Below are 72,089 nucleotides of genomic sequence, written 5' to 3'. Positions count from 1 at the left end.
ATTCTCCAAGATAGCAGGACCAATGAAGAAGCTGTTAAGAAAGAACACACCATTCGTATGGTCAGAGGAGTGTGAGAAGAGTTTTCAAACTCTGAAAGAAAAACTCACCACAGCACCGGTGTTAGCAGTTCCTGAAGTTGGCAAGGATTACACCGTGTACTGTGACGCATCCAAACATGGATTGGGTTGTGTACTCATGCAAGATCGGAAAGTAATATCTTATGGATCGAGGCAACTCAGACCTCATGAAGTGAATTATCCAACACATGATCTAGAGCTTGCAGCAGTTGTATTTGCACTCAAAACATGGAGACATTTTCTCTATGGAGCCAAGTGTGAGCTCTATACAGATTACAAGAGTCTCAAATACTTCTTTACTCAGAAGGAACTCAACATGAGACAGAAAAGATGGCTAGACTTGATCAAGGATTATGATTTGACCATCAATTATACTCCAGGGAAGGTCAATGTTGTAGCAGATGCCTTGAGTAGAAAGAGCATCGGAGGAGTGGAACAAGAAATATCACCGGAGTTGAGGAAGGAAATAAGTCAAGCCCAAATACAACTTTGGGAGAAGGAAGCTCATGAAGGACTATCAGCTTTGCAAGTAGCCGATGAGTTGAATGTTAACCTCAAGAATGAGATAATGATGGGTCAATTAGATGATCCATTCATCGTAGAGGAGATGAGAAGGATAGATGAGGGTAGACAATCAGAATTCCACCGAGGAGAATCAGGATCACTTTGGTTCCAGAAGAGGATTTGTGTTCCGTATATTGCTGAAATAAAGGAAGTAATACTCCGGGAAGCCCATCAAACACCATACTCCATACATCCGGGAAGTACAAAGATGTACATGGATTTGAAGGAACTATTCTGGTGGAACAACATGAAGAGAGAGATAGCACAATATGTGGCGGAATGCCATACCTGCCAAAGAGTGAAGGCTGAACATCAGAGTCCGGCAGGAAAGTTACAACCTTTACCAATCCCAGAATGGAAATGGGAGGAAATAGGGATGGATTTCATCACCGGACTACCCATGACCAATAAAAAGAAGGACATGATATGGGTAATCGTGGACCGGTTGACGAAGAGTGCACACTTCTTAGCGGTAAATCAGCAGGATAAGGGAGAGAAACTCATCGATCTTTACATCAAAGAGATCGTGAGTAAGCATGGAGTGCCCAAGAAGATCGTGTCAGATCGAGGATCCGTATTCACATCAGCATTTTGGAAGCAACTACACGAAGCTTTAGGATCCAAGTTAGACTATAGTACCGCCTATCATCCTCAGACAGGTGGACAAACAGAAAGAACTAACCAGATCCTAGAAGATATGCTTAGGGCTTGTGCCCTAGATTTCGGAGGATCATGGGAGGAGCACTTGCCACTAGCAGAGTTCTCATACAATAACAGCTATCAAAGCAGCATCAAGATGGCACCGTTCGAAGCTCTGTACGGAAGGAAGTGTAGATCACCGATATGTTGGTATGAAGCCGGAGTAAGCAAAGAGTTCAACCCTGATTATGTCAAGGAAAAGCAACAAATAATTGACATTATCAGAGATAGGCTCAAGATAGCCCAAAGCCGACAAAAAAGTTACGCAGATCAGAAGAGAAGAACATGGGAGCCACGAGTTGGAGACATGGTATATCTTAAGGTGAGCCCGATGAAAGGACTTCAGAGGTTTGGAGTAAAAGGAAAGCTAAGCCCTAGGTACATCGGACCTTTCAAAATTCTGAGTCAAAACCGAGGGTTAGCCTTCGAATTGGAACTACCGGGGAAGTTATCTCAGGTTCACAACGTATTTCATGTGACGCAACTCAGAAAGTGCTTAAAGACCCCAGATGAGCCAGTATCACATGAAGAGATTGAGTTACAACCAGATTTGACATACATCGAGAAGCCCGCGAAGATTCTCGAGGAAAACTGGAAACAACTCAGGAATCGAGCTATAAAGTATTGCAAGATACAATGGAAGCATCATCCCGAGAGGGAAGCCACCTGGGAAAAAGAGGAAGACCTGAGGAAAACATACCCCGAACTCTTCAGGTATTACAACCACAACTTCGGGACGAAGTTTTCTTTAAGGGGGAAAGGCTGTAATGTCCCAGGTTTAGCGACGATCGAGGGGTAGATTTTAGAAAGGGATGTGCATTGCATTGTAATTTACGGGGAAATTTCGCGCTTTTAAACAAAAACTGCATCGAAGGGGGACAAGTTTCTCTCTCGACACCTTACAGGGTTAGGGTTTCGAGAATGCGACAAACCTGTTCCTTATTCAACTAAACTAGGGTTTTGAGAAGAGAGGGGAGAGTTTGCATTCCAATCTTAAAGTGGCATGATTGAATTTAAAATTAAGTTATATGATTAAATTCAAACCACATTGAATTTTAAATTCAAACATCAAATGGATATCACATAATTCAAATTTGAGACAATTATCATCAATCAAGATTATAAATAATACAATAAATATTTAAAGCTCATTAAGGAAACTTGAGCTTTATTAATAATCACACATGATACATTGTCAATTACAATATTCAAAATTGAAATAAATGAAATTATACAACACATTACAAAAAAATTGGACAAAGATAGAAAAAGAAAAGAAAAAAAGAAAATTACAAGGTATTTAAATGACCTAAACTACATTGGAATCTTCATGATCTTGAGTTCATCTTGAGTATCTTCTTGATCCCTGCACACATACACAAAAAACCAAACAAGAATTAAGCCAAGTGGCAAAGCCACTTGGCAGGTTAAAAGAAAACTAAAATTGAGCAGATATGGATCAGCTCTGCCGAGCTGATCATCTCACCACCAGAACCAAGCCAAGTCCAAGTGCACAGCATTTGCACACACACACAGCCAGGCAGCACACAAGGCTGGTGTGCATGTGTACCAACACACAAGGCCATAGTGAGTCACCACAAGCTGCAGGTAGTGCTGTCGACCAACAAGAGCAAGCCAGAAGCATATAAAACTTGCCACAGTAAACCCTAGATCATTCCATCGACAGCAGCTTCACAGAGTAAGTCACAAGAACAGCAAGAACAGAAGAACAGTCACTGCTGTTCAACCATTCCACAAATACCAGAAACAAATCAGGAATCAAGGTTTGCAAGGAGGAGCAGGGCAAGCACATCAATCCATCCAGAAGCAAACCCTCTACACCAACCCTATTTCTAGGAGCTGGAGTGAGGTATTGTTATCACCAGAATTTGACCGAGTCAGAGGTGGGCCGCGATCAAGATGGGCTTGAAGATTATACATTGAAGAAATACGTGAATCGGCCTTGAATAGCAAGTTTGGGCTAAGTTTGCCCTTGTATCTGTAACATAGTAGGATACGTGTCGGTTAGTTAGAGTTGGGCCCGTGCCCGGTTGGGACTATTCCCACGTTAGAAAGTCTACGGACTATAAATATGTATCTAGGGTTTACGAAATAAACAACAACCAACGTTCAACCAACAAAATCAATCTCGGCGCATCGCCAACTCCTTCGTCTCGAGGGTTTCTACCGGTAAGCGACATGCTGCCTAGATCGCATCTTGCGATCTAGGCAGCACAAGCCCCACGTTGTTCATGCGTTGCTCGTACTGAAGCCTTGTTGATGGCGAGCAACGTAGTTATCATAGATGTGTTAGGGTTAGCATAGTTCTTCGTATCATATGCTTGCATAGTGCAACCCCTGCATGTCTAGCCGCCCTTACACCTATCTTAGGTGTAGGGGCGGCACCCCGCTTGATCATAGTATAGTAGATTCGATCCGTTACGGTTGCTCCTTGATTCTTCAAGGATTAGTTTAATATCTGCAATAGTTAGGCCTTATAAGGGGCTGGAGGATCCAGCGGCACGTAGGGTGTCGTTCGCAAGTCCTAGACAGGATGTTCCGGGAATCAACCTCGCGTTGGTTTTTAGGCCTTGTCTAGGATCGGCTTACGATCACCGTGCGTGGCCGCGAGGCCCAATCCTGAGTAGGATGTTCCGATTATGCGGTGAAAACCCCAAATCGTCATAGATCTTATCAGCTTTACCTTGATCAAGCAGGACCACCATATATTCGTGCACCTCGTACGAATCATGGTTGGATCGGCTCCCATGAGCCGATTCACGGGATAACCTGAGAGCCGATCGAGGCTCGTATTTAATGTTTACGTGTATGCCATGCAGGAAACTAAGCGAGGCATCTCCATCACCTTCCTGACCAGGTATAGGTCAGGTGGCACGCCCTAGCATCAGCATCGGACGTGTGACCAGAAAGCTTTGCGGGCCGTCGCTCGGAGGGACCAGGGCCAGCCGAAGCCCTAAGTTGTTCCCGGCTCTACTGTGTTGCCTGTCGCTACCCGCCGGTGGGTTTCTGACGACAACACATTCTGGCACGCCCGGTGGGACCACAGAGCCGATATCCGCAGTTACCTGACAGATTCGGCTCGGGGGGCACCTAATCAGATGAACATGTGCAGTGAAATATTGGGGGCCGATAGAAAAATCGGCCAGTAAAAAAAAATTCTCATGGTATACAGCCGATGCACAGCCATCGACTCTAGTACAATTACACAAGATCTACCAGCTGCGTGTTCAATATTCGGATTTCGACCAAGTCGGTTTTCAGTTCAGCCTCAAGGCCAACCTCCAACCTTTTACTCATTAGGCCGGTGGTGTTTCGTCTGCAATATCGGCTTTCAAAGGAAGAAAAGGTGATCGGCTCCGGTGTATCTACCGTCGGCCTGGCTAAGTTGGCCACCTTCTCAGCTACGCTCGTAGGAATGGCTAGGACCTCTGCATGGTGGCTGTCTCAATTGCCTGAGTTCAAGGCCCTTGGACTGAACTGTGTGTCCTCGCCACTGTTCTCACCTAACTGAGGCTCGGGGGGCAGCTGATTTGGTAGACACTCTGTTGTTGGAAGCCGATTGGAGTGTCATCGGCTGACCCTGCATCATAACCTTCTTCGAAAGCGGCGAGTTGTTACAGAAGAAGACTACTAGAGCTGCGGAAAGGAGCCTGAAAGGGAAGCCGTCATCATCTATAGGGTCTGGACCGTCCTGTTGCTGCAAGAAGATGAAGGAGACTGGATTCTCAAAACAGCCGATGAACAGCCATCGGCTATAGGATTGCAAAGTATTATGGTCAGATGTCAACATGGCAGGGTCTGTTTACCGCCATGGCAAAGACAAAGAAGAGAGCAGTCACTCTGGTGTCAAGGACAAAGAGGAGGCCGGTTCAAGCGATCGGTTTCGATATAATGATAAAAGGTACAACAATGAAGACGGTATAGAGTCTTATAATGCTTTCAATATGTCTTTTATGTGAGTTTTGCTGTACCGGTTCATACTTGTGTTTGCTTTAAACAACCTTGCTAGCCTAAACCTTGTATCGAGAGGGAATACTTCTCATGCATCCAAAATCCTTGAGCCAAACACTATGCCACTTGTGTCCACCATACCTACCTACTACATAGTATTTCTCCGCCATTCCAAAGTAAATTGCTTGAGTGCTACCTTTGAAATTTCTATTCTTTATCTTTGCAATATATAGCTCATGGGACAAATAGCTTAAAACCTATTGTGGTATTGAATATGTACTTATGCATATTTTTTCTTATTAAGTTGCTTGTTGGGCGATAACCATGTTCCTGGGGACGCCATCAACTATTTCTTTGTTGAATATCATGTGAGTTGCTATGCATGTTCGTCTTGTCTGAAGTAAGGGTGGTTTATCATGATCAAATGGTTTGAGTATGCATATTGTTAGAGAAAAACATTGGGCCGCTAACTAAAGCCATGATCCATGGTGGAAGTCTCAGTTTGGACAACAAACCTCAATCTCTTATGAGAATTTTATCTGTTGTTGAATGCTTATGCATTAAAGAGGAGTCCACTATCTGTTGTCTATGTTGTCCCGGTATGGATGTCTAAGTTGAGAATAATCAAAAGCGAGAAATCCAATGCGAGCTTTCTCCTTAGACTTTTGTACAGGCGGCATAGAGGTACCCCATTGTGACACTTGGTTAAAACATATGCTATGCAATGATAATCCATGTAAATCCAAGCTAATTAGGACAAGGTGCGAGCACTATTAGTAATCTATGCATGAGACTTGCAACTTGTAGGATATAATTTATATAACTCATATGCTTTATTACTACCGTTGACAAAATTGTTTCTTATTTTCAAAATAAAGCTCTAGCACAAATATAGCAATCCATGCTTCCCTCTGCGAAGGGCCTTTCTTCTACTTTTATTGTTGAGTTAGTTTACCCATTTCCTTCTATCTAAAAAAGCAAACACTTGTGTTAACTGTGCATTGATTCCTACATACTTGCATATTGCACTTGTTATATTACTTTATGTTGACAGTATCCAGAAGATATACGCAAGACTGTGCCGATGGCCAGAACAAATGAAGGATACTGCGACGGTTCTGCCACGACATGACCCGACGAAGAAAAAACAGAGTGATTTTGGAATTATCAATTCCAAAACCAGGGGGGCATGTGTTATCACCAGAATTTGACCGAGTCAGAGGTGGGCCGCGATCAAGATGGGCTTGAAGATTATACATTGAAGAAATACGTGAATCGGCCTTGAATAGCAAGTTTGGGCTAAGTTTGCCCTTGTATCTGTAACATAGTAGGATACGTGTCGGTTAGTTAGAGTTGGGCCCGTGCCCGGTTGGGACTATTCCCACGTTAGAAAGTCTACGGACTATAAATATGTATCTAGGGTTTATGGAATAAACAACAACCAACGTTCAACCAACAAAATCAATCTCGGCGCATCGCCAACTCCTTCGTCTCGAGGGTTTCTACCGGTAAGCGACATGCTGCCTAGATCGCATCTTGCGATCTAGGCAGCACAAGCCCCACGTTGTTCATGCGTTGCTCGTACTGAAGCCTTGTTGATGGCGAGCAACGTAGTTATCATAGATGTGTTAGGGTTAGCATAGTTCTTCGTATCATATGCTTGCGTAGTGCAACCCCTGCATGTCTAGCCGCCCTTACACCTATCTTAGGTGTAGGGGCGGCACCCCGCTTGATCATAGTATAGTAGATTCGATCCGTTACGGTTGCTCCTTGATTCTTCAAGGATTAGTTTAATATCTGCAATAGTTAGGCCTTATAAGGGGCTGGAGGATCCAGCGGCACGTAGGGTGTCGTTCGCAAGTCCTAGACAGGACGTTCCGGGAATCAACCTCGCGTTGGTTTTTAGGCCTTGTCTAGGATCGGCTTACGATCACCGTGCGTGGCCGCGAGGCCCAATCCTGAGTAGGATGTTCCGATTATGCGGTGAAAACCCCAAATCGTCGTAGATCTTATCAGCTTTACCTTGATCAAGCAGGACCACCATATATTCGTGCACCTCGTACGAATCATGGGTGGATCGGCTCCCATGAGCCGATTCACGGGATAACCTGAGAGCCGATCGAGGCTCGTATTTAATGTTTACGTGTATGCCATGCAGGAAACTAAGCGAGGCATCTCCATCACCTTCCTGACCAGGTATAGGTCAGGTGGCACGCCCTAGCATCAGCATCGGACGTGTGACCAGAAAGCTTTGCGGGCCGTCGCTCGGAGGGACCAGGGCTAGCCGAAGCCCTAAGTTGTTCCCGGCTCTACTGTGTTGCCTGTCGCTACCCGCCGGTGGGTTTCTGACGACAACAGGTATACATATCATCATGAACAAACCAGATGGTTTTGTTCATAAACTGCACAGGCATAATCACAAGCACACAAAGGGTGGGTAACCCTGTTTTGATCATCATTTGGTCAGAGACCAAGTGAAACCTGGAAGAAGTGGAAGGGACCAGGAATCAATCAAACCTATACCATGGTTATGCCAACCAGAATAGTGGTAGCATCATCCAAATGGAAACAAGAAAGTAAACAATCCCAGAGACTATCCAAGTTCAACCAGACCACACTAGCCCTTCTAAGACCATCAGAATATAGACATTTCTATGTCTATTTTCATTTCAACATCAATTAAACTGGAAGCCATAGGTCTACCAGTAATATTGCACAGTAGCATACAGAAGAGGTTGGAGCAACCTTTACTAGCACATCAAGCAGTGCTAGGGTCACAACAACTACTTAGCCACACAGAAAAGCCAACAGAGAAGCATATCATCACTCCAAGGAGTTCATGCATCACAGGAGATGCCAACACATGTTGGTTTCCATCGAGATAGGGCATAGGATGCACCAGTCTACTACTGTATCAAGTAGATCATGTATATTGTCAGAAATAGGAAGCCAAGCTTCACTGACAAGCATAGATAAATAAGAAACAACCACACACTAAGCCAAGCAATTGCATCATTACTCAGATTGAGTTCAAAGAGGAGCTAGGGTCCCCAACCACTGTTGGCATCCCTCTAGCTCAATCCAACTCATTATAAGAATCATCACTGCAAGCAGTTCATCTCATTTATCCACTTAGTCAAGCAAGACAACACAGATAAATGAATATCCAAGAAATCCACACACCAGAGCCTTGCTGTGAATCCAAGTGATCACAGCAAGCAACAGCAATTACCTGAGCCAATCACAGCACACACCAGCACAAGGCATGGTGATGCACAATCACCATATTAAGTCCAAACAGGCATAAGCAATAAATAAGGCAAGCAATATTCAAGCAGCTGATGATCACTAGATCACCAGAGCTTGCTGAAGCATGCTAGCACCCAATTCTAGCATCACACTGACCATAGTTAATTAAATAGCCATGCATACTCAACAGTTGCTTCACAGATAATCAATTAAATGATATATGATTGTATCCAGAAGCACATCAAGAGCTTGATGAACCCCTGGATCTTGCTAAACAACTAAAGAACATACCAGTAACCAATAAAGCATGTAGTTAAGCCAATAGCAATGCTCAGATGAGCCTGCTCATAAATTTGAGCACAAGAACTAGCCACAGGAGCTCTGGCACTTGCAAACTTGCAAGAATTGCACACTGCAATTAAGCCATTAAAGCATCAATGAATACACATGAGTGCCAGACAAGCATAGAAACAAGAACAGAGGCACAGGGAAGAAATTCTTGCAAGTAAAGCAAGCTTGCACAAGCACATCAGCATCAGTAGCACACGCAGCCCAGCAGCAACGCAGCAGCAGCAAGCCAGCCATAGAGCAGCAAAGGCACCAGGAACAGCAAGCCATGGCTAGAGCTACCGGAGAGAGGAAGAAGAACAAGCACACAAGAGAGAAGATGGGGTGGCGAACGTACCAGGGTCGAGCAGGCAGACCACCATGGCGGCCACGGCGGCACACGCTAGGGCACGGCGGCGCCAGGCCAAGCCAGGCCATGGCGGCGCCACAGCACCACCCCACCAGGGCAGCACAGCCACGGCGGCGCCACCACGCCAGGAGCTCAGGGAGCCGCGGGATCAAGCGGATCCCGAACCCTAGCCTTGGCGGAGAGGATCGATGGCGAGCGGAGGACGGCGTCAGCTCCAGATCGACGCGGATGGAACGAATCGCCGTCGCCTGGCGGTTCGATTGCGCCCCATGGCGAGGGCCATGGCGGCCGGAGGCCGCCGGATTCGGGCGGCGACGGTGAGGGCGACACGGATCGCCAGAGAGCGAAAGGGGAATTAGGGTTAGGTCGAGCGGCGTGAGGTGGAGAGTGAGCGAGCGACCGCTCGGGTCGGTTGGACCCGAGCTGGTCTAGCCCAACCCACTGGGCTCCACTGACAGGTGGGCCCAGGGGCAATTGTGACTTTTCATAATTTATTTAAAAACCAGTAACTTTAAAATTCAATAGAAAATTGAATAGGGCACTAAAAAAATAATTCAAAATATGAAAATCAATCAGCATAAAATTCTCTATCCAAATAAAATATCAAAGAGAATTTTTTGAGATAATTAAGAATAAGTCTTAATTTAATGAATTAAATAATAATATAAATCTCACATATTATATTCATTAATGAAAATTAAGTCCATTAAATGCAATTGGACTTTAAAAAACACCTTGACAATATTTCAAGGTTGTATTTTACCCTAAACAGAGTATCCCTAAATTATTCTTAGTATTAACCTCTCACATGAAATAATCACGACATCGGAAGGGGGGAATCAAACCCTAAAACTGGAATCATGCATAATTGCTTCTTTAACCATTGCCCTTATCAGACAATGATGCTATTTTTCAGAGACAGAGGACAAGGGTCAGTCCACACCTTCCAACTGCAAAACTTTGCAGTGTTCAGGCAAGTTCATCGCTTGCTCATGTCATTTGAGTATCTTTATCAAATTACTTGCAAAGTACTATGATTATCACTATTGCATAAAAACCAAAACCACTACTTTCATAACTATGAATATGACTATGTGGTGGGCAATGGAACCATGGATTGTGTTGATATGGTGGAGGTTCCATTGCAAGGGTTTATATCCATCTAGGATTAAACAACAAATGTCGCCAGTGATTCTTGTGCCGTAATACCCGTGTTAACCATAAGATCCGGAGTGGGACGGAGTAGTCAAAAGTGTTTCCACCTCTCGTTCATCAACGGATGCGCTCTACCGTAGTACACTTGTAATCCAAGGGGGCAAGCTGGTGAGGCTGGGGAGTCCTAAGTCCCCACGGCATTGTCCGTAGTACACTTGTCGCCCGAAGGAGCAAGATGGTGAGGCTGGGGAGTCCTAAGTCCCCATGGTATTGCGGTCTATGATGGGTTGCAGCTACCGGAGAAGGAGTTTGGTTCGATCCCAGACTGTCGTCGTGGTCGGGGTCCACCCTGAAATCTATGGGAATAATGGGACCGGCGAGGACCCAGGGTCGGGGCATGCAACAAAGGGTGGGTGTTCGAGGTAGCGGAGGAACATGATTGGCTAGACCTTATACCGGGCCTCACACCAAAGGAAGTGTGGACGGGAAAGCTGCCCAGTTGGCACCAAGGTTAAGATCTCTTATGGGTAAAGCAACACACCTCTGCAGAGTGTAATGAATCGTGACCTGTCACTCCCTGTTCCGGGATATGGAACTGCGAACGCGGCCGGAAAGGAGCTCCATGAAGTTCTAGTAAACCGGTGAAGGCTGACGGACATAGCTCTTTGAAATAAAAGCAATCTCTTGAAGAAATGTTTATCAAAACCTGCATTGGTATTAGACTTTCTGGTCTAATATCGTAGATAGTGCATTAAACACCTCTTATCTATAATGAACTTGTTGAGTACGCTCGTACTCATCCCAATCTTAAATCCCTTGCTTAGATTGTCTGAATCGTCTGGAGGAGGACTACGACAACCCTGAAGGAGCCGAGATCATCGGCTATGAAGAACCAGACCTCTCAGGAGGTATTGAAGGCATAGACTATCTGATAGTCTACGTAACCGGGGAGGCTTCCGGAGGAGATCAAGCCTAGAAGCATTAAGTAGTCGTAGTAGCCGAGCAGCCCAAACTCTTAATACTTAGCTGCTCGCGAGAATAAATGTACAACTTAATGAGACAGCTATATTGTAAGCTAAGTTGGGTTCGCCTCGAACCCAGGAGTATACCTCTTAGGACCCAAGAGGAGCTCCGAGACGATATATGTATTATGCTTGTAATAATAAACAAATGAGTTATGGACCTGCTATGTTCTGTTGTACTACTCTGAGGGATGTAATATTTGCGGAATGGTACTCCGTGAATGTTATATCAACGACTGGCATACTACAACATGCAGTGGTATGCAGGGTCACCACATCCATGTTCTATCTAATCGTGTCTATATTTCTAGGGACGTCATTTTTGATGAGAACGTGTTCCCCTTTGTCAACATGCCAAACTCACATAATCTTCCACCTGTGTCGGAGTCTTCCTTACTGTCAACTGACCACTTTATGGATGTTGCACATTCCTTGCCTTTGCTTGCTGACCATGGTGCAGGTATCGGACGCGGGAGTCGCCTCGAGGTTTTATCTCCATCTTTAGCGCCGTTTTACGTCGATCATGGCCTTCCCTCGCATGGCTCAGTCTCGGGCTGCGGTGAGCCACGCAGCACCACTGAGCTGGCTTCCCCCGCCTCGGGCTTTGTGCCTGGCGAGCCATGCAGCAGCCGCAGCAGGGCTGAGCCTGCTGAGCCGGCTTGCTCCTCCTCGGGCTTGCTGCACACCGGCTCCTCCACTTCAATGCATGCGCCCGTGCATGGGACGCATGCGTGTGCGCCCTCGCATGCGCGTGATTCGGCCGCGTCTGCGCGGGATGCTGCGTCCTCGCCTCTACGTGACTCAGCTGCAGTGTCTTTGCCTGTACGTTTGCATGTACGTCCGTCCTCGCCTGTACGTGAACCGGCTGCTGTGCGTGACATCACGGATGCGACGCTGTCTCCTGCTGCACGGCCAGGTTCTCCTGTCTACCTGACAGCGACCGCTCCTGCTTCCCCGGAAGCGACACCGACCCCTTCACCGGTACAACCGCCACCACCGCCACCACCGCCACCGCCGCCACCGCCAACTGGTCCCGTTACTCGTTCTCGTCTTGGGATTCATCAGCCTAAAAAGCGTACTGACGGTACGGTTGCTTGGACTTGTGCTCTTGCTGCTCATGCCAAACTCAAGCATACCCATGAACCTCGGGATTATCAAGAAGCCCTTCGTACTCCTTACTGGCGTGATGCTATGGAGACTGAGTTTTCTGCTCTTCAGGCTAATGGCACTTGGCGATTGGTCCCTCCTGTACCTAGGGTCAATTTAATTGATTCTTGTTGGGTCTTTAAGGTGAAGCTTCATACGGATGGATCTATTGAGAGGTACAAGGCACGTCTTGTTGCTAAGGGATATAAGCAGCGTTTTGGCTTGGACTATGATGAAACTTTCAGTCCCGTTGTTAAGCCTGCTACTATTCGCCTATTGCTCTCTATGGCGCTCTCTCACAGGTGGCATCCTCGTCAGCTTGATATTCAGAATGCTTTTCTCAATGGTTTTTTGGATGAGGTGGTATATATGCGACAACCTCCTGGTTTTGTTGATTCTGATAAGCCGGGTTATTATTGCAAACTTGTTAGATCGTTATATGAACTGAAGCAGGCTCCTCGTGCCTGGCATGCCCGCCTCAGTCAAGTCCTTGGTTCTTTGGGATTCTTTCCATCTGTGACTGATACGTCATTGTTTATTCTTCGGCGCCTAGAGATTATTGTCTATCTTCTGGTCTATGTTGATGACATCATTGTTCTCAGTTCTACAGCCACTGCTATTCCCAGACTGATTACTCAGCTCAGGTCTGAGTTCTCTGTGAAGGATCTTGGTGTTCTGCATTATTTTCTGGGCATTGAGGTCTCCTCTCCTTCATCAGGCAGTCTCCTTCTTCGACAGCGCAAGTATGCTTTGGATCTTCTTGCCCGTGCTGGTATGTTGCAGTGCACGCCTGTTACCACGCCCATGGCATCTTCTGAGCGTCTCTGTAGTGTTGATGGTGATCCTCTATCTTCTGAAGATGCTACCCAGTATCGGAGTATTGTTGGTGGTCTTCAGTACCTCACTGTTACTCGTCCTGACTTATCCTTTGTGGTGAACAAGGTCTGTCAGTATCTTCATGAGCCCCGTACACCTCATTGGTCTGCTGTGAAGCGCATCTTACGCTATGTTCGCCAAATAGTGGATACTGGATTACAGCTTCGGTCTTTCTCTTCTACACTACTCTCTGCCTTTTCTGATGCAGACTGGGCTGGAAGTATGGATGACAGGCGATCCACGGGGGGCTATGCTATCTGTTATGGAGGAAATTTGATTGCCTAGAGTGCTCGTAAGCAGTCTACAGTCTCTCGGTCGAGTACTGAGTCAGAGTATAAGGCTCTTGCTAATGCTACAGCTGAGCTTATTTGGGTACAATCAACTGAAGGAGCTTGGTGTTCTCAAGTTCGACCTCCGGTACTCTGGTGTGACAATATTGGTGCTACATATTTGTCATCTAATCCAGTTTTTCACGCAAGGACAAAGCACATTGAAGTTGATATTCACTTTGTTCGTGAGCGTGTGTCCAGGAAGCAACTGCAGATTCGGTTCATCTCCTCAAAGGATCAAGTTGTTGATATTTTCACTAAACCTCTCCCTTACCGTTGTACGAGCATTGTAAGCGCAATCTCAACCTTTCCCTAGTTGAGATTGAGGGAGGGTGTTAGAATAAGTATTGTATACGTATTTGTATGCACTTGTAATACGTACAATATACGTTATATATATATTTGAGATCCCTACCCGGTGAGGCACACCGGGATAGGCCACGCATATCGTCTTTTACTCGTTCGCTATCAACTTTTCCCAACCACGCCTGCTGGTGGTTGCGGGAGGAGGAGGGAGGGGTGGAGGAATGTTGGCGGCGGTGGAATTTTACGGTCCCTCCATCGCCACGTAGGGGTGAGAGGGGGTTCAATGCTGCTGCTTTTTGTCGCAACAGTGATTCTTGGTGTTAGTGACTATGAAGTACCCATGAACTTTGGCCAGCTCAGGTCTGTTGTAATTGTATACTTACAAAAATAATGTAGTTAACTTCGTTTTGCACCATTTTTTTCGAGAATTGCCAAATGTGTTCTAGATGAGAATTAGCAAAATATGTTCCGCTTCTGCCGTATTCCAGGTTAAAATGGAAAGGTCAGAATTTTTATGTCTTCTGTTACACACTGATGCTATATTTTTATTTTGCAATGTTTTCTACTGTTTGATTGGCTAAGTTGATGTAGAGCCGCCTGATATAGGGCCCCATCTTAGCTCGGCGTGGTCTCCAATAGTGTGGTGCCACATGGTCCCCATACGGTCTTTCTATTAGTAGGTTCCCTTCAATCTTGGGTTCCGAATTATCGTAGGTAAGGAAAGTAGAATTTCTTTCTTTCTTTTCTTTCTTTCTTTCTTTCTTTCTTTCTTTCTTTCTTGTGTGAATGTTACAGCAATCCAAGTTGTATGCCAGCTGTGCGTCTTAAAGAAAGCAGTGGTTCAGGCAACTCGAGTTGGAAGTGAATATTGTCGCGGTTGTGGTGATAGATACGGAGATGAGCTTGGGATGACAAGGAACTATATAAATATTTTTTGTTGTGGTTTTGACATGTATGCAATTCTTCTTGGGGACACGAGGACACTCCATTCCATAGCAAGTAGAAGGTTAGATATCTTCAGAATATTTAGTGTTACTTAATTGTTCGTGTTAGAAAATTTTCATTCATTGAATATTTTATCTATCAAATATCACACACATCAAATTATTAAAATTTTATATTTCACTGGTAAGCTCACAAACATTGCATAGTTAATAGCTCCTAAAGCTGAATATTATTTAGTTTATTTTTGCGGGTGAAAGGGGTTATATTTAAGAAGAAACGGTTACATCAATGTGATAGCTTGCCAGATATAACACAAAATCAGGTCCTGAGACCCTAGCCCGACAATAGCTCTACCATCAGTTCTTGCAAACTTTGCAAGATCATAGCTAGCTAACTCTATTGCGCGACTACCAAGATAGTTTGATCTCGGATACTTTGTGTGCAACTAGCTGCCTAGAAGGAGCAATCTTTATTCAATGATAACCGGAAAGAAGGTTTCACTAGTAAAACTGGCGAGAAGTTTGTTTTCAAAATAGGGAAAGAATCCCAGGCTTCTGCATCAAAGTATTACACATAACCCTTTATTGCATAGTTTCAGGTCCAGTTTAACATACCAGCTGAATCGTTGGAACATACCTATGCTTGCTGAGCCATTTTTTTTCTCTTTCAATGACCATTAACATTTAATTTAACCCGTCTATAGGAAGGTTCATTTCATTTCTCTAATAAGTGGAGTTCCACATGCTAATGGCTGGCTGAAAGTTAGAAGCCCTTATAAAAAACTTGCTTGCCTTTGAAAATGTGAGCTACTAGGAAATGTTTGATGCTTAGAGAAGGATTTCCATGTAACTACGGAGGAACCTCCTCGAGCCCTTTAAGTATTGAGGTGGTGGGGAGTGGGGGAGAAGTTTATAATGCACTACTTCATTTCGAGCAAACCAGATGTGCCACGTGATCATGAGAAGATTATCTATGCAGCCATGTGGAGGGAATAAATCAGCGAAGCAAACAGCCTTGCTGAGGAAAAAAGAATGTGTCCATTCTCCTTGCACAAGCAGTAAACTTAGCGCATAGCATTCCATACTAGATATGCGACCTCTCTCCTTTGTAGTTCAAAACGTGGTGAACCAAATTTATCAAAATTATGCTGTCATTAAAAGTTAGTCTAGTTTTTTAACCAAAGAGTGTATAATATATCTTAATGGTGATCCACTTGCATATTTATCCCAGAGTTGGCGAGCATGGAGACATCTAGTCGTCTACATAGGGCATGGGTAGCATCCTCAGATGAAACGCCACATTTTTTTAGGATTGTAATATCTCTGAAAAGCAGAGAAATTTCACTGTGAACAAAATTAAATTTTATATGATTTTTATTAAGCTTCTACACATTTTACCTGTCTAAATTTTTTATAAAAGCTTAATTTGTAACGTACTTCATAATATTATTTTTCTCCTCAATATTAATAAATTGGAAGTGCAAGTTAAGTTTCCTCATCCCTCTAAAATGTTTTCTGTTGTCCCTATAGTATGTGAAAGTATTAAATGATTATGCGTTTTCTTACTGTCAATCTATGGTTATTTATACTGCTAATTTTCTTGATGGGACTTTCACATGCCAAGAGACCAAAAAAGGCGCGAGCAAGAACACATCAGATTATTTTTTCTCTTCATGTTTGTAAAAAATATTTTTTGTTGCTTTTTCCATTCACTTTTGTTGATATGAATGTAGTTACAGTGTTTTATGGGTGATACTTTTTTATTGTTGTCATGTCGTGTGCAATCATTCTGAACGTAAACTTGTGTTATTTTTTCAGTTCTTTACATTGAGCTAGTTCAATTTTATTATCTTTCTATATGACGAAAATCTCCCAGATAAATTATGATTGGAACTGTGGAAAATATTTTAAAAAGATCATGTTTTGATAGTAACAACTCATTTTGACTTGAAAGTGCTTTTCCCTACTCATTCTGTATCCCTGAAATACCACCATTCCGAAAAAAATAATAGATCAGTTTGACATATGCTAATGAATGAAACCATGACTATCCTACAAAATGGTTCCGCTGCCTTTCCCTTGCAGAGTTATGTAATATCGATATCTCAAAGGGCTTCATCGAGTCGAAACTGAGATGAACCCTAGCTAAAGAATAACAATTTAGTAACCCATCTATCCCATTATGTAAGGCATAACATTTTTTTTGGAAATCAGTATCATGTATTGTCATAATATTTAAGGTAAGTGCTTGTTGTGTGCACCAAATTTTTGACAGATATCACAGAGAGAAAAGGACATTGACATATAGCACTTATTCATTGAATTATTATTAGGTTGATGAGACGTTCATTCCAGCTAGCAGAGGCCTTACCGTAACCACAGCGGAGCCTAGATGTGTTCATAGTTGCGAAAATGAAGCTGATGCTGTCAAACCATTAGACTCAATGCTCATGTAATGGAATGGAACGACACCTTGAGAAATAAGCATGTATATCAAACAGAGGACTTTGGTGTTTTGGAACATGCATACACTCGAATTTTGATGAATGTTTACATGTGTGTGAGGAGCAAAATAAAACTTGAGTAGCATGTGATGATCACCATGCAGATAGAGCAAGCTTATGATGATGTGTGTCACAACGCAGTCCTGAGTTGCGTGTGATGCTCACATCATCAACTTTATTTTGAGGGGAACATTAGACCAATATTTTGTTGATGTCTATGTGTCTAACTTAATTGTTTGGAAGCAACACACGGAAACTTAACTAGAAGGTATTATTATATTACAATATGTTATGGCATGCATCAGTAGCTACATATGACATGAAGATACATCACTAGTTTTATATAATTAAGTTTTAAGTTTTTTAGATCCTTTTTTCTTTTGTTGTGTATCTTACCGATGATACATGTAACATGAGTATGCATATGATGTTTCATAAAGGTTTGAGATTTTGCGTTCTTTTTCCCATGTCATCTACTAGAAGATACATTTAACATGAGGTTGCAACACAAGTGCCATGTTAGTGCAATCTAGGGAGTAGCAATAATTGCACAAGTGGAACCCGACATACATGGAAGGAAAGTAGACGGATTAGGCCCTGAAATCACGGTAGGTAATCAAGTTTGCACCAATATCGTACTTCCCGGGTAATGCTGGACTTACTGAATTGAGGCTACTGATTGATTGACTCTTATAGACAGACATGGAGAAACCTAGGTGGTGTAATTTGCTAGCCCTCCATGGGGCCGTGACCTAATAGGCTGATCTACATGTGTGTTCGTAAGCTGAACCCTATAAAAAACATGTACTTGTAGCATTACTCTTGTACTTACACGTCAATTCGTAAGATCATTCCGTGAATAAAACTCCATTAGTCTAGAATTGTAGGGTGGGTAGTGCTCGCATACAAAAAACAAATGGGTCCACGATCCCTTCCCGTGTCCCTCTTCCATGTAGTTGGCGCCAAGCACGTGGCATGGTAGTACCACAATATTCCTTTTTCTTCATGAAAACCCTAGGTCTTGAAACCCTATTTTTTCCCCAAAATATTTCTCTCATGACCCCCTTTTACAGTCGTGTGCTAGGAAACTGCATGGGGACGATCTCACTGGTTGTTCTTACTTCTACGAGAAAAGGAATTGGGCTCACGGTCCCTTCCCGCACCCTCCTCCTAGTAGTTGGCGCGAAGCCCGCACGGGAGGGCAACGCTATACTATTTTGTCTTCACATGAAAACCCTAGGACAAAATCATCAAACCATATTTTCTACTAAAGATACATCTCCATCGAACCCCTTATATAATTATCGGCCAACAAACTCTATAGCGACGAACTCCTAACTGAATGTTTTTACATCTAGCAACAAGCAACAAAAACAAAGCACTAATTCGCCCTGATGCCCCAGATTATATGCAACTTATTTTAAATGTGTGGCGGACCACGGCCTCTTGCTGGCGGGAGGGTGCATGTTCTTTTTAGCTTTTTTTGGGGTGTCTTCTTCGGGATAGTGAGGCGATGGCTACATCCATAAGTTGGAATAAAGTTCTCCATGTCCAATCCTCGCTCCAGTGATGCGTCTAGCGTCGACAAAGGGCACGTGAAGTCGTGTGCCAGGCGGATCTACTGGGATTCGGTGGTCTTACCATGATGACTTCCTGTATGTCTACTACAAGCTCTACGAGGAGAAGGTTTGTCCGACTCTGGTATAGAGGGGCGAGGACGGCAGTGCGCCTTCGGCTGGTCTAGGGTCTGTAGTCGTCGCTAAGTGGTCTAATTACCCATTTGTACGTAATTTTTACTATTGTTTAAACTATTTGTAGTGATGTTGATGATTATTAATAGATTGACGGATTTTTTGCAAAAACAATACAGTAAAAGAAGACCAAAAATATGGGACATATATGAAACTTCTGATAGGTCCCTAACCCGGGTCCTTAACTGTTTTATTCTAAACCAAACTGGTTAAACGGTTAATTTACAAGAAAAATTATATTATAACATCTATAATAGGGAATTAGTACACAACCTATGCCAGACAGAAGTTATTTAAGGAGACCGCGGCGGTCAAGTCAGCCTTCAGACACCACTCGCCCAAGCCGCAGACCGTCTCACTCTCACCTACCCTACCCTACGCAGTCAGAATATACGAATCGCAGATCCGCGCCATGGACAGCAGCAACTGGCGGCCCGCGCAGGGGTGCAACCCCCTCGTCGGCGTTGATCTGAACGTCCCCTACCCCGCCGCCGGAGTCAACTGGCGCGCCCAGTTGCCTCACGACGATCGTAGCAGGATGGTCAATATAGTGTAAGGAACTCTTAGCTGATTCGATTTACTTTGCTTTGCTTTTCCCTCCTGGCCTCTGATCATGTATCAGTTCTATCCTTCCTCCGTTTTTTGGGTCAATTTCTCACGGATCTAGCCATATCCGTTGCGCCGGGATGAAATTTCGTTCTGGTTATCATATACTTCCCCGATGGATATTCGTCACATGAGATCAAGAGAGTCCGCGCAGCACACGTCCTTGGCCTTTAGCGCAACGGGAAATTGCCCCGTCATTGGTCATCAATTTGAGATCTACCTCAATTCGCTCCTGCGCCTATTCGTTTCACCTGACATCTCAGATGCCTACATACATGCTTTTATTTGGCACAACTGTTGAAAGCAATGTATCCCCCCAATTCATTCAAATTTTACGTTATTTCAGACTGGAAACTCTGAAGGAGCATATGCAAGTAGCACAGCCAGAAGGATTGAACGAACTTCAGAGAATTGCTGTGCGATACGAAAACTTTATCTATACCACAGCGGACACCAAGGTAATTTAACCTTTCTTCGCGACCTTCTCAACAGAGCACAAACCTTCTAGTTATTATGGGACTAAACAAGGTTTATGGGCCGATAAAAATAGAGCAGAACTGTCTCTCCAAAATTCTGTACCAGTTTTTACATCTTCTCTAAGTACCTAGTTTCCCTTTTCATTGTGGGTGGGTGATGTTTTTGCTCTCGAGCTACCAACATTTTATTTATATATATGTCTTGGGAACATATCTTCTCAATCTTGCAAATAAATACAACATTGTCTGTGGTGCCGTGACTTGAATGGGGCATGTTGTGTGCCAACGCGCCCACAATCAAACTACTTGGAGCACACCCAATTATTTTAGTATTATCACACTTAGTATACTTACAAGTAGAAAGTTAATAAGCTAGTATGTTTTAATCTTTTCTGATATTTTACTACATGGCAGACCAAAACGCTGATGGTGATCATGGTTATTATTGATCATGTGTCGAATCTTGCACCTTGAGTTACTTCAATCAGTAACCCTTCCAATTCATGTGTGTATGCAATGTGTCCATGCATCTGAAATTGCTGTTTATGAAGTAGAATTATCTCCAGTTGATAAGCTGGTCATTTGTATACAATATAATTTATCTTGTTGCCGTGTACCGTAACACTATTTATATTTGAAATTTCTGGTCATCTGGCTTATTTGTGGCCAACCAAATTCCTTTTTGTGTTGCCACTATGTTGATTTGGATTTTCTCTTCGTATCCCTTATTTGAGGAATTTTTTTTGCTGCACGAGCATTTCTGTATGATTACAACTCAAATGTTTGAACCCAAAATCACCTTGTCACTTATCAGCCATGCTAAGATGCTAATTACACCCAGAAAGTTGCTTACAAGACACTATTACTAAATATGTAATTTGTATAAAACTTAACAGTGTTTTCTTTGTATTACTCAGCTTGATTATTTGCACAAGATCACTTGGAAAATGCGTCGATTGGAGATGGGTATACAACATCCTCTGGAAGTTATTCCAAACCAAAACAATCCTGGTCAAGGTACAATATAAAGTAAGCCGATTATTGCAGGTTTTCTTATCTTTGCTTTGATGACAATTTTTTTTGTTGCATCTAGAGCCGAGAAAATGTGCTCCATAGGACTAAATCAGCCTCCACCCTATATGGTATCATGTAACCGAATTTTAAATATAGCGTATGTGTGATGTGTACATACTTATTGAACCCATAGCGGTTATTGTCACGAAAAATGTGTCATGGCCCCTCTAATGGCATATGGCCGTTGTGCATGGACTCGTTGACCACGACCATATTTTTTCCGTGTGTCCCATTGCTCGCTTCATGTGGTCTGCGATTGGAACCTAGTAGGGGCTCGAGATTTCCTTGCCATAGCCTAGAACATATTGGGCTACTTCTGTAGTTTTGTATGGTTTACCTTTGTGGCCCAATACTGAACCCTTTGTCGATTAGGGCTCCCTAACTCCTGCTTGTTGACGGGGGGGGGGGGGGGGGGGGGGGGGGGGTTTGTTTTGTTGATGTTTTCCTCGGTATGTTTAGGGTTTGTGTCCTACTCAGGAATGTGTGGCGGTGGTGACTCCTTAAAGATGGAATAAATTCCTCCCTGTCAAGCCCCCGTCCGCGTCTAGCATCGTCGAAGGACTTGTGGAAGTGTGTTTCTAGCGAATCTCGCCACATTTGGTCGATGTTTCGTCAAATCTACGCTTCTCTTCATCGGTGAAGATTTCTTCTCTCGTGCATTGGTCCTTTGTGGTCTTAGCACGACGACTTCCTATTTGTCTACTTCAACAAGATCGAGTACGAGAAGCTTTGCTCGGCTCCAGAGATGGAGAGGCGAGGATGGTGTGGTGCGACTTTGGCTCGTTCGAGTGCTTGTAATCGTCGCTAGGTGGTTCACTGACCTGTTTGTAATTTTAATTGCTTTTAGCCTGCTGTTGATCAGTATGAATAGATTGGTGGGTTTTTTTTCAGAAAAAGAAGGAAATATCTTGGGCAATCTGGCTGATGTTATTTTTGAAATGTCATTACATATGCAGTCATAGATGGTTATGGCCAGACAGGAGCACAAAACGCTAGTGGACGAGACGATGTGCGAGGTTAGGACCTTCATGAGAGGACCATGGCATAATGCAGCAAAGATTGAGCTCCTTACTATTTATTTATGTTGGTTTTGTTGTTGTATATGTTTGGTATGTGAGACTTGACTTGTATGTGGGATGGCACTAGAACTTCGTGTTGTTGTGTGTATTTGTATCGAACTATCGTTGCCTTGTGTGGCTTTATCTATAAAGTCGGACATGCGACCTTCTGTGCAAAAAAGTGATCCAGTTCAGTGGTCAGAGCTTTGGTTCAGTGGTCCTGTTGGTTCAATATAATCGATTACTGCATATGCATAGTTGAAATTTTGGCAAATCAGACCAAGTGAATTAACAAAATAGACCACCTCTTAGTCTAATTGCTAAAACTACCATGGCGGCATGTTAGCCAAGTGCCACATGTCTCTGCCGCCACCAGCTGTGGCGGCACGTCACGCAAAACGGAAATCCAGACAAGACTAGAACGTGGAACGGAGGGTGTGGGCCCTGCCGCCCCGGCTCATGGCGGCACGCTGGCTGGCTGCCGCCACCGACTGCGGTGGCATGTCTGTGCCCCTCCGGATGCTCAATATTTGTGCTCCGTCCCGCAACGCTGAGTTTTAAAATGTGTCGTGTGCGCGTGCTTCTTCTGTTAGGTGCCTCGTATCATTACCCACACAACTAGCACTATTAGACTGCTAGCAGCATCAACGAGACCTGTCATCAGTGTTACTGTGCATGTAGATAGTACTCCAAAGTTTCTGCGTGGACATGTTTACAGCAGCCATTCGAAGAGAGGAAAGAGGCACACATGCCAGGACCGTGAGGAGAGAGCACCCGATAAGCGATGCCACGAGGTGTCACAGACGTGCCGCCACAGGTGGTGGCAACAGCTAGCCATGCATGTGGTGGCAGAGCCACGTGGCACTTGGCCAACATGCCGCCATTACACTGGGAGATGGTCTATTTTGTCAATTCACTCATGCAGGTGATCTGATTTGCCAAAAATTCGTTCTATTACACTGTTAATGTGTTAATTAGGCTACGCTGGTTATCAAAGCGGGATATAGGTAAATTGGATGATAAACATAGTGCCATGTATAGAACAGTAAGTAGTTATGACCATCGACAATTGTCCCAGCCATCCATATTATAAACTATATCAAAGCTGACCCCTTATGCTAAAATCTCATCAGTTTGGTAACTGTTCATAGATTCTTTTTCTCCAACCTAAACTATATCAAAGCTGACCCCTTATGCTAAAATCTCATCAGTTTGGTAACTGTTCATAGATTCTTTTTCTCCAACCAGTAGTTGACACGTTCAGATATTTCACTGTAGATAGGAAATTTTGTTACTGTAGATCTATATCTGTTGGATTTTGGTTCCTTTTTTTTACATGTTAATCTTATGGTAGCCGGCTTCTTCCGGTCAACAGCTGTGTCACTGTCCCTGATTTTACTCTTTTTTTCGCGGCTTGGGGCTTGGTTAGAGATTGGTCGCGGTTGCTCTCCACAGCTCCACCTTTTCCTCTGCCGCTTCTGCGCGTGGCGCGATATCTTTCGAAGCCTCGGGCGCCCCTCTCACTCCCAATCTCCTCCGGTTCTTCACCGCTCTATTCTCATTTGCGCCGCCTTCCACCGCCCCGGCTCCTGTGGCGACACAGTGGCGACTTTCGTTCCCCTGTGGCGACACAGTGGCGACTTTGGTTCCCCTGTGGCGACACAGTGGCGACTTGGTTCCTTGGTGTAGATCTTGCTGGCCGGCGCCGGCGAGAGTCCAAGCCCATCGGTCATAGGCAACCCCTCCCTCCCCTAGCGACCTCTGCTCTCTCTCTGTCCCACGCCTTCTCTCGCTGCTCAGCCTAGGCTGCATCCATCCACCACCACCGAATCCCTTTCCACTAGAAGCCTCTCGGGTGTACTAGGGCACCTGACCGTAAAACACTAATCCTAGAGCTGGCCAGGATGGAGAAGGTTCCGGATCTGCTGAAGGGGCTCAAGCTGTCAGATGCGGAAAGAGGGGGTCTGAAGATTGGCTTGGTGGATAACCGGGAGGAGGGGATTCAGAAGCTGCAGCCCCTGGGGAAATTGGTTTCAGAGAAACCAGCGTCACTAGATGCGCTCAAAAGGTCTGTAGGGAAAGCATGGTGCCCGATGAAAGGAGTGGAGTGCAAAGACCTGGGTGGTAATGTGTTCATGTTTACATTCTTGCAAGCGGGGGGGGGGGGGGGGGGCAAAGCTCTGATGGAGGGACCATGGATGTTTGATAAGGAGTTGTTGGTGATGGAGGATTATGACCCGGGTAAAACTGTGGAGGAATACTCCTTTTCTCAGTTCCCAATCTGGGTAAGGGTGTCAAATATACCAATGGGGGCAATGAATAGAGCCAATGGGGAATTGATAGGGAAACAAATTGGTATTTTTGAGGAGGTTGACGTGGGGGAGGATGGTTATGCTATAGGAGCCTATCTACGGATCAAAGTGCGTCTCAATGTAACAGCGGTGCTGATGCGAGGAATTATGCTGAGTGTTGTGGAGGGAGAACCAGATAGATGGTGCCCCTTTGCCTATGAATTTCTCCCAAAATTTTGTTTCACATGTGGTGTTATTGGACACTGTGACAAGGCATGCTCAGTCAAGCTGAAGCCGGGAGAGAAACAACAATTTGGGAAGTGGTTGAAAGCTGTGATGGACAAAAAGATGCCAGGGGAGGAGGAGAGGAAACGGTGGGGGGCAGGGTCTGGTGGCTCAGGTCGCCACCTCAATAGCTGGGGAAGTGGGGGAAGCAAATCAGGCAGTGAGGAAGGCACGTGGAGAAAAGATGATTACCGTTCATTTCAGGAAAATGGGAAGTCTGTGGGTGAAGAAAAGGAGGTGACAAGTCCACTGAAACTAAATGGGGGGAAGAAACAGCTGGGAAGCCAAAAACAACTTTTCCTAGACAGTGGGGGCAAAGGAGGGAAGATAGGGGTGCAAAGTTCAGATTTTCAAAGTGAGGAGATTGAGCTGCAGGGTGGCGGGAGTTGCGGTGGTGATGGAATGGCTGGTGAACCGAAGGGAGATGGAGGGATAGTGGAAGCCCATCTACTAGAAGTGACCCATGATGTGGATGTAGAGCCTGATCCGTCTAGTCTGAACCAGAACGCCATGCAGATCGATGGGGAAGAGTCCGCTCTGAATAGTTCCATGCAGAGCAATGTGGAAGGGGCACATGAGGATGAACTAAAGAAGAGAAACAAGGGAGTTTTCAAGCGGCGTGAGAGGCGCACGCTGGGGGATCAGACTGGGGTAGAAGCGGAGGTGGTAAGGAAACGAAGTGGGGAACCTTTGTCAAAAGAAGATGGAAATGAAGTCAAACGGAGCAAAATAGTGGCGGGCGACCTGGAGGGAAACAAAAATGAAGAAGCGGGACTGTCGGAACAGTCCTGCAGGGCCCAATGAAGATAGGGGTGTGGAACTGCCGGGGGTTGGGGAACGGCCCGGCAGTGAGAGGTCTTCTTGACTTCCAGAAGAGGGAGGACCCCGATATTCTATTCCTTTCCGAGACCAAGATGGATAGGAAGAGAATAGAGTGGATGAGGTGGAAACTTGGCTTGACACAAATGATGGTGAAGGACTGTAAAGGGTTGAGTGGTGGCCTGGTGGTGTTCTGGAAGAAGGAGGTCAAGGTTAAAGTGAGCTGCTTCATGTCCAAATACCATATTGATATGGAAATTGAGGAGGAGGATGGGTTTACATGGAGATTCACTGGCATTTATGGCGAACCAAAAGCAGATGAGAAAGATAAGACTTGGCAGCTCCTTCGCACTCTAAAGCATCAAAGTAATAAACCGTGGCTTGTGGCGGGCGATTTCAATGAAATCTTGCATTCATGGGAGAAAGTGGGGGGTTTGCCAAGGCCACAAAGACATATGGATAAGTTCAAGGAGGTGTTGGAGGAATGCGACTTGCGGGATCTGGGCTTCGCAGGAGATGCCTTTACTTGGAGGAATCATAGCCATATAGCTGAAAATTATATAAAGGAGAGGTTGGATCGGGCAGTTGCAACTCAGTCATGGTGTGATCGATTCCCAGGTTTCAAAGTTACAAATGGAGATCCGAGGCACTCTGACCATAGGCCGGTCATTATCGAGACCCATGGGGCGTGTCAAAGAAGGCGTGGTCGGGAGGGAGGTGTTTTTCCATGCTTTGAAGCAAACTGGATGTTGGAGGAAGGATGTGAGGAGATTGTGGAAAATGCTTGGGGAAGAAGAGTGAGGATGGAAGGGCAGAATGCGGCTGCGGCAACTAGAAGTGTGATGGGAGACTTAATGGTCTGGAGTAAAAATACATTGGGCGATCTAGAGAAGAAAATTTGCAGAACGAAGAAAGACCTTGAAAAGTGTAGGAGAGAAGTTATCAGTAATGATCAAGTAAAGAGAGAGCAGCTCCTGAGGTATAAACTTGCCAAGATGGAAGAACAAAAGGAGTTGTATTGGAAACAGCGTGCTCATGTGAACTGGATGACGAAGGGGGACAGAAACACAAAGTATTTCCACTTATGTGCCTCAGAGAGGAGGAAAAAAAATAAGATAACAAAATTGCAGAGGGAGGAGGGGTGTGTGGTGACGAAGGAGGAGGAGATAAAGGAGGTGGTGACCACTTATTTTACTAACTTATTTATGTCTAGTGCAGCGTCCCGCTTGCAAGAAATGGAGGCCATCATCCCTGCACGTGTAAATCATGAAATGAATGAAGCCCTGCTGAAGGATTTTACTAGTGAGGAGGTGCGGGCGGCGCTGGATTCAATCGGAGATCTGAAGGCGCCGGGGCCAGATGGGATGCCGGCAGCTTTCTACAAAAAATATTGGCATATTGTTGGGGATAAGATCACAGAGGAGGTGCTGCATGGTCTGCGAGGGGGTGAGCTTCCATCAAACTGGAATGAGACCTATGTGGTTCTAATTCCGAAAGTGAAGGATCCGGACAAGATGAAAGACCTACGACCAATAAGCTTATGCAACGTCGTCTATAAACTGGTGTCCAAGGTTCTGGCGAACAGACTAAAACTGATCTTACCAGAGTTAATTTCTCCGAACCAGTCGGCCTTTGTCCCAGGAAGACTAATTACCGATAACATCCTCCTAGCCTATGAGTGCACTCACTACATGCATACAAGAAGAAGAGGGACAAATGGTTATGCTGCAGTTGTTATCACCACAATTTGACCGAGTCAGAGGTGGGCCGCGATCAAGATGGGCTTGAAGATTATACATTGAAGAATATACGTGAATCGGCCTTATATACGAGTTTGGGCTAAGTTTGCCCTTGTATCTGTAACATAGTAGGATACGTGTCTGTTAGTTAGAGTTTGGCCCGTGCCCGGTTGGGACTTTTCCCACGTTAGAAAGTCTACGGACTATAAATATGTATCTAGGGTTTACGAAATAAACAACAATCACGTTCACCACAAACCAATCTAGGCGCATCGCCAACTCCCTTGTCTCGAGGGTTTCTTCCGGGTAAGCATCATGCTGCCTAGATCGCTTCTTGCGATCTAGGCAGTACAAGTTTGTTCGTTATCCATGCGTTGCTCATGCTGAAGCCTTTTTGATGGCGAGCAACGTAGTTATCTTAGACGTTTTAGGGTTAGCATTGTTCTTCATATCACATGCTATCGTCGTGCAACCCTGAGACGTCTAGCCGCCCTTACACCTATCCTAGGTGTAGGGGCGGCACCCCGCTTGATTGTTATTTAGTAGATCCGATCCGTTATGATTGCTCCTTGTTCTTCAAGGATTAGTTTAATATCTGCATAGTTAGGCCTTACAAACGGATTGAAGGATCCAGTGGCGCGTAGGGTGTAGTTTGCTAGCCCTAGACAGGATGTTCCGGGGATCAACCTTGTGTTGGTTTTTAGGCCTTGTCTAGGGTCGGTTTACGATCACCGTGCGTGGCCGCGAGGCTCAATCACGAGTAGGATGTTCCGATTATGTGGTGAAAACCCTAAATCGTAGTAGGTCGTTTTAGCTTTGTTTTTATCAAGCAGGACCACCATATATCCGTACACCTCGTACGGATCATGGGTGGATCGGCTCTCTGAGCCGATTCACGGGATGACCTGAGAGCCGATCGAGGCTCGTATTTAATGTTTATGTGTATGCCCTGCAGGAAACTAAGCGAGGCACATCCATCACCTTCCTGGCCAGGTATAGGTCAGGTGGCACGCCCTTGCACCAGCATCGGGGTGTGCGTACCAGAAGCCTTGCGGGCCGTCGCTCGGAGGGACCAGGGCCAGCCGCAGCCCTAGGTTGTTCCCGGCTCTACTGTGTTGCCCGTCGCTGCTCGCCGGTGGGTTTCTGACCGCAACACATTCTGGCACGCCCGGTGGGACAATCTTCGACAACAACCCCATCGCCATCTACATCTGAGATGGCGGAAGGCAAGCCAGTCACGTACGACGACCTGACCGAGGAGCTCAAGAAGAAGTACGACGAGGTCAGAGCACTCCTCGAAGCCGACCTCATCGGCTCTTTTCACAGAACCCGCTCACATGGCATTAGGTGGAAAGGGTTCACCCCTGAAGGCGCGCTCGATGGAGTGGACCTGTCCGCCCCGTCAGAAGAACGCACCAGGTCCCTGCGTCAGGAGATTAACTTCATGGTAGCTCACTCGCTGCACCGCCATTCTGAGAGCCTGGTGAACACCTTGGAGCGTGTCGCTTTTCGAGTGATCCAGGAAATCATGAGGCATCAGTACTCTCCGTCAGGACCAGCTCTCGGGACTCACCAAGGAGAAATACCACTCCAGTCCCGCCCACCGCTGCCATTCGCGCTGGCGACACCAGAAGTGCCGAATTCACAGGCATACGTCGTCTACAAGATCGGTGGTGACCCTAGCGACTACCAGTTCTTGCATGAGGCGCCTAAGGAGATCCCTCACGGATACACATGCACATATGTGCCAGACTGCAGTAACTGGGCACTCACAAACCAGACTGCAACAGCAGGGACTTCCGGAACAACAGGAGGAGCTTCGGGGTCAGATCTTGAGAAGCAGACGTGGCTAGCTAAGTATGCCACTCCGACAAACCTCCAGAGCGCAACTCCTGCGGTTGGCTCAGAACTGGAAAAGCAAGCATGGCTGGCTAAGTATGCCACTCCGGCGAATCTTCAGAGTTCGACTCCGGCAGCCAGCACCGCGGATCAAATCAGTACCATCCTGAGAGACCAGTTCGGCATGGTACCGAAGAGGAGGACAATCGGCTATTCCAATCCGTACCCCAACGCGTATGAGTTGATCCCAATACCACCCAAATATCGGCTCCCTGATTTCTCCAAGTTTAATGGATCAGATGGTTCCAGCTCCATCGAGCATGTGAGCCGATATTTGGCACAGCTGGGCACAATCTCAGCATCAGATGAGCTGCGCGTGAGGTTCTTCGCACAGTCCCTCACAGGATCGGCTTTCGGGTGGTACACATCACTGCCACCAGACTCAATCCGGACTTGGAAGCAGTTGGAAGAGCAGTTCCACACGCAGTATCACTCAGACGCTTCCGAGGCTGGCCTTGCCGATCTGGCACAAGTACGTCAGAAGCGCGGAGAAACGGTGTCAGAGTACGTCCAGCGCTTCAGGACCGTTAGGAACCGATGCTATTCGGCTCGTGTGACTGAAAAAGAAGCAGTCGAGTTGGCGGTGGTGGGTCTTGCATCACCGATCAAGGACGTGGCCTCTCAAGCAGACTATCCTTCACTGGCGCACATGGTGCAGAAGCTGTCAGCATATGAACAGCGCCACCCGGATGTATACCAGGATAAATTCAAGCGTGCGGTGGTCCTGGTGGAGGCAGATGAAGACGAAGGCTCTGCGGGAGATCAAGAATTAGCAGTGGCTGAATGGACTCGGGGGGCAAGCCCCGTGTCCTGCAAGTGGGTTAAGCCACAAGGTCCTCCCAGAGGGTTTGACTTCGATGTTACCAAAGCTGAGCAGATTTTCGACCTCTTAATTAAGGAGAAGCAGCTGAAGGTACCCGAAGGCCACAAGATCCCCACGGTGCAGGAGCTAAACGGGAAGCCATACTGCAAATGGCATAACACGTTCTCCCATCCCACCAACGACTGCAGGGTGTGGCGTCAGCAGATCCAAATGGCGATAGAGCAAGGGCGTCTAATTTTCAGCCAGTACGCCATGAAAGTCGACACACACCCTTTCCCCGCCGTTAACATGGTGGAGTGCACTTACCCAGAAGGATGCCAGCCAGGATTCACGTTCAGTATCAACATGGTAGGACCTGGACACCACTCTGGTAAGGATGGAGACGAGGGCAACTGCTCTCGTAGCAAGAACACAGAGGAGGCCGCTCCGCGCGATCGGCTCCGGCATGATGGCAAGCGCTACGTCACAGAGGGAGAAGTGAAGAATATACGATACCAACGACCTCTCTCTGGTCACCTCCTCAACAAATACGTGAGTCAATACGACCAACGCCGACGATACAGCGACGATGATGAAAGGGATCGCCCGGCTAGGGACGCCAGTAGGCATCGTCGGCGGGAGCGCGATGAGGAGAGATACGAGCGCCACGCCAAGGAAAAGGCGAGAAAGCAAGACGACATGGATAGACACTGGGACTGTCCTTTCTTCAGGCACTGCTGGGATTCAGGAATGAGCCGATTACCTACAATCGGCAACTGCCCAGAATGTAGACAGAAGAAGAAGGATGCAGCTAACGTGTCCGTGTTCGAGCGTCTAGGGCCTCTCCCGCCTCGGAACAAGAACGCTGAGTCCTCTCGAGAAGAAGATCTCGAGGAGCTAGAAGACGATGAAGAAGAAGAAGATAAGTACCACCGGCCCAGGTGGTGCCCTGATGGACTCAGCCGTTCCCAAAAGCGTAGGGTTCAGCGATTACGTGGTCTGGAGGAAGCCGAAAGGTTATACCTGCACACGTTGAGAAAGGCGCGGCCTGATCTGGCCGCTAAAATTCAGCGAACCCTGGACGAAGAAGGGCGGCCACAAAAGAAAGAGTGGCGCCCCAGACAAAAGAAAGCCGATGATGAAACATCGGCTGGCACAAATATGGTGTTCATCCTTCCGACGGAGTTTAGTGCTCCAGGATTAGACGAAGCACCTGTGGCACAACTTGACTGCGGCCCGCGGCCGGTTATCTTTGAGAAGCCACGAGAAAGAAGCTACAGGCATCTGAAGGCCCTATACTTGCGAGGTTATATTGATGGGCAGCCTGTCAACAAGATGCTGGTGGACACCGGAGCGGCAGTCAACATAATGCCATACTCCATGCTACGTCGGTTGGGACGCTCTAGCTCGGATCTGATCAAGACCAACGTGACATTGAGCGATTTCAACGGCCAAGCGTCTGATGCACAAGGTGTTCTGAACGTGGATCTGACCGTAGGAAGGAAAACCATCCCTACGACATTCTTTATTGTCGATAGCAAGAGCACCTATGCGGTCCTGCTAGGGAGAGATTGGATCCACGCCAACTGTTGCATTCCATCCACGATGCACCAATGCGTAATACAGTGGGATGGAGATGAAGTAGAGGTCGTCCATGCAGACGATTCAGCCGAGATTTCAACGGCTGACATGAACGTTTGGGAGGCAGCAGGCCAAGAGCCGCTCTCAGGCATCAATTTGGACGGCTGCGAGCGCATCGACGTCACGAAGGACGGGGTTAGGCTGGTCTTAGCCACCGGCCTGACACTATAGCGGGAGCAAACCTACAAACAAACGAGGCGAGGCCGATCTTTAGGATCGGCCCCCAGAGATCTATGGAGGAACATTGCAAAACCTTCATTAAGCGATTCAATCAACGTGGAGGCCGATTCCAGCAATCGGCCAAAATTATCCTCAACATACGTTCTGCCTGTGTTCAACGCTGATCTAATGGGCAGCGGTTTTACGTCGGCTGGTGAGCTGGAAGAGGTCAACATTGGTCCTAACGGAGCCGACGTTCAAAGACAGTGCCTTGGCTAACTACAGAGCCGATATCCGCAGTAACCTGGCAGATTCGGCTCGGGGGCACCTAATCGGATGAACATGTGCGATACATGCGCAGTGAGATATTGGGGGCCGATAGAAAATTGGCCAGTAAAAAAAAATTTCATGATGAACAGCCGATGCACGGACATCGACTCTAGAACTAAGGAACAAAGCCGATGCACAGCCATCGACTCTAACACAGATTACACAGGGTCTACCCGCTGCGTGTTCACCAAGTTGGCCTTCAGTTCCTTGAGGAAGTGAGCAATGAGAGCTTCCTCAGCGGCAATGAGCCGATCTGCTCTTCTTCGAGGATTTTCGACCCCTTGCGCAAGGTCGCCAGTTCAGCAGTACTGTCAGAAGCGTCAGTTTTGGCAGGCAAGGCAACCTTTTGCTCATTAAGCCGTTGGTGATTCGTTTTTCAACGGAAGAAGAGGCGATCAATGGGGGCAAGTTTGGCTGGCTCGGCACGGTGGCTGACCTGAATGTCCTCACCGTTATCCTCGCCTTGACTGAGGCTCGGGGGGCAGCTGATCTGTAAATGCTCTGTTAGAAGCCGATTGAGGTTTCATCGGCTAGCCCACCATCGTAAACTTCTCCCATGGTGGTGAGTTGTTGCAAGAGAAGATCGCCAGAGCTGCTGGAGGGAATCTGAAAGGGAATCCATCATCATTGACCCTTTGTACATTAGATCTCAAAGTCGTCAGTTGGAAAGATGAAGGATGGATGGTGAGGGACCGGTGCGTTATCATCGGCTCATTGAGCAGGTTAACAGATCATTCCCAAGCTAGGACCCATGGCATTTGAGATGATTCTCTCGTTGGGTTTCTCGAATCTGTACGTTTGAAATTCGAAGGTGGCATGGACACGGATGAGACCAGTTTGACCATGTGAATAGGCAATTATCGCAAGCCAATGCCCTGCCATCGGCTCTCTGAAACAACGACTTCGTGTGACAATCGGCAGAATTAACAAGAAAGCAAAGTTAATGGGGAAATATTTCTTCATTAATCAGAGGGTTTCTTACAAGAACAGAGCCGATTGCTCAAGGGAGGAAGAACAAAAGGAAAGGCCTATTGGCCGATTTACTACTACTGCTAGGCCTATGCTACTAGGCCCTATTCTACGGGCCATCGCTGCCCTCATTGTCGGAGCTTTCGTCGGCGTTGCTGCCGGCGAGCTCCTCGTCGCTGCTGCCGCGGCCGCCAGCAGGGCCCTCGTCATCCTCGTCCTCCTCGCCAGCGTTGTCGTCGCTGTCGAAGTCGCTGAGGTTTCCGGGCCAGGGGCAGAAGCGCTTGGCCGGCGGTTCGTCGGAGGAGGCATCATCCTCTTCCTCTTCCTCCCCCTCATCCTCTTCCTCTGAAGAGGTGTAATCGTCCCAGGAAAATGAGTCGTCCTCACTCTCCGGCTCCAGCTCCCCATCAGCAAGGAACTGGAGTTCTTCATCTCCGCTGGTCAAGGACTTGTCGTCCTCAGACCAAACGGAGGAGGCGTGGTCCTCCTGATCCCATTTCTCCGGGGCGCGTATGTCCTCCGGTGTTTCACGGGAGGAGGAAGATTGGTAGGAAAGTCCGGAGGAAGAAGATGAGGAAGACATTGCTCTGGATTGGGGATTTTTTGAGTGCCGATGGCCAGAACAGAGCAGGGGATGAAGAGGCGAACTTTTCGGTGCGGTTAAATAAAGGGGATTTAGCGGAGATTCAATGCCACAGCAATTTCCGAGGAGGTGATGCCCAAAAAGAAAAAAAAACTGCCAAGTCACGCGGAGAAGTTGAGAAGGCAAGGCATCATGATGAAGGATACTGCGATGGTTCTGCTCTGCTACGACATGACCCGACGAAGGACAGACAGAGTGATTTTGGAATTATCAATTCCAAAACCAGGGGGGCATATGTTATCACCAGAATTTGACCGAGTCTGAGGTGGGCCGCGATCAAGATGGGCTTAAAGATTATACATTGAAGAATATACGTGAATCGGCCTTATATACGAGTTTGGGCTAAGTTTGCCCTTGTATCTGTAACATAGTAGGATACGTGTCTGTTAGTTAGAGTTTGGCCCGTGCCCGGTTGGGACTTTTCCCACGTTAGAAAGTCTACGGACTATAAATATGTATCTAGGGTTTACGAAATAAACAACAATCACGTTCACCACAAACCAATCTAGGCGCATCGCCAACTCCCTTGTCTCGAGGGTTTCTTCCGGGTAAGCATCATGCTGCCTAGATCGCTTCTTGCGATCTAGGCAGTATACGTTTATTCGTTGTTCATGCGTTGCTCGTGCTGAAGCCTTTTTGATGGCGAGCAACGTAGTTATCATAGACGTGTTAGGGTTAGCATTGTTCTTCGTATCATACGCTATCGTAGTGCAACCCTGAGACGTCTAGCCGCCCTTACATCTATCCTAGATGTAAGGGCGGCACCCCGCTTGATCTTTACTTAGTAGATCCGATCCGTTATGATTGCTCCTTGTTCTTCAAGGATTAGTTTAATATCTGCATAGTTAGGCCTTACAAACGGATTGAAGGATCCAGTGGCGCGTAGGGTGTAGTTTGCTAGCCCTAGACAGGATGTTCCGGGGATCAACCTCGTGTTGGTTTTTAGGCCTTGTCTAGGGTCGGTTTACGATCACCGTGCGTGGCCGCGAGGCTCAATCACAAGTAGGATGTTCCGATTATGTGGTGAAAACCCTAAATCGTAGTAGGTCGTTTTAGCTTTGTTTTGATCAAGCAGGACCACCATATATCTGTACACCTCGTACGGATCATGGGTGGATCGGCTCTCTGAGCCGATTCACGGGATGACCTGAGAGCCGATCGAGGCTCGTATTTAATGTTTACGTGTATGCCCTGCAGGAAACTAAGCGAGGCACATCCATCACCTTCCTGGCCAGGTATAGGCCAGGTGGCACGCCCTTGCACCAGCATCGGCGCGTGCGTACCAGAAGCCTTGCGGGCCGTCGCTCGGAGGGACCAGGGCCAGCCGCAGCCCTAGGTTGTTCCCGGCTCTACTGTGTTGCTCGTCGCTGCTCGCCGGTGGGTTTCTGACCGCAACAGCAGTTAAGCTTGATATGAGTAAGGCCTATGACCAGGTGGAGTGGCATTTCTTGGAAATGATGATGCACAGGATGGGCTTCCACGAGCGGTGGATCCGGTTGATCATGACCTGTGTGAGATCAGTGCAGTACATGATTAAGGTGAATGGTGAACTAACAGATGTGATCATGCCGGAGAGGGGTCTTAGGCAAGGAGACCCCTTGTCCCAGTACTTGTTCCTCTTATGCGCGGAGGGTTTTTCGGCCTTACTGAATCAAGCGGAGGAAAATGGTAATTTGCAAGGAATCAAGGTGTGCCCTGGGGCCCCGAGCTTTAATCATCTTTTGTTTGCAGATGACTCGATGGTGCTGCTGAATGCTACTGAACAGTGTGCCCAACATCTGCAAAGGATTCTCAACTTATACGAGAATTGCTCGGGGCAAACAATAAATCTCGATAAGTAGGCGGTGATGTTCAGCCATAATACACCGAGGCATGTAAGGAACCGGGTGATGAATACTCTCAGAATCTCCTCAGTGGCTTGGAGCGAGCGATATTTGGGGCTGCATGTATATGTTGGAAGAGCTATATCAAAGACCTTCGAATATCTCAAAGAAAGAGTCTGGAACCGGATCCAAGGGTGGAAGGAAAAAACTTTATCCAAGGCAGGAAAGGATGTGCTGATCAAAGCCTGTGCCCAGGCAATCCCCACCTTCGCTATGTCCTGTTTTGATATCACTAAAACCTTGTGTGATGAGATGAGTGCGATGATATGCCGTTATTGGTGGGCTCAACAGGAGAAAGAAAATAAAACCCACTGGCTCAGTTGGGAAAAACTATCTCTGTCGAAGAAGGAGGGAGGTTTGGGTTTCAGGGATTTGCATAGCTTTAACATTGCCATGCTAGCTCGTCAGGCGTGGAGGCTGCTCACTACCCCAGATTCTCTTTGTGCACAAGTTCTGAAGGCAAAGTACTTCCCAGAGGGCAATGTTCTGTCCGCAACCCACATGCCAGGCATGTCTTACACATGGAGGAGTATATTAAAGGGGATTGAGCTTCTGAAAGAAGGACTGATTTGGAGAGTGGGCGATGGTTCGGAGATCCGTATATGGTGTGATCCGTGGATCAATCGCAACGGCTTAAGATTGCCGGTTACCCCCAAAGGACAAAATATCATATCTAAGGTTGCTGACCTCATTAATCCAATCTCTGGGAATTGGGACGAGGAGCTTGTCAGGGCGACTTTCTGGGTCCAGGACGCTGATATCATTGTTGGCACGCCAATCCGGGATGACATTGAAGACTTCTATGCATGGCAGCCCGACCCTATGGGAGTCTTTTCCGTGAAGTCTGCGTATAAGATCCATGTCCAGATGATGAGGAAAGCAAGTGCAACAAGGCCAGGAGCTCCAAGTGAAGCTGATCCAATCTGGGCAAAAATCTGGGCCTTGCCGTGTCCTATGAAGGTGAAACAGTTTGCCTGGCGATTTACGCATAATAGCCTACCTCTTCGGCTGAATATTAAACGTAGAGGTATGGAAATTAACACTCTCTGCCCCATGTGTCACAGGCAGGATGAGGATGGTGCACATATCTTTCTAAGGTGTAAACAGGTTAGAGCTTGTTGGAGACTAATGCAGATGGAGGAGCTCCGCACCAAGCTTTGCGAGTGTGCATAGGGAGATGATGTGGGCTGTTCTGCAATTGAGTACGGAAATCCAACTGAAGGTGCTCATTCTGTGCTGGCAATGGTGGAGTGCAAGAAATAGTGCAAATGCAGGGGATAAACGGAGGAAGCTAGAGGCTGTGTGTTCTCTGAATGGGTCGCTGACTCTAAAGAATTCTTTCTGAAGGGGGTGTCCGCTAGTTCAAAACAGGGGACTAAATGGAGCAGGCCAACAGGCGATACGCTGAAGATCAATACAGATGGATCATACTTTCCTGGGACTAACCATGGGGGCTGGGGCTTCATCATCCGAGATGCTGATGGCGATGTTCGAGGATCGGGGTATGGGCATCTACAGCACATTAGAGACCCTCTTCGTGCAGAAGCGGAGGCCTGCGTCCAAGCGATTCAGGCTGCAGCTAGCTGGGGCATGACCCGGATACACATCGAGACAGATTCTACCACTCTTGCTGAAGCACTCCAGAGCTCAAAGTACGATCGCATGACCAATGGTGTAATTTTTAAGGAGGCTAGGGCCTTTATTCGCTTAAATTTCAGTTCCTGTGTGAGTAGCTACTGTCCCAGGACCTGTAACAAAGCAGCACATGTGTTAGATGCAATGGGTGCTAGGTGTGAGCGTGATGAGATGTTGTTTATGGCTGATGCCGCACCTGACACTGTTAATTCGTTGGTGGCCAGCGATTGTGCTGTGTCATTTGAGTAATGGAATCGTGGTGTTCCACTTCAAAAAAAAAAAATGTAAGGTTTGAGGCTGGCTGAGATGCAACCGGACCTAGCCCCTCCGCTCCTCCCTCTCCTCGCAGCCGTCCGTCGGCGCTGACGGGCGTTGCGCTGGCCTAGGGCGCCGCGGCGCTGGCGGCTTTGGTGGCAAGCGATGGTGTCGGAGTGGTGGGCGCTGGTCATCGCCGTGCAGGATTTCGCGTAGGTGCACCCATGGCTGCGGGCTGCGGCGGCGGTCGATTTGGCTCTCGGACCTCAACCCGCTGCTCTGTATGTCCGCCTCCATCTTTCCCTCCCTCCTGAGGCAGCCGTCGGCGAGACACGTCCCAGGCCCCATCTCCATCTCGAGGTGTCTGCCGGCGCGGAGGAGGAGCTCGGGCCCGAGGCGGCTGGCATCGTGGAGGACGAGCTCGGCTGCCCGAGGCGGCTAGCGGCGTGGAACCAGCCGTCCTCTGCTTGGTCGCCTGCGCCTGGCGAGGATTAGCTCGCTTGTTTGCTTCCAGTTTCTGCACCTTTCGCGTGCGAGTTGTCTCCTCTTAGTCTTTGTTACTTTTCCCCTTCCCTTAATCTGCTGTTCCTTGGGGTGCAGATTCATGCGTCGGCTTGCATCGCCGTCCTGCTGCATATTGTTTTGTTCGTTTCTTCCCTCTTTGTGAAAAGAGAAATGTGTAGTGGAGCAGGTGCGCAGCGCGCACGCACATCGCCGGCGTCCGATACATTTTGGGATACGAGAAGTGGAGCTCACGTGCGCAGAAGATTAGCAGGTCTCTCTCCTCCTCATCTCATGCAAAGGTCAACGCTCCCTGCCCACTTGACGCATCTCTCTGAAGCACCAAAATATCAGCCTACCCTGCACACCGAACCTCTCTCTCTTCAATTTTTCTCTTCCAAAGTCCATGCCAGAACCCTCTCTCTTTTTAGCTACTAGCAAACTATATAGAAACAAAATCACCATCTAATGAAACGCGAGGCTCGCTCCCCTCGGTCGCCTCCTCTAGGCGACAGGGGAGCCCAACCCTAGCCCCCCGCCGCCGCCACCTTAGCCCCCCGCCCGCCCCCTCGTCGTCTCCCGAGGCCGCTGGCGGCTAAGCCGTCCGCCGCCGATGAAGGGGGCGGCGAGGCCTTATGCCTCTCGGGATCTCGCGCGCTCGTCTCGGAGGGAAGACGCCGTGCCAGGCCCCGGAGGCCGTCGCCGTCGCCCGCCCCTCCTGCGCCCCTCGCCGGCCTCGCTGCAGCCTCCGCTCGCCGGCCGACAGCCGGCCATGGCGCGGTCGCGAGGGGAGGGACACGAGGCCCGGGTCCGCCGCGGTCGGGCCCGATCCGGGCTTCGGCGGTCCCTGTGTCCAAGGCGATGTCGGTTGGTGGCACAGGCTCCGGCGGCTCGGCGGTCCGTGGGCCGGATCTGCTTGCCTCTGCGGCGCGGCAGTGCTGCGCTTCTCAGGCGCGTGGTGGGTGTTTGGTGGACGGCGACAAGGTCCCATGCTCGGCTGGCTACGCCTACTGCTAGGGCCTGCGTTGCGCATGCCGACAGCATCGACACTCCAGGCGAAAGCCTCGCACCAATTGGTGCCGATGTCGGTGGTGCCCCTGGGTACCATATTTCCCTGTTGAGGGCTTCATCGGGGAGCTCCGTCTCCTGCTATCGCGAGTTGTTGCGTTCTCCGGGTGAAAACCTCTGCTCCTCGGAGCGGGCGGCGGCGACACACTGTGCCGTTACCTTCTTGAAGGCGCCGCTTTTGGAGTATGTGCTCCTCGTGGTGTGGTAGATGCGTGGCAGTTGTGCATGGTTGCCTTGTCGTCGAGGATGGTGGATGCCGGGGCGGCGGCCCCGGACGGTTGACGTGCGCCGAGGCGGCGGCCTCGGATGGTCTTGCAGCGATGACTCCATGGGGTGTCGTCATGGTCTTGCAAGGCTTGGGTGGCGTGTTGGTGCTACGTGGTTAGCGAGCTCGTCGGCCCGGCCTACACGACGGGGCGGTCGGTGTGGCTGGCATGTCGGGGCGGCGGCCCCGGATCTTTTAGCGCGGCGTTCGTGGTCTGTGTGTGGTCTCCTTGGTAGTTTGGGCTACAAGACGTCCATGTCGTGCGGCGTTGCGGCTCGGCTCGCCTCTGAGCAGGGGACGCCAGAGCAGCGGCTCCGGGTTTGGTGGTGTGTGTTTGGTCGTCGGCGGTCTGGTATCGTGTGGGCGATGAGGCTCCGGTGTTTGTGCGGTTTTTGGGCCGGTTTTCCTTATAAACTCGGCCGCTCTGTATGGTTTTTGGGCCCGGTTTTCCTTATTAACTGAGCCAAATTTTCCTCTATCAATATATCGTGCAGCTCACCTGCCGAATTCTCAAAAAGAACCCTCTCTTTTCTCTTTAGTGTCCCCACCATTTTTTGTCTTTTTGTTGCCATTATTTTTTTTGTCCTAGAAGAGAGAGGACATGCAATGTGTGTCCCACAACGTTTTGTTTTCATCTTTCATGCTGTGGCAGAGAAAATGCATGCATGCAACCATGTGAGAGAGAGAGCATGCCTTAATCTGCTGCTCTGCAAAACAATGTTAGAGAAGCTCACATCGCTACAAAATTTGCAGCGAAAATGAGCGGCACAGATACGGCTTTGCACACCTGCTCCGAAAAGTCTTCCTCTTGTGAAAACTCCGACTTATGTGCTCTAGGTGAGTTTTCAGATTTAGTGTCATAGGTCTGCACTCAAACAATTATGTCTAAAAATATTGCTTTTTCACATAACGTTTTTCGTACCAAAAATCTACTGTGTTAAGACGCGACCAGTTACTTGCTTCTTTGTTTGATTACACATTCAAATGATTTTATTTGTTTTGGTTGTAGTTGTATCATTAGATAACTTGATTAGGGGTCTGAGGGTTTTCTTAATGGCATGTGGCCGGTCAATCCAAATGAAACGCTTATTTTAGGTAGTGAACTTGAAAATTCAGAGGGAAAAGTCCAGCTTTAATATATTCTTCATGACCTGTTGTGTTATGCGATCCTTTATTTTGACCGCCTTTTATGACAATTTCATTTGGTACAGGCTGTAATGTGCAATACCTTCGCGCAACTGGTTTCCCGCCCGCTGGTGTATGTACTGATGTGCCTTTGTGCAACTGCCATCATATTAAGCTTCATGAGTTATGTGTACGAAATCCCATATTCCCGCAACACATCATATTACTTACATGTGTGGTCTTCCGTGGATTCTCCTTCCAACCAAGAATGAATTTTACTCACATATGGTATTTAAGAATGATATCAGCTGAAGGTGACGTCTCCATCTCATAATTTGACATTATAATGGGAATGTACAATCCAATTTGCGAGCATAGTAAATTGATGATACCATCGCTGAGTAATCTAAAGGTATGATTGCTGCACCCCCATGGAGCTCTCACAAGCGTTTGGATTTTCGGCCGTTCGATCGAGGTGACGTGGCGCGATCTCGGCCGTCCGTTCGGTCCAGGGCGCGAGGCCCTCGCGCGGACCCGCGTTTTATCAATGGGTCGCTAAAAGCCCGCTCGGCCCGACGTCCCCTCGCGCGCCTCCTCCTCCTCCAATCCCCTCCCGCACCTCCTCCTGCTCTAACCCTATCGATTCCCCTTCGCCTCTGTCCTCCTCGCGTGCCTCAGCGCCGCCGCCTCGCCTCGCGCGGTCGCGCCCCTGCCTAGCCGCCACCTTCCGCGCCGCCGCCGGGCTTCCTCGTGTGCCACAACGCCGCCGCCTCGCCTCGCGCCCCTGCCTAGCTGCCACCTTGCGCGCCGCCGCCGGCCTTCCTTTTCTCCTCCTCTCTCTCTCTCTCTTCGCTGCCGTCTCAGCTGCCACATACCGCACCATCTCCCTCCCCCACGAAGAGCAGAGGTGGCCGTCCACGCCCCTTGCAGGCCGTAGCATCCCCGCGGGAAGGAGGCACGGCCATGGCGGCAAGGGATGAACCGATGCAGAAATCGGCAGTTGGAGCTCTGCCACGTCCCTCCCTCTCCCAGTTTTCACGCCCACCATGGAGGTCCACACAAGGAAGCGGAGGAAAGATGCGGGGGATCGGTTCATCTGGGCTGCAGCTCGATCCACCAATAGCCAGGTCCCCCACCTTCTCTCTGGATTCCCTTCTTTGTGCAGCAGATCTCCAGTGCTTCCCTCAAGGTTTAGTTTTTTGCTTATTTTGCAGCAGGATGTGATGGTTCTCATAAACCGATTTTTCTTGTTGTAGTGGATCGACAACAGATATGCCTTCATCTCCCTCTTGGACCTCGGTTTTTTCATCTTCCCTTGGGCTGTTAGATTGTGTTATGGTATTGGGGTGTTAGGTAGAGTCACAGATATGAGATATATAATTCTTTGTGGAGCTAATTTCTTGGCTCATTGTGGTTTCTATGTAGATTATTTATTTGCTTACTCTGCGTATTTGTATGTATCTTTTCGCTAACTGAATTCGATTTCAAGAAGCAGCCCAGAGGTATACGTATTTTTAATTTTTCTATTGGCACCTAAATCTCTAGGCAAATCATTTAGTACGAATTATCTGATGCTATTTTCTTCTTTCATAAATATAACACTTAACTGCATGTTTTATTTCTTATATTGTAGTATAAATAGCCTAATTGCCTATACCAGCTTTACATATAAATATGCACTGAAACAAGTATTTTTTTCCAATTACATTATAGATATTAATTGAAATTGTGTATGGAGGAAGATTCAGTGTTCATCCCTAGAGATATAATCCTTCATTTTCTGTTCTCTTGATTTCATGGATGCTGTTGCAAGATGACCATCGACTGTAAGATGGGATACATGAATATTCATCGGTTTTTTGGGATCCAAGTAAAATCCACTCTCGTGTTTTGTTGGCCTCTTAGGACCATGATTTGTGTTTCTGGTTTCTTATCTTCGTTCTAATGTAGGGTTAACCAGCTTTGGAAAACTTTGTGAATTTTTCATGTTAATTGTATGGTATTATTATCTGGTATATCATGTTTCAAACAACATTGTTGGTCTTTTGTATATTTTTGATGAATTTCTCGCACTGTCAGTTCAACCTTTGTATATTTAGTTAGTGCTTCTGTGTTCTTCTGGTAACGGTGGGCTTATATTCTGTAGTAAGAGAAAGTACAAAAATTAAAGGCGATTCTTACTTGAAATTTGTTGATCAGTAATTATGCTTACTTTCTACAGGCTACCAATTGTCGTGTTTCTAAAAATTATTCCACTGTTGCTTGTGCAGGTACATCTGAATGAATTATGGTATTGTTTAATATCTATCATTTACGTTCCAAGGTTTTCACGTGTGTCCCAGAAAAATCCTGAAGAGAATTTAAGGTGATTTCTTGATGGAAGTGCATTTAGCATTTCTTTCAAGGCAGAAACGATCAGATGCTTGAAATTATTTCATTCTTGCGTCAGCTTACAAATAGTTACATTAAATGGCCGTCAAATACAACGATGGATTCTCAGGCCAGAGCACTTGGCAGTAGCTTACCATTTAAAAGGGAAGGTAAAATTGAACAGTGTATATTTGCATATCTTCAGAGCAACTTCAGAGCGCCATTTTTTCGTTTCACCATATAACTGCTGTTGAAGGTCAGTGTTCATGGAACTGCTGTTGAAGGTAAAACCGTGGTTTCAGCAAGTGGAAACAGCAACATCAAGTGTGAAACGAAAAAAATGGTGCTCTGAAGTTTCGTCTGAACATATGCAAATCTAAACTGTCCAATTTTACCTTCCCTTCTAAATGGTTTCAGCAAGTGGAGTTTCCATTTATATGTCGGAGCAATATACTTTGCTAGAATAGGTGTAGGTCTCATAAACTCCAAGTTAATTGTATAATTGCAATGGTTGTAGCGGCTCAAATTATTTGGATTGAAAATCTTTCTGCTACAGAGAGTCCAAGTATTGACTGAACAATGAAAATCTTCCAGCTAATATTTATTCCATGATTTACAGGGTACAACTAATTTATCGCTGGGTTTTATGTTGGTGCATCGATTCTATCTTGTTTTGCTGCCTCGCTGATAAGTACCATGGCATCATTGGATGGACTTGCAGGTATTTCATGATTTGTTTCTATACACATATGTTACCTTAGAGTACATATAAAGTTAATACAATCGCTTTTAGTCCATGAAAATCTGCATCCATGGTTACACTTCTTATATGCAACGATGTTCAATATTTTCTATAAAGCATGGCCGTGCCTTTTTTTTGGATAATTATGCTGATGTAATATGGTCGTTTTGCATCTCAACAAAGTTATCTAGCAATAGCCAACTGCATCTGGACACAGCAGCAATATTGTTCTTTTGTCTCATAGTTTAATTACATGCTCAACTCGGTTTCACGGATGAGGACGGTAATGTTAGAGCTTTTGTTGTAAATTCAGATGACTTGAGTTCTGCAGCGGGGTGATAGTAGGTAGGTCTGGGGATAATGGAGCCCTCGGTTTCACGGATGAGGACGGTGTCAGTCATGTGTTCGCGGCTCTGGCCAAGTTTGCGGTATCGCTATTTTCTGAATGGTACTAACATCTTGTCCGGTAAAAAGGGTGGACGTGGTTTCTTTATGTTACCAGGCACTTGCACTACGAGTTTGTTGTGGTGTGATTGCTGAATTTATAAATGTTATTCTGATGGTGAAGCTTCATGGAGGCGGCCACCGGTCTTTCTAATGGCGAAGAAGAGGAAGGGGCAGGTCCTCGCGATGCCATATTAGGGCCCAAGCCCAGGTGCATCGCTCAAGTGATTCTCCAGGTAAGGAACCATCTCACGCTAATCAATTCATGTATTTTTTTTTCCTGTTCACATGCCCCTATTAGTTGTAGGGAAGAACAGATGAAACCATGCATGAGGAGACCAACGCGTAGGAACATGCCCTCATAGCATGCTTCGTTTCTTTCTTAGTCCCAGGTCGCTCCCTCCTCTATTTGTACCTCATTTTTGGCGTGAGATTTAGACGATTATTAAAATTAATTTGCTCCTTAATTTATCTTAGAAGGCCATCCTTTAATTACCTAACTCTCTTAGTGCTGAATAACAGATTAGGTAATTGTGAGTGTGAATTTATTGGTTAGTTCTCTTTTATTTAATTGTTCACCTATCTTGCGCTTGATTGATAAATATCCTCGCTTATGGTATAGGATTGGGGGCAGTGGCCATGCTTGCGGCCTTCCCGTTGCGGTCCCTAGGACGAGGTCACCTAAGGCAACTTCCAGTGCGGAGCACGCTGCGAGTGGTGGCGATGATTTTGCAGAGCTTTGGCTCAAGCCATCGCATCTCTGTTTGGTGGTGTCCTTTCTTCAAGAAGTTAGCAGTGCGGAGCATGCTGCAAGTGGTGGCGGAGATTTTGCACATCTTTTGCTCAAGGCATGGCATCTGTGTTTGGTGGTGTCCTTTCTTCAAGCAGCTAGCTCCATGACCACTTCTATTGTTAGAGGTGCATGGACTATGATGACCTCTGAAAAGGCATTCTCTACCTTGCAAGAATTCTAATGTGGATTATTGTACAAAAATTAAAAATTACCATGCTTTACTCAAGATTTACCGTTCAAATGTATAGTTTTTAACTATGTTTCCCTGGCTAAGAATGTCACATATTGTCTGTATATAGCTGGTGGTTCAATGGCGGGAACCATACATAAAACCTTCCTTGCAATATACTTTTCCCTTTGCTATGTAGAATGATTGATGCCCTGCCTATGTGTTTGTGTGGTGTATTGTTCTAGATTCTTATTATCTGTACTGATAATGCCACTGTTTTTTCTGCCTTTGTAGCTGAAGAGTTAGTGGATTGTTTGGACTGAATTCTGAATATGCTGCATTTGTGCCATTTGAGAGAAATAGCATATTGTTATCATCTTGAAATAGTAGTAGAGTGTTCCCAGTGTTGCCCCTGGACAAAAATGTACATGAGGTCAGCTATCTTGAATGGTACTTCTTTCATTACACTGCATGCTTTCGCTTTGTTGCTTTAAAATTTAAGCATGTTCTTTTAAGGAGCCGGTCACGACGGCTTGAGATATAGTCTCAGCACCATCATTGGCTGCAAGAATTTGCTCCCTGGAAGCGGAAATGTCAACACGGTAGCTTGTAACCACCACTGCATTATTATGAATATTGTTCTTTCCTAAGACAACAAGCTGATGCATCAATTTTAACGCTGAAACTTCTCTCAAGACTGAACCAATCTCATATAAACCATCAGGTTGGTGTGGTCCATATCCATACCGTGCCTCGTGTACATTCCTGTGCACAAAGTCATATCGGTCACATTGACGATTTACATGATCCTGAGGACCATAGCTAGCACCTGGAGGTATGAATGATGACATAATGTTCTGCTCTATTCAGTAAAATTGATGCATCAGCTTGTCATCTTAGGTATACCCGATCCATCTCTTTACTTATGTATGTATGCCTCCATTCGACCGCTTTTATTTTGGATATTTTCAGCTCACTAATGTGTAGGTCTTGGTCATGACCCAGCCATGTCGCAAATACTCTGTAACCAGCTTATTTTGCTCTTACTATTTTGCTTTTATTGTGTTGTCTAAGTTAGAAGCTTATTGGCTAATAAGCAAGGTTATTATGTGATTATTTTTTTCTATGCTTCCAACTAGCTGTTGTGGTGCTGATATTCTAGATGGATATTGTTACACCGTTGCAATTGGCTTGATAGACTGGATTATGTTGCTAGGCTTTTGCTTTTGGATTTAATTCTATCCGTTATGTACAATGTTTGCTCTCTTATTTTTCATGCATGCCTCGGTGTTACTCTAATGTTTGGCATTGTTCTTTTCTGGTATGATTTATTTTGTTTTGTTTAGGTATTCTTTTTTGGAAATAGTAGCTCTACATGTATCTGGGATATAGAGTAAGCTTCGTGGTGCTTTGTTTCAGGCTATCATCTGCAACAGGTGTTTAAGTGGTGAATCATATGATGCTTAAGTGCTTAACCCATACATGACAATGATTTCAGTTTTATCGGTTGATCACTTTTTTTGCTTTCTTTTTTAGACACTTTTTTACTTTCTGCTGCACTTTTAACAGCAGTACAACCTGTTGCACAATAGAAGGTAATGAGTAGACCGCCTCCGCTCATAGCGTACAAGGGCGTTGTGCTGAGGATAGTTGCTGTCTAACTTCATTATGTGCAGCAGTTGCAGAGCTTTGATGTCTCCATCCCTGCCAGCACGGTGCCACCTCTATCCTCTGCCCCTCTTCTTGGTGCATAGTGCCGGCTGGTCAGACGCTTTTGATCGCTAGCTTCCGGTTTGAGGTAAAAATGTTTTGGGGTGCGGATCGCAAATGGAAGAATCACAGCGCACATAAAAACTAAGGGCACTATCATCCTTTTGGGTACAAGATTTTGCATGATTTTTCTTCACATTTGATCGTTTGCCTCTTTTATTCATTTTCCTAATATAAGACTGATTATATGAGATATTGCTACATGATTATATGCTAAAAAAATGTTCTTGAGGGGCTGTCTTGTGCATTATATGATTGTACCTCACTCTCCTTGTGTGCTCAATGAAGATGAAGATACCCTTACTTCGTGCAGTGGCTTGGGAAGGGGAGTAAGATCGGTTCTTGCTCGGTAAAAGGCCAAAGAAACGGTGGTACGTTTGCTCCCAATGTAGAGAGATATTTCTATGGCGATGCAGGGAATTTCAATGCACAAGGTCCTCCAATTGGTGATGTCAGTGGTGTTAGCATCTGGCGGTGCAGCTACATATTAGATTTATGTTTTCTATGTGTCGTGGCCTCTGAAGATTGAACTCCAATGAGCTTATGTAGATGTTACAACTTTTGTACCTTCTATTGCTCTCAAAAGTAAACACAAAATGTTAGTTATTGTAAGTATATTTAGCTATTTTCCTGATTGTGTATAAGCATTGTTGTTCTTTTCCCAATTTGTGTGTTTAGTTATAATCGCACTATTAATTTTGTTTTCTAAATCCTCTAAAATTTATTTTTATTTAAATTTATATCTGTTAGATTTTCACGGGTTCGTGCGCCAAGGCGCACATCTAAATCTAGTCATGATAATTTGCTTAGTATGGTGGGCTACATTCAAATCATCTAATGTCTCATCCCAATTACTTCGTTTAGTTATCTATAACTCATGATTATTGTAGGCTTGCGTTAGAAGAAGCAAAAAAAGATCATAATTAGCTTGGTGTAGTTTTTTGCTTTCATAGAGAGTCAGTTAGATGAAAGAATGGCAACATATTGCTGTCACTGCTCTATAACCTGCATCTCCCACCCTGTCATCCTTGGAAACTATTTTGTTGCATTATGAATCCATTTGTAACATGTTTTCTATGGTATTTAACGGTCTCTATTTCAAATAACTTAATTCCTAAGTGTTCTTTACTTTGTGGTATATACGATCTGATTTTACAGGTGTCTATATGATTTATATTTCGAACCAAGCTGTGTGCAGAACCAAGCTGTGTCGAACCCCCGTGCGTTTTTAGGTCAGAGGCCTTAAGTAGTTCAGAGGGGAGCGTCAGGGGGTGGCTGAGGCAATGCCACCATAGGGCGGCGCGGCCCAGGGGCCCACCGCGCCGCCTGGTGGTGTGGGCGCCTCATGGTCCCCCTCCGTCTCATCTTCTGGCTCCGTCAATGTTCTGTGAAAATAGGCCCATTGCAATTATTTCCGGGGATTTTCCTGAAAGTTGATTTTCTGCACAAAAACAAGACACCAGGGCAATTCTGCTGAAAACAGCGTTAGTCCGTGTTAGTTGTATCCAAAACACACAAATTAGAGGCAAAATAATAGCAAAAGTGTTCGGGAAAGTAGATACGTTTTGGACGTATCAACCCTCAAGTTCAGAGGGAGAACTCCTATTGCTGTTATAAGAATTACCATAAGAGTTATTAAAACCACTTCCATTGTTGGGAGGATACGACCTATAATTATTGCTACCAAAATTATTCCTATAGGCATTATTATTAAAATTGTTGCTCTTAATAAAATTCACATCTACATTTTTTTCTTGAGCAACCAAAGAGGCCAAAGGAACATTGTTTGGATCCATAGGAGCATTATTATTTGCAAGCATAGACATAATAACATCAATCTTATCACTCAAAGTATAAGTTTCCTCAACAGAATTTACCTTTTACCTTGTGGAGCTCTCTCGGTATGCCACTCCGAATAATTTACCATCATATTGTTCAGAAGTTTTATAGCTACCCCAAGGGTCATAGGCATAAAAGTGCCTCCAGCAGCTGAATCCAGTAAGTTCCTTGAAGAAAATTTTAGTCCTGCATAGAAGGTTTGAATAATCATCCAAGTAGTCAGTCCATGAGTGGGACAATTTTTAACCAGAGATTTCATTCTTTCCCAAGCTTGGACAACATGCTCAGTATAAAATTGTCTAAACTTCATAATATCACTTCTCAAAGATATAATTTTAGCAGGAGGATAATATTTTCCAATAAAAGCATCTTTGCATTTAACCCAAGAATCAATACTATTTCTAGGCAAAGATAGCAACCACTCCTTAGCTCTACCTCTTAATGAGAAAGGAAACAATTTCAACTTAATAATATCACCATATACATCCTTATATTTTTTCATCTCACATAGCTCAACAAAATTGTTGAGGTGAGAAGCAGCATCATCAGTACTAACACCAGAAAATTGCTCTTTCATAACAAGGTTCAACAAGGCATGCTTAATCTCATAAAAAGCTACTTCAGAAGCAGGTGGAGCAATGGGTGTGCAAATAAAAGCATTGTTGTTGGTGCTAGTAAAATCACACAACTTAGTATTCTCAGGAGTAGCCATTTAATAAAAATAATGCAAGCAACAGAAATAAAAGCTATACTATTTTTTTTGGATTTTAGATATAAAATGCAAACAAGATAAAATATAATATGCAAGAAAAACAATAACAAACTAAAAGAGTTGAGAGTGAGAGACTCCCCTCGCAGAAGAGATGCTTTTCTCCCCGGCAACGGCGCCAGAAAAAATCTTTGCTGAGCGCGGAGTTGATGAAGGAGAATTTATGTGCAACATTGAGTGAAACCCCAAGAGGAAGGTATGATGAGCACAGCAGGAAGTTTTCCCTCAATAAGAAACCAAGTTTTATCGACCAGTAGGAGAAAAACGTTCTCTCCCGAGGCGTTGCGAACCAACTCGTGGCAGGGCGCACTGCCGGTGTCAGCAGCAACGTGGAGACCTGCACACAAACAACCAAGTACTTTGTCCCCAACTTTCAGCGAGGTTGTCAAGCTCACTGGTTTTGCTGAAAACAAAGGATTAAACGAACCATGTGGAAAAAAATTGTTTGTAGAGAACAAAACAGAAAAATGTTGTAGAATATTGCAATTAAAAGAAGAAAGACTGGGGTCCACAATTCACTAGAGGCACCTCCCCAATAAAATAAATATGCTGGGTAAACAAATTAGAGATGGGCAATTGACAAACAGAGATTCTACGCTAATGGTTGGTGCAGAATACATGCTATGAAAATATGCGGGCATTACAACAATATACATAGACCGTAATCCAACTGCATCTATGACTAATAATCCACCTTCAGGATTGCATCCGCGACACCCTCCAGTATTAAGTTGCAAGCAACGGACTATCGCTTTAAGCAATGTGTGTAAAGTGAACGATGAAACTACCCTTGAATAGAACACCGCTGTTTTCTCCCTAGTAGCAACAGCACATCTACAACCGTAGAGAACAAGGCCACTTCCCATGGTTAAATAGAGGCATGAACCCACTATTGAGCATAAATACTCCCTCTTGGAGTCGCTAGCATCTACTTGGCCAGAGCATCTACTAGAAACGGAGAGCATACAAGATCATAATAACATAATACATAATCTCAACCAAAGCAATCTCTCTATAAATTGGATCCACATCAAACCAACATGTAGCAATTACACATAGATGATCTTGATCATGTTAGGCAGCTCACAAGATCTATACATAAAGCATAACAAGGAGAGGACAGCCATCTAGCTACTGCTATGGACCCATGATCCCGTGAATAACTACTCACTCATCACCACGGATGAAGACATGGCGATGTAGAGGCCTCCGGCGGTGATTTCCCTCACCGGAAGGGTGCCGGGATGGACTGCAGAACCCTCCCGAACTAGGGTTTCTATTGACAGCGGCGTCGGAACTTTTCGTGGATGGGGGCTCTCGTCCCTGGGGTTTTCCCGATACGAGGAATAAATAGGCGGAAGGGCGGAGAAAACGAGGCGACAAGGCGCCAGTACATGGGCCAGGCGGGGCCAAGGATGGGGTCGCGCTGCCCTATGTACTGCCATGTGGCAGCTATCCTGCACGTGTCCTTCTGGCTCCGTCTTCGTCCCGAAAAAATAAGACTCTGTGCTTCTGTTTCATCCAATTACGAGAAACTTTCGTGTACAACTTTTCTGAAACACAAAAACAGCAGAAAACAGGAACTGGCACTGCGTTAATAGGTTAGTCCCAGAATATGCTAAAAAGTGTGGAAAAGTGAACATAAAACATATAAGAACTGTAACAAAACAAGCATGGAGAATCAAAAATTATAGATACGTTTGGGACGTATCACATACGAGGGAATTTTTTTATCAAGAGCAAGAGAACTTCGGGGATTTTGAAATACAAATTGGTCTTGAGGACCTCGAGAACGAGGCACAAATTCATGGTGAAACAGTGGTGAACCTAAAGGACATACAAATGCTCACGAAGTTACATGAGGGCAATGGCATCAATGATGAGCCTCCACCGTACATTCCCATCCAACCTCATTACTCACATGATACTTATAGTGATAGTGAAAATGAGAACCCAATGCCTCGTTATGAGAACCCAATGCCTCATTATGATAGTGATGATTCGAGGTGAGGGTCCTTTATGTCTTTATGCTTAGTATCTATTTTTCAACATGCTTCTTATACTTAGTATCTATTTTCCAACATGCTTCTTAATTTCAATATGCCTTTTTTTGCTTAGTATCTATTTTTCAACATGCTTTGCCATATGTTTTTTTTGCTTAGTGTCTACATTTTATTAAGGCATGAATGCTTACTTGTTTAATCTTTCTCAATGCAGGTGATTGATCAATATGAGCGGAAGCAAGTAATCCATGACCTCCATTATGAAGACCATGAGGACCCAGAAGTTCACCGGGACCACTAGAAGTGGAAGACCAACGCGTGCCAGCACGCGTTACGCGAACGACGACACGGGTGGAGTTGGAGGTGGAGTTGTAGGTGGAGGTGGAAGACGAGGTGGAGGTGGAGGTGGAGGTGGAGGTGTAGGTGGAGGTGGAGGACGAGGTGGAGGTGGAGGTGGAGGATGTGGTGGAGGTGGAGGACGAGGCGGAGGAGGAGGACGAGGACGAGGTGGAGGTGGAGGACGAGGACGAGGTGGAGGTGGACCTCTCCTTCTTGGTGACATAGCCTTTGCTTCTGATGACGTGGCTTCCCAGTCCGCTCACACACAGTCTACTGAGGGGGACATGGAGGTGGAGATGGAGGTGGATGGGCAGGACGAGGAGGCGGAGAGGGAGATGGCGCCAAAGAAGTTGCGCATTCGTGGTGAAGCGCAAGTCCCCGATGAGAGGAGGGAGCCTACTAGCCATGAAGCGAAAGCCCTCATCATCCCGAACGATAAAGAGTAAGTTTAATTTTGAACATGTAGATTCATTTTGGTATGTACTAATGTTTTGATTATTGTGCATAACTGATTGTCATACTAATGTTTTGATTATTGTGCAGCAATTGGACATATGACAAGGGGGTTCGCCAGCCGTCAAGCATGCTTGGAACTCTTATTAGGACGTATTGACCGAGCTTTTACACTCGGGTCCCCGGCGGCGAGAAGAAGCTAGCCGAGACTTGGGCGGACTATGAGGCAGCTCCTTCCCCGAGATTTGGGAAAGCTTCTAACGCCGTCTACACCAAGTTTTGGGTAAAACATGCTTCTCGAGTTTACTTCATAGTTGATGACCCCACTATGCTAACTCATGCCTCTCTCACAATTATTTTTATGCATGATTGCAGACCCATTATAGGGTGTCTGATGATATGGTTGAGCATGGGAAGGCGGTACTGACTAGGGCTTGTCAGAGGTTGACACGGCAACAGTGGTACAATCAGAAGCATACCTGAATCGGGCACTTCAAGGCTGAGCAGGGCACAAGGTTCAAGAAAGTTGACAATATCAGGGACGATACTCAGCTGACGAAGAATGATTACATAAAGGTAAGTAAATTGTCAATGAGATTCTATGTTGCTGCATAGTTGGGATTGCATTATGTGTTCTTCAAATGAGTTTTGGTATTTCAGGTTATGCCCCTATGGTGCGAAAATAAGGAAGCCACATTTGAGGTGTTGGTAGCGAGGTGGGTTGGTGAAGACGCCGACTTCAACGCCAAGAGCGCGCGCAACAAGGTAAACCAGGGCACCGGAGGAACACACAGTGCGGGAAGCCGCAGCACTAAGCGCTATAGGAAGAACAAGGTACACATATACATGGAATAACTTGCATTTATTTCCCCTCATATTACTACTTGATACACATAACATTTCTTTTGCTATGGAGGAGGCGGAACTCGGGGAACCTCTCACCGAGGTGGGAGGGTGGCAGAAGATGAAGTTGAAGCAGCCCGATCTGGGCCAGCCTCAGCCCTTGCTGCCCGAGTACTTTGGCTATGCCGAAGAGGAGTTGGAGAACTACTGCTCGGCCTTCAAGGGTCTTCATTCGGAGGTGGATGATCCTATTCTGGAGGAGACCGACTTGACGGCGATTATGGTGGCGGGGCGCGGCTCAGAGCATGGCTGTAGGAAGCTTCTTAGTGGGGTGATCAAGCCGCAGAGGACCCTCACGCAGATCAAGTCTACCCTCACCGCCGGTGACCCACTGATCGCGCCTCCTCGACACCGTCGTACCGATGTAAGTTTTCTCATTTTCATCTTCTTTGCAACATTCATTCCTGAATGGCTAAATTGACGAGACTCCTCTTCTTGGAAATTGTAGGCTAACTTTGAGGCCGCCTACGCGGCCACTTATGAGAAGTATTTGACGGTTGTAGCAGGCTGGGACCTCAAGAGAGCGGCTTGGGAAGAGTACCAAGAGGCAACGAGTCGTTTAAGTTCCAATCTTTTATGGTTCAAAGACATGACAACTCCCACCTCCCCTTTATTTTATTTCTGGAACGCTTGACATCTAAACTATCTTGCAAGCGCTCAGGACGTTCTTCCAGACTGGAGAGAGGATCGCCCTTCCTGAAGAGGAGCGACCTAGGCCAGGGCCGACTCCAGTGTGCCCATCGAGGGAAGCTTTCGCGGCCACATACTACGCACGGACTCCGGTAAGTCCTGTGCCTAACCAGTTGTCACCGCTTTCCTTTCCCATGGCTAAGATGCTAACCCTTGTCAAACATGTAGGGCACGGGAAGTTCGCAGAACCGACCCTCTCCTGGTTCGTCACGCGAGGGCACACCGATGCACCCCGGCTGCCATTCTCCCGGTGCTTCAGGGTTTTCTCCTGCTGGCGATGGTTCAGGCCATGGTTATACCTCGGTCCACCTCGACAAAATCCTGACGCATGAATGGACGAGTATGGAACCATGTTGGTTCCCCTGATCTTAGTTTCCCTTAGCTAGGTATCTAGCGGGTGTGCGTCGATCGTGTGTGCCATGTGTCGACGATGTATGATGATCCTGTGTGCTACATGTGTTGATGTGACGTGCTACATATTTGTATGACGATAATGTTGTTGCTACATTTGATATGATGATGATGATGGTGTTGTGATGATGTTCATGCTATACTACTTCTATATTACTGCTATTTTTGTTGTGTTGTGCTGGGCTGCGCTATGCTGGAAATAGAAAAAACCAAATGGTAGTGTCTGTGCCGACGGCATTGCCGTCGGCACAGCTCCTTGGCCGTGCCAAATGGAAGGGGCCGTGCCGAAGGCCATGCCATCGGCATAGGAGGATGGGCGCAGCTGTGCTGGGGGGAGCTCGTGACGCGTCTGGGCACCGTCTGTACCGATGGAGCTGGGCCGATGGCTAGGCCGTCGGCACAGCAACTGGGATGTGGATGCGTGGCACTCGCTGGCCGTCCGAGCGTAGCGACTGTGCCATCAGCACAACAACTGGGCTGGGCTAACGACCGTTAGGCGTGCTATGGGCCCTCGACGACTGTGCCGACGGTGTCGTCCCACCATCGGAATGGAGGCTGTGCCGACGGCGACAGGTGCTGTGCAGAGGTCATATTGTGCTGACGACGAGGTGCCGATGGCTGCCGTCGGCACAGGCATGGGCCGATGGCAGCTCAGGTTGTGCCGATGGCTGCCAGCCATCGGCCCCTTGACTGGTTCCCGTAGTGAGTGCCCCGGTCCGTCGCCGTGTCCGGTGCTTACTGCACGCCTCACCGCTATCACCAAGCCGAGCATCCGCAATCTTGGCCAAGATCTCCTGGGACGCGACCTACACCACACTAGGCCCCACTGCAGATCCATCAATCATATTCGACCGATGCAAAATTGCATCCATCTCTCGAACCTTGAGCTCCACTCCGAACAATGTGCTTCTTGCTTCCCGCTGAAATTGATTTCGACTCTCTGCATTCTTACGTCGTAGCCCCTCCATCAGCCAAGTGGAATCATTCACAAGACTCCAGCTCCATCTTCAACATGAATCCTTGGTAGATGATCAATCCAACTCGCGCCCTGTTGACTTCAAGTTTCCATGTGTGCACCGTCTTGAATCAATTCCACACCATTGCATGTCGAAGCACGCACCCCTTAGGCATGCGCCATGTGTTTCCACGCCAACAGAAGTCGGACACCATCTGCCATCACGCTCCTACGTCGTTGTTGCCGATCTTCACCATCTTTTTATATCCTTCAAACTATCTAGTCAAACCCAGCGCGTGAACTTGGTCGACTGCAATCATGCTCCACCTCGCGCTATATCAGCCCGAGCACCATCGTGCACTGTTAACACCTTTTGTCACATGATCTTCCATGACGAACACCAGGCTACTCCAAATCATGTACGCATGTCGCCATGCCTTGATTTCCGTTCGGTATCTCACCGAACAACGCCACCGCTGCCAATGCCATCTCCATCATTATCCTCTAGAAAAAGAACTCCCAAGAAAATAACCATGCGTCCTCCATATGCATGTGTATCGAAGAGCACTGAGAACACAAATTAATTACTCGACTCCACAACCATAACATCTCATGACTCCACACTAGTAGAAAAAGGGGCTTCCATACGACCCCTTTAGTCCCCAAAATGTCCGAACAACGACTAATGGGGTCTTTAGTCGCGGTTCTGCAGGCGAACCGCGACTGAAGGTCTGGGCCCAGCGGGCTTGGTCGACAGCTGGTGTCCAGGCGGGGCTTTAGTCTCGGTTGGCCTGGCAAACCGCGACTAAAGGTCCTCAGGCCTGGCCCGAAGGCCTTTAGTCGCGGTTGGCCAGGCCAACCGGGACTAAAGGCTCACCCCTATAAATGCACTTCAGCACACTTCACTTAGCAACTTATTGTGCCACTTCTATTCACAAGGGGTGGTGGGTTTGCCTTTGGATCCACTTATGCACACAAGGTGTTCGATGAAATGCCTGAGAGCATGAAACAAACCTGATATGAAGTGTCCGAGCCACACTTGAGCTTTCTCATTTATTTTTCCTCCTCGATCGCGGTTAGCAACTTGAACCTTTCATGTGTCATTGATAAAATATGCATGTGTGTAGTTCATTGTTTAATTTCTATTATTTCTAGCTAGTTAGTTTAACAAATGCATGATGGTTAATTATATACTTTTTATAATAATAATGCAGATGAATCGGCAATGGATGTACGGTAACCGACTCTCGGGCGAGTTCATTACGGGTTTGAATGATTTCCTCGTAGTGGCTAATGCGAACAAGCAGTGGGGTTTTTTTATCTGTCCATGTGCTGCCTGTAAGAATCAGGAGGGTTACTCTTCCTCAAGAGTCGTTCACGTGCACCTGCTTCGGCACGGTTTCATGCCAAGCTATAATTGTTGGACCAAGCATGGAGAAAGAGGGATTAGAATGGAAGAAGATGAAGAAGGGGATGATATCGATGACAACTATCCTGATCATATCGGTGATACTTTCATGGAGGATGTTAAAGGACGGGAAGCAGAAGGGGAAGGTGAAGGGGAAGGTGAAGAAGAGGCACGTGATGAGCCCGCTGATGATCTTGGTCGGACCATTGCTGATGCACGGAGACGCTGGAAACTGAAAAGGAGAGGGAGAAATTGGATCGCATGTTAGAGGATCACAAAAAGTCGTTGTACCCAGGATGCGATAATGGTCTGAAAAAGCTGGGCTGCACAATGGATTTGCTGAAATGGAAGGCACGGGAAGGTGTAGCTGACTCAGGATTTGAAAATTTGCTGAAAATGTTGAAGAATATGTTTCCAAAGAATAAAGTGTTGCCCGCCAGCACGTACGAAGCAAAGAAGGTTGTCTGCCCTATAGGTTTAGAGGTTCTGGAGATACATGCATGCATTAACGACTGCATCCTCTACCGCGGTGAATACGAGAATTTGAATGAATGTCCGGTATGCACTGCATTGCGTTATAAGATCAGAGGCGATGACCCTGGTGACGATGTTGAGAGCGAGAAACCCAGGAAGAGGGTTCCCGCCAAGGTGATGTGGTATGCTCCTATAATACCACAGTTGAAACATCTATTCAGGAACAAAGAGCATGCCAAGTTGTTGTGATGGCACAAAGAGGACCGTAATTCGGACGGGGAGTTGATACACCCCGCTGATGGAACACAATGGAGAAAGATCGATAGAGAGTTCAAAGATTTTGCAGCTGATGCAAGGAACATAAGATTTGGTCTAAGTACAAATGGCATGAACCCTTTTGGCGAGCAGAGCTCCAGCCATAGCAGGTGGCCCGTGACTCTATGCATCTACAACCTTCCTCCTTGATTGTGCATGAAGCAGAAGTTCATTATGATGCCAGTGCTCATACGAGGTCCGGAGCAACCCGGCAACGACATCGATGTGTACCTAAGGCCATTAGTTGATGAACTTTTACAGTTGTGGGGCAGACCTGGTGTACGTGTTTGGGATGAGCACAAAGAAGAGGAATTTGACCTACGAGCGTTGCTTTTCGTAACCATCAATGATTGGCCTGCTCTTAGTAACCATTCGGGATAGACAAATAAGAGATACAATGCATGAACGCACTACTTACATGAGACTTAAAGTATATATTTGGGTAATTGTAAGAAGAACGTGTACCTGGGGCATCATCGATTTCTTCCCCGACATAATAACTTAAGAAAGAAAGGCAAGCATTTCAACGGCAAGGCCGATCACCGGCCGAAGCCTGCAGAACGTACTGGTGCTAAGGTATTTGATATGGTCAAGGATTTGAAATTCATCTTTGGAAAGGTTCCTGGCGGACAATCAGTTCCGCAGGGAGTTGACGGGCACGCACCCATGTGGAAGAAGAAATCTATATTTTGGGAGCTAGAATATTGAAAAGTCCTAGATATATATCCGCTCTGCAATCGACGTGATGCATGTTACGAAGAATATTTGCGTGAACCTGCTAAGCTTCTTGGGCGTGTATGGGAAGACAAATGATACAAAGGAAGCATGGCAAGACTAACAACCTTTGAAAGACCCAGAAGACCGGCATCCGGAATGGTTTCAAGGTCGTGCCAGCTACGCTCTTACCAAAGAAGAGAAGGTCATATTTTTTAAAAGCCTGAGTAGTATGAAGGCCCCGTCTGGATTCTCATCGAATATAAAGGGAATAATAAATATGGCGGACAAAAAGTTCCAAAACCTGAAGTCTCACGACTGCCACGTGATTATGACGCAACTGCTTCCGATTGCTTTGAGGGGGCTCCTACTGGAACATGTTCGAGTAGCCATTGTCAAGCTATGTGCATTCCTCAAGGCAATCTCTCAGAAGGTAATCAATCCAGAAGATCTATCACGGTTACAGAACGATGTGGTCCAATGTCTTGTCAGTTTCGAGTTGGTGTTCCCAGCATCCTTCTTCAATATTATGACGCACCTCCTGGTTCACCTAGTCGAAGAGATTTCAATTCTCGGTCCTGTATTTCTACACAATATGTTCCCCTTGAGAGCTTCATGGGAGTATTAAAGAAATATGTTTGTAACCGTGCTAGGCCAGAAGGAAGCATCGCCAAGGGCTATGGAAATGAGGAGGTAATTGAGTTTTGTGTTGACTATGTTCCTGACCTTAAGCCGATTGGTCTTTTGTAACATCCCAAAAATTTAAAATCAATAAAGAGATAATTCCCATTCTTCAAATTTTGGAACCAACAAAAACTTTAATTTATTTATATGTGTTGCATAGTATTAATGCATGTATGGGTGACATTGCCATGAGGTGTGTTTGAAGTGTTTGATAATGTTGCTAAACCCTTAACCATGATCATTGGATCAAATAGAGAGAAAGAAAAAGAAAAGAAAGATAAAAATAACACCACATATGGGCCTATGGACATTTTTGCAAAATCTTAAACTAGACCTTTCTACTTTGCACAAGTGGTTTGGAAACATCACTAAACTCTTAATAAACACTTTGGAATCAAAGAAACACAAAACAAATCAAAAGAAAAATCAAAAACCTCTCACATATGATAATGGTCATTTGTGCCATTTACATCAGTGTACCCACTTTGAGCCCCCGTATTAAGAAATTTTTAGACTAAACTCTCTCAACTCTTTGCACCTCATCCAAGACCTCATCAAGTTGAACACTTTTGGTGTTGACCACTTTGACTAGTTCCTTTTCTATTGCTTAATATAAGGATGCAAAGTGTCAACATTAAAACAGATTCAAGATCATGTCACATTTGGATTTTTCCAAATCAACTCCACTTTGCAAACTAAGACCATCCAAATGTGTGATACGTCTCCAACGTATCGATAATTTCTTATGTTCCATGCTTGTTTTATGACAATACCTACATGTTTTGTTCACACTTTATATCGTTTTTATGCGTTTTCCGGAACTAACCTATTGACGAGATGCCGAAGTGTCAGTTCCTGTTTTCTGCTGTTTTTGGTTTCAGAAATCCTAGTAAGGAAATATTCTCGGAATTGGACGAAATCAATGCCCAGCATCTTAGAATTCCACGAAGCTTCCAGAACACCCGAGAGTCACCAGAGGAGGGCCACAGGGGGCCCACACATGGTGGTGGCGCGGCCAGGGCCTGGGCCGCGCCCCCCTATTGTGTGGCGGCTCCGTACCCCCTCCGACTCTGCCTCTTCGCCTATTTAAAGGTCCTTGACCTAAATCTTCGATACGGAAAAGCCACGGTACGAGAAACCTTCCAGAGCCGCCGCCATCGCGAAGCCAAGATCTGGGGGACAGGAGTCTCTGTTCCGGCACGTTGCCGGGACGGGGAAGTGCCCCCGGAAGGCATCTCCATCGACACCACCGCCATCTTCATCAACGCTGCTGTCTCCCATGAGGAGGGAGTAGTTCTCCATCGAGGCTAAGGGCTGTACCGGTAGCTATGTGGTTAATCTCTCTCCCATGTACTTCAATACAATAATCTCATGAGCTGCCTTACATGATTGAGATTCATATGAGTTTTGTATCACTATTCATCTATGTGCTACTCTAGTGATGTTATTAAAGTACTCTATTCCTCCTCCATGATGTAATGGTGACAGTGTGTGCATCATGTAGTACTTGGCGTAGTTTATGATTATGATCTCTTGTAGATTATGAAGTTAACTATTACTATGATGGTATTGATGTGATCTATTCCTCCTTTCATAGTATGAAGGTGACAGTGTGCATGCTATGTTAGTACTTGGTATAATTGCAATGATCTATCATGCACTCTAAGGTTATTTAAATATGAATATCGAATATTGTGGAGATTGTTAACTCCGGCATTGAGTTCTCTTGTAGCCCTACACAATTAGTGATGTTCATCATCCAACAAGAGAGTGTAGAGTGGTTTTATTATGTGATCAATGTTGAGAGTGTCCACTAGTGAAAGTAGGATCCCTAGGCCTTGTTTCCAAATACTGCAATCATCGCTTATTTACTGTTCTGCTGCATCTTTACTTACTACACGCCAGCAAGCACTTTTCTGGCGCCGTTACTACTGCTCATATACATTCACACCACCTGTATTTCACTATCTCTTCGCCGAACTAGTGCACCTATACATCTGACAAGTGTATTGGGTGTGTTGGGGACACAAGAGACTTCTTGTATTGTGGTTGCAGGGTTGCTTGAGAGGGATATCTTTGACCTCTTCCTCCCTGAGTTCGATAAACCTTGGGTGATCCACTTAAGGGAAACTTGCTGCAGTTCTACAAACCTCTGCTCTTGGAGGCCCAACACTGTCTACAGGAATAGAAGCGTGCGTAGACATCAAGCACTTTTCTGGCGCCGTTGCCGGGGAGGAAAGGTAAAAGGCACTCACACTCCGGTCCCAGGTAACCAAACACTTTTCTGGTACTGTTGTGATTGCTCGAAGCTATTTCCTTTAGATCCTACAATTGCATCTTTTTGTTTCTTGTTTACACTAGTTAGCCATAATGGAAAACAACAAAAACATGAGAGATCTTTATAGTATTTATCTTGAGTTAGGACATGAGGTGTTTGAAGAGAGAATTAAAAAAACCCATGGAACTATGTTTGCAAAATAGTTGTAGCAATGTTATTAGCATGAACTCTTTGAATACTATTATTGCTAATGCTATGGAAGAATTTAAGCTTGGGGAAGCTGATTTTGATGAGCATGATATTTTTAGTCCCCCAAGCATGGAGGAGGAAATTTACTTTGATGATACTTTGCCTCCTATTTATGATGATTATAATGATAGTAGCCTTTTGGTGCCACCTACTATGGAGGATAAATTTGATTATGATTACAATATGCCTCATATATTTGATGATAGCTAATATGTTGAATTTGCTCCCACTATTACTAATAAAATTGATTATGCTTATGTGGAGAGCAATGATACATTTATGCATGAGACTCATGATAAGAATGCTTTAAGTGATAGTTATATTGTTGAGTTTGTTCATGATGTTACTGAAAGTTATTATGAGAGAGGAAAATACAGTTGTAGGAATTTTCATGTTACTAAAACACCTCTCTATATGCTGAAAATCTTGAAGCTGCACTTGTTTTATCTTTCTATGCTTGTTGCATTATGCTTCATGAATTTGTTTATTTACAAGATTACTTTTCATAGGAAGAATGTTAGACTTAAATTTGTTTTGAATTTGCCTCTTGATGCTCTCTTTTGCTTCAAATACTATTTCTTGCGAGTGCATCATTAAAACTGCTGAGCCCATCTTAATGGCTATAAAGAAAGAACTTCTTGGGAGATAACCCATGTGTTTATTTTACTACAGTACTTTGTTTTATAATTGAGTCTTGTAAGTTGTTACTATCGTAGCAACCTATCCTTATCTTTATTTTATTGCATTGTTGTGCCAAGTAAAGTCTTTGATAGTAGAGTTGATACTAGATTTGGATTACTGCGCAGAAACAGTTTTCTTGCTGTCACGAAATTGAGTCCCTACGTCTGTAGGTAACTCAGAAAAATAAGCCAATTTACGTGCGTGATCCTCAGATATGTACGCAACTTTCATTCAATTTGAGCATTTTCATCTGAGCAAGTCTGGTGCCTCTAAAAAATTCGTCTTTACGGACTGTTTTGTTTTGACAGATTCTGCCTTTTATTTCGCATTGCCTCTTTTGCTATGTTAGATGGATTTCTTTGTTCCATTAACTTCCAGTAGCTTTGTGCAATGTTCAGAAGTGTTAAGAATGATTGTGTCACCTCTGAACATGTGAATTTTGATTATGCACTAACCCTCTAATGATTTTGTTTCGAGTTTGGTGTGGAGGAAGTTTTCAAGGGTCAAGAGAGGAGGATGATATATGATCAAGAGGAGTGAAAAGTCTAAGATTGGGGATGCCCCCGTGGTTCATCCTTGCATATTTCAAGAAGACTCAAGCGTCTAAGCTTGGGGATGCCCAAGGCATCCCCTTCTTCATCAACTTATCAGGTTTCTTCTATTGATGAAACTATATTTTTATTCCGTCACATCTTATGTGCTTTACTTGGAGCGTCTGTGTGCTTTTACTTTCGTTTTGTTATTTTCATTCTCTGAATAAATGCTTGTGTGGGAGAGAGACACGCTCCGCTGGTTCATATGAACACATGTGTTCTTAGCTTTACTTTTAATGTTCATGGCGAAGGTTGAAACTGCTTCGTTCATTGTTATATGGTTGGAAACGGGAAATGCTACATGTAGTAATTGGTATAATGTCTTGAATAATTTGATACTTGGCAATTGTTGTGCTCATGTTTAAGCTCTTGCATCATGTACTTTGCACCTATTAGTGAAGAAATACTGTAGAGCTTGTTAAAATTTGGTTTGCATGATTGGTCTCTCTAAATTCTAGATATTTTCTGGTGAGGGTTTGAACAACAAGGAAGACAGTGTAGAGTCTTATAATGCTTGCAATATGTTTTTTATGTGAGTTTTGCTGTACCGGTTCATACTTGTGTTTGCTTCAAACAACCTTGCTAGCCTAAGCCTTGTACTGAGAGGGATTACTTCTCGTGCATCCAAAACCTTGAGCCAAAAACTATGCCATTTGTGTCCACCATACCTACCTACTACATGGTATTTTTCCGCCATTGCAAAGTAAATTGCTTGAGTGCTACCTTTAAAATTCCATTCTTTGTCATTGCAATATATAGCTCATGGGAAAGAAATAGCTTAAAAAACTATTGTGGTATTGAATATGTACTTATGTATCTTATATCTTAATAAGTTGCTCGTTGAGCGATAACCATGTTCCTGGGGACGCCATCAACTATTTCTTGGTTGAATATCATGTGAGTTGCTATGCATGTTCGTCTTGTCTGAAGTAAGGGTGATTTATCATGATCAAATGGTTTGAGTATGCATATTGTTAGAGAAGAACATTGGGCCGCTAACTAAAGCCATGATCCATGGTGAAAGTTTCAGTTTGGACAATAAACCTCAATCTCTTATGAGAATATTATCTGTTGTTGAATGCTTATGCATTAAAGAGGAGTCCATTATCTGTTGTCTATGTTGTCCCGGTATGGATGTCTAAGTTGAGAATAATCAAAAGCGAGAAATCCAATGCGAGCTTTCTCCTTAGACCTTTGTACAGGCGGCATAGAGGTACCCCTTTGTGATACTTGGTTAAAACATATGCTATGCAATGATAATCCATGTAAATCCAAGCTAATTAGGACGAGGTGCGGGCACTATTGGTATACTATGCACGAGGCTTGCAACTTGTAGGATATAATTTACATGATACATATGCTTTATTACTACCGTTGACAAAATTGTTTCTTGTTTTCAAAATAAAAGCTCTAGCACAAATATAGCAATCAATGCTTCCCTCTGCGAAGGGTCATTCTTTTACTTTAATGTTGAGTCAGTTTACCTACTTCCTTCCATCTTAGAAGCAAACACTTGTGTCAACTGTGCATTGATTCTTACATGCTTGCTTATTGCACTTATTATTTTACTTTATGTTGATAATTATCCATGAGATAAACATGTTGAAGTTGAAAGCAACCGCTGAAACTTAATCTTCCTTTGTGTTGCTCCAATGCTTTTACTTTGAATCTATTGCTTTATGAGTTAACTCTTATGCAAGACTTATTGATGCTTGTCTTGAAAGTACTATTCATGAAAAGTCTTTGCTATATGATTCAGTTGTTTAATCATTGTCTTTACCATTGCTTTGAATCGCTGCATTCATCTCATATACCTTGCAATAGTATGATTAAGATTATGTTGGTAGCATGTCACTTCAGAAATTATCTTTGTTATCGTTTACCTACTCGGGACGAGTAGGAACTAAGCTTGGGGATGCTGATACGTCTCCAACGTATCGATAATTTCTTATGTTCCATGCTTATTTTATGACAATACCTACATGTTTTGTTCACACTTTATATCGTTTTTATGCGTTTTCCGGAACTAACCTATTGACGAGATGCCGAAGTGCCAGTTCCTGTTTTCTGCTGTTTTTGGTTTCAGAAATCCTAGTAAGGAAATATTCTCGGAATTGGACGAAATCAACGCCCAGCATCTTAGAATTCCACGAAGCTTCCAGAACACCCGAGAGTCACCAGAGGAGGGCCACAGGGGGCCCACACATGGTGGTGGCGCGGCCAGGGCTTGGGCCGCGCCCCCCTATTGTGTGGCGGCTCCGTACCCCCTCCGACTCCGCCTCTTCGCCTATTTAAAGGTCCCTGACCTAAATCTTCGATACGGAAAAGCCACGGTACGAGAAACCTTCCAGAGCTGCCGCCATCGCGAAGCCAAGATCTGGGGGACAGGAGTCTCTGTTCCGGCACGCTGCCGGGACGGGGAAGTGCCCCCGAAAGGCATCTCCATCGACACCACCGCCATCTTCATCAACGCTGCTGTCTCCCATGAGGAGGGAGTAGTTCTCCATCGAGGCTAAGGGCTGTACCGGTAGCTATGTGGTTAATCTCTCTCTCATGTACTTCAATACAACTAGCATGGTGACCCTCGCATTTGTGCGGCCAGATTTATTAGTTAGTTTATTTGTTCCATGTACTTGTTACATCTTCTTTAAGATGATAATAGTATTACATTTTTGCTAGAGAGCTGAAATTAAGGTTCAAACGTTTTGGTTAAAGCTGGCATATGCCTAACATGAATACCACCTTTTGAAGCAAAAAAAAAGAACATTGGGAAAGTAAACTCAATATGCTTTTTAATCTAATTATTTAAACAATGCAAATTCTTAATTAATTATATTCATTGCTAGCTACATTATTGATAATCTATCAATTTTCAACTCTATACGTAAATGTGGAACATTTAATGGATTGTAATGGAAGTATTTCCTTTAACTTGTATTAGGTTAATGTTAAGGATAATAGTATTTGCCAGCAATGGCAATCAGCTCACAGTGCAAAACTGCCATATACCTTCATCCATTGTTACATATCATTCACGACACTTGTCCTCTTATAAATTTAAATATTTATGATTTGTATCTCAATCTATATGTTCTTACCATATGTCACATTAGTTAAATTGTAGTTGGATCTAAGAGCATAAAACATGAAAAAAAATAATTTTCCATGTATCGCCTTAGTATATTGAGAAATTATAGATTGATAGACAATATAACTCGAACCAATTCTAACAATGGATATATAGTAATACTTTCAAAAATATTAGATTAGAGCTCATATAAAACTACAATCTTAGTAACAGATGAAGGAAAGGTCTTGTTCATAAGAAAATGTTGGAACATGAATTATTTGTTAGAAGTGCAATTTTTATCAAGAAAATTATTTTGGTCTAAAAAATTACTTAATTTTGCACCAACATCTTTTTTCTAAGTTTTCCTGATACACTTCTTACAAATACAGCATAGCGGCGTTGATTTGTCTTATTCTGCCAACGTGGGATTGTCTCATTATTCCAATCAACAAATATGCGATCTGAGTACAATAAACATGTATAGTATTATTTAACTATAGAATTACGAACAGCTGAACAACTGGTTTGATAAAACTAAAAAAATATGCAGGAGCTAAAAACGACCCGACATTCTAACAAAAGATCTTACTAAAATCCCAATCTCATGTATTCGATAAACCATTGTCCAAAAGGATATTTCACCTGCAAAATTAAAAACGGATAAAGTATCTGAACAAAGGCTGTAATATTTAACATGAACCGAGACGGAAGCTTTAGTAGATGGGAAACAGAATCAGCGACAGTTTTATGATCTCTCACCAAAAAAAACTGTTTGTAGTTGCATTCAGCCAATCTTTAAGTAAGTCGTTTGGAAGCCAGGTTTTCATTTCATTTGTAGCATTTTGAAATGAATTCATGTATTCATTTCATTTACATTGTAATTTCAGAAATGAACACTTGTTTGGTTGCCACAGGAATTGTAAATGACAGTAGAATTCAATATTGAATTTGTTTGTTTGCCACAGGAATTGTGAATGACAGGTTTTAGTTCGGAATTGTGATTACACATGGCATCATTTTGCTGAATTTCCTAAATGAAATGATGGCCCAATTATGTGGCAACCAAACAGCCCACCTATGAAATTTTAAAATGAATTCCAGAATTCCAGGCTCAAATGATGGATACCAAACGACCTCTAAGGGATTTTTCTTGCTGCCAGAACACAACAACAACGTAGAAACCTTAAGAGCATTTGCTTTTATTTTATAAATTTTCTTTCCATATATATATCAGAACTGCAAAAGAAAATAACAAATATCATTTGTAGTTCTTATTAGAAACGGCGTACCATAACATTGACGGCGTATATCATACAGAATTGGTACTTATATTACCTCATAATCGATTCTTTCATCATCCATGCCTGAGCTCGTCAAAGTACAATATAGTGGATGTGCATGCTAACATGGTGCCCTTTAACTGCTGTCGTACAGTGCTCAAAGATGTCCTCGTCGATTCAGATACCACGTGCTTGTGTTGAGGCCACGCAGATCCTGATCTCAGGTGTGATATATGTTTAGCATGGATACCTGACTCGTGCCGGATTTGGTGGAGCGAGGTCCCGGCCGCCTGGCCTTAATCGCACTTCCTCCTGGCACTTCAATCCAGCTCGTTGATGAAAAAAAGGAAGGATTCTGATGCACTCTCATGCGACGGTTTGGATAGAAAAGCTGGCAACCATGGTACTTACAACTCGCGATGAGGCTCTAGCGGAGGGCAAGATTTCGCACCCCGCGTATTAAACGTGCTGCCGCCCGCCGTAAGGGATCGATCAATCTAAAAATGCATGTACCGCCGTGAGGGATCGATCAAGCACGGATCAGGCGTTGATTAATCGTACTGCCGCTCGCCGGTGACGGCCGATTAATGAAGAAATATCCGGGGATACACCATGCTGCCGCTGACAATCTATCGATCCAGAGAATATCCGTCCGGTCAGCCGATCAATGGGGCCTCCTTTGTTACTTCCATCCATGAAAAGTATCCTTGAAGATGTTGGGGCGCCTGATCAGAGAACGATGGAGCCGTGGAGCTAGCCTAGCAGCATGCCAGCATCTCGTCTAATGCCGGGGCGCGCCGCCAATTTGTCAATTGGTGAGCTTCGCTTTGTTACGGGGTGAAGAGGCGGCGGCAGCCGGATAGAACCTAGCCGGAAACGTAGACACATACAACACCGTTTTGAAGGACCGGCAACTACTACGTGCATGCATAGATATAGACAATTTTTTCTCAACAAAAGAATATGGAAATCAAAACAACAATACTCGAGATCTCCGGTCTCTAGTCTTCACCGTTATTCAACAACCACGCGATATTCCTACTTCAGATATATTCATGATTAAGACGTGGGGGAGAAGGAGACTATATAGGCGCATCTAAAATCCATACAGCGTCGGGCGTTTAAGAAGTCAATCTTCACCGTTGTTATATGTTTAGCTAATCTATACCGTTGGTCGTTTGTTGTTTTAATAATATAATAGATAGATAGATGATCTCATGAGCTGCCTTACATTATTGAGATTCATATGAGTTTTGTATCACTATTCATCTATGTGCTACTCTAGTGATGTTATTAAACTACTCTATTCCTCCTCCATGATGTAATGGTGACAGTGTGTGCATCATGTAGTACTTGGCGTAGTTTATGATTATGATCTCTTGTAGATTATGAAGTTAACTATTACTATGATGGTATTGATGTGATCTATTCCTCCTTTCATAGTATGAAGGTGACAGTGTGCATGCTATGTTAGTACTTGGTATAATTGCAATGATCTATCATGCACTCTAAGGTTATTTAAATATGAATATCGAATATTGTGGAGCTTGTTAACTCCGGCATTGAGGTCTCTTGTAGCCCTACACAATTAGTGGTGTTCATCATCCAACAAGAGAGTGTAGAGTGGTTTTATTATGTGATCAATGTTGAGAGTGTCCACTAGTGAAAGTAGGATCCCTAGGCCTTTTTTCCAAATACTGCAATCATCGCTTATTTACTGTTCTGCTGCATCTTTACTTACTACACGCCAGCAAGCACTTTTCTGGCACCGTTACTACTGCTCATATACATTCATACCACCTGTATTTCACTATCTCTTCGCCGAACTAGTGCACCTATACATCTGACAAGTGTATTGGGTGTGTTGGGGACACAAGAGACTTCTTGTATTGTGGTTGCAGGGTTGCTTGAGAGGGATATCTTTGACCTCTTCCTCCCTGAGTTCGATAAACCTTGGGTGATCCACTTAAGGGAAACTTGTTGCTGTTCTACAAACCTCTGCTCTTGGAGGCCCAACACTGTCTACAGGAATAGAAGCGTGCGTAGACATCAATGTGCCAAACATTATTTCAATCACATCCACCAAAAAGTTTGGTACAATTCAAAAATTATCTTCATGCGGCCATTTCATCGAGCACATGGTGTGCACCAACCTGCCAACCCTAGACATGCTTATATCCAGCAGATTTTGACCTAAACCCTCCACCCCTATGTCATCACAAGCTCACTCTTGCACCCAGTAAACATTGCCAGGCCTTGGTACCCCTGTACCTTGACGAAATTGACTAAACTTGGCCATGCCATGGTAGCCATGCACCACCATGCCAACTCCCCTCTCCTCTCACTTCTGTCGTGCACCACCTTGACCTGGAGACGCACCACACTTCCCTGGTCATGCTCGTGCCAACCGTTGGCCAAGAGGAACGCTGCAACGACGGGAACATGACGTGCCCGTGACGTCCAGAGCGCGCCAGACGCTGACGTGTGCATGCCAGAGCGCGCCAGAGCACGCACTCGCCTCGTCAGCCTCGTCCTTCCCTTGACCTCTTGATACGTCTCCAACGTATCTATAATTTCTGATGTTCCATGCTAGTTTTATGACAATACCTACATGTTTTGCTCACACTTTATAATGATTTTATGCATTTTCCGGGACTAACCTACTAACAAGATGCCGAAGCGCCAGTTCCTGTTTTCTGCTGTTTTTGGTGTTAGAAATCTTACACAGAAAATATCCTCGGAATTGGATGAAACAAAAGCCCACGATCTTATATTTCACGGAAGGACCCAGAACATCGAAGGAGAGTCGGAGGCGGCCAGCAGGGGGCCCACATCACAGGGCGGTGTGGCCAGGCCCCCTGGCGCGCCAGCCTATGGGGGGGCCACCCCCTGGCTCCTCCGAGGCCGCCTCTTCGCCTATAAAATCCCTCGCGACGTAAAAACCCTACAAAAATTGACGAAAGTCCAGAAAGACTACAGGGGCGCCGCCGCCATCGCGAAACTCCGTTTTGGGGGACAGAATCTCTGTTCCGGCACGCCGCCGGGACGGGGAAGTGCCCCCGGAAGCCATCTCCATCGACGCCACCACCTCCATCATGCTCCGTGAGTAGTTCCCCCATGGACTACGGGTTCTAGCAGTAGCTAGTTGGTACTCTCTCTCCCATGTACTTCAATACAATGATCTCATGAGATGCCTTACATGATTGAGATCCATCTGATGTAATCGGTGTTGTGTTTTTTGGGATCCGATGAATTGTTACATTATGATCAGTCTATCTTTGTGAAGTTATTGTTGCTGCAATCTTGTTGTGTTTAATGCTTGTCACTAGTGCACGAGTGGCATGATCTTAGATGTAAGCTCTATACTTATTGCTTAGATTGTATCTACAAGTTGTTTGCACACGTCTATGTCCGGAACCCGAGGCCCCAGAGTGACAGCAACTGGGATAACTGGAGGAGAAGGCTTAGATATGAGGATCACATGTTTTCACCAAGTGTTAATGCTTTGCTCCGGTGCTTTATTAAAAGGAGTACCTTAATTACCAGTAGATTCCCTTGAGGCCCGACTGCCACCGGCTGGTAGGACAAAAGATGTTATGCAAGTTTCTCATTGCGAGCACGTGTGACTATATATGGAAAACATGCCTACATGATTAATAATCTTGATGTTCTGTCTTAATGCTATTTCAATCCTATCAATTGCCCAACTGTAATTTGTTCACCCAACACTTGTCACTTGTTATTGGAGAGTTACCACTAGTGAGATAGCTGGGAACCCCGGTCCATCTCTCATCATCATATACTCGTTCCTATATGACATTGAAAGTAGTATCAACTATTTTATGGTGCCATTGCTCCTGTGTTACTGCTATTGTGTTACTGTTACTATTGCTCTTATATTACTGTTGCTTTCACATCACCCCTGTTACTAGTGCTTTTCCAGGTGCAGTTGAATTGACAACTCAGTTGTTAAGGCTTATAAGTACTCTTTACCTCCCCTTGTGTCGAATCAATAAATTTGGGTTTTACTTCCCTCGAAGACTGTTGCGATCCCCTATACTTGTGGGTTATCAAGACTATTTTCTAGCGCCGTTGCCGGGGAGGCATAGCTCTACTCATAAGTTCACCTGGGAAGTACACTCTACCTCTCTCTCTGTTTTTATTTTATTTTATTTTGTCTTGCTTAGTTTACTTTTGTTTAGTTTATTTGTGCTTAGTTTATTTCTGTCTAGTATTATTTTGCTTAGTTTACTTTTGTCTAGTTTCTTTTTGTCTTGTTTTCTTTTTCTTATATACCCGAAAATCCATAAAAATTTGAAAAATCGAAAAATTAAAAACTGTTGTTATGGAAGAACGCATAACCATGTTGGAGCTTATAGAATTGTATAATAATTATAGAGAATCAAGAAAGGGTGAAGTGATGAGTGCTGTGTTTAAAAAATTGAATATAAATGCTAAAATCTTGCTTAAACGCCATGATATAAACTGTTGCTCTAAACAGGATACGAAACATCTTAAATTCCAATGTGGCTTTAGTGAAGAAGTTTTAATTATGAACTATAATTGGAATAACTATATTCATCTTGGGTTCGAAGAGGTAGAACAATTTATTTTATTTATGGGAGCCTCTGAGATAGAATCCTTCATGTCTAAAAATTATGAAACTTGTGTTGCTTGTAAGGACCTTAAAGATTATGTCTCTTCTATCCTTAATCTTTGCATAGAAAGTTACAGCGATAATCCTTATATCATTGATTATAAAGAGAGACTCATTAATGCACAAGAATGCACTCACAATTTGCAGGAACCTGTGGAAGAAGAAATTGATGAACCTGAAATCTCATTGGATGAAAAAGAGGAGGAAATTGATGAACCCGA

At 45.3% G+C, this 72,089-nt stretch overlaps 1 long non-coding RNA gene across 1 annotated transcript; it reads left to right on the top strand.

Annotated features, from left to right (window-relative positions):
- Window positions 1-42,678: 42,678 nt before the first annotated feature.
- Window positions 42,679-45,380, top strand: LOC127308751 (uncharacterized). Its single transcript, XR_007856733.2, has 5 exons — window positions 42,679-43,180; window positions 43,805-43,906; window positions 44,496-44,607; window positions 44,679-44,763; window positions 44,994-45,380. It is a non-coding gene; the product is annotated as an uncharacterized lncRNA (long non-coding RNA).
- Window positions 45,381-72,089: the final 26,709 nt, after the last annotated feature.

Source organism: Lolium perenne, chromosome 6 (assembly GCF_019359855.2).
Source record: "Lolium perenne isolate Kyuss_39 chromosome 6, Kyuss_2.0, whole genome shotgun sequence".
NCBI lineage: Eukaryota > Viridiplantae > Streptophyta > Magnoliopsida > Poales > Poaceae > Lolium > Lolium perenne.
The sequence above is the reverse complement of the archived record's forward strand: the minus strand, read 5'-3'. Positions and strand labels throughout refer to the sequence as shown.